Here is a 63146-nt window from a genome sequence, read left to right as displayed (position 1 = left end):
TTTTTTTTTTGCTAAGTAGAATGATAATTTTATTTCAAGTATAAAGGACTTTATTATACTGTATAGTCGTATTTTAATCAATTAATAATTTTTTATGTAATAATGTACAATAATTGTATAAATTATTTATTAATAGCTTGCGTTGGACTATTTTCGGGAAACAACAACAATTTTTTTTTCTCTGAAATTCGAAATTTAAAAAAGTTTGAAATTTTGTTGTTAACGCTTCAGTGGAGCGGTTGCTTATTTGTCTGACCCACCGTATGATTTTTTTTAATCAATAATAATTCATATATTAATATTAAATACATAAACAAACAAATGTGGAAAGAGTAAAAATTAATCATAAATTAATACTCAACTACATTATCAGATATTAATATTTATATAAATTATTAATATTAATAATATTATTAACATAATTTTTTATATAATTTTATATATAATATATGATAATACATCATCATTTATATACAAAATAATATATATAACACTACTCCATTAATATATATAATATTATTTTGAGTAATATTATATACATAAATGATTTTATATATAAACAAAACGTATTATTATGTGATTTAATAATTTAAAATTAGAAATCAAACAACATTCAATCACATAATGATATATTATTATCTGTAAATAAAATTATATATATATAAAAAATATTATGTATACATAAAATTATCAATTTGATGATATAATTTTTTTTGTAAGTTTACTATTTGCAAGTGACTGTTACATAGAATACGTAGGAAAATTTTAGGTGACACTATTTGTCTATGATAAATCATTTATTGTATTTTGAATATATTGATATAAAATATTATATTTTAAAATATTATGTGTTTAATTTGGATCTGGCGAGATTGGATCAGTTAGAAGTCTCAAGTGATTCAAATTTTGAATTCCGCTTTAGTTAGGGTTTTGTTTGAAATTCAATTACATTTAGGCCAAATGACTATTTCCCACCCAAGGTTTGATGCAAAACCACTTCTCACCCATTAGTTATCAAAAATTCAAATACTCACATGTTTATTAAATTTTACTATTACTGTCAGGAGTAAAATTGTTATTTAATAAAAATATTTTAAAAATTATAAATTAATCATGTTTCCCTATCCCTCAAGTTTAAAAACTAACAATTTCTCTTCAAATCTAAAGTTTAAAAAATTACTATTTTCCCCTTAGGGTTTGTATTTTCTCTCTTATTACTTCTCCAGCAACAGGAGCTAGGCAGCCTCCTCCTTCCTATCTTCAGGACCAGGACAAATGGTCAACTAGTGTCTTAGACCTATGCGATGCATAGATCTGTGTGTCGCACAGATTGGTTGGATGAAGACTGTAACTCTTCATCTGATCGATCCATAAGATACACAAATCTATGCCTCACTCAGATTTGCGACGTTTAGCTGACGAATCGTCAATCAATCTTTGGTTGGCCGATAATTTGTCCGCTTCTGAGAGATGGAAAAGAGGAGGCTGGCCGACTTTGGTCGCTAGAGGAGTAGCTAAGGAGAAAATACAAACCTTAGGGGGCAAATAATCATTTTTCAAACTTTTGGGTTTTTTCGGAGGAATTGTTGTTTTTAAATTTGGGGGTACACATGATGAATTTATAATTTTTTTTAAACATTTTTAGTAAATGATAATTTTACCTCTGATAGTAACAATAAAATTTAACAGATGAGTGGGTATTTAAATTTTTTATAGTTAACGGGTGCGAAATTGGGATCAAACCTTGGGTGGGAAATAGTTATTTGGCCTTACATTTACTTTGTTTTAGCGGTGTCTTGGCTTTCTATGTTATGCTTTTACACTTTGCTTCAGTTGCTCTTAATTTTATTTCATTCCTCTGTATGAGTTTCGTTATTCCATTTCCTCTAATGTGTTTATTGTTCTCTATCAAATATCGTTAACTTCTTCTTATATAACTAATATAGCTTAATTTTGATTCTTTCTACATTTGATTTATAGGAACAACGAGATATTGAAGAGTTCCCTTCTTCTGGAGTTGTCTGTGCGCTACAGTATTCCTTAAAAGTCAGTTGATGAACTTATGTTTCTTCCCTAGGCTTGGACGTAAATTTAATTACATTATCTGATGTCACTATATCAATTTATTTTGCAAGAATTTAAATTCTTACCTGTAGTTACAAATGAAGGAGGGCAATCAATATGATATGCGGGAATCATTTTTAAACCTAGTACACATACTCATATTTTAAAGACCAAAAGACCTATTCCCACCCAAAGTTAGGTGAAAATTGAAAGTCTAACTCATTAACTTTCAAAAACTCAAATATTCATCTTTCAGTTAAAATTTTATTGTTACGACTATGGGTAAAATTATTATTTAGCTAAAAATATTTTTAAAAACTAAAAATTTATCATATTTTGCCTCTTTAATTTAAAAATTCAATAATTTTCTCTCACCCAAAGTTTGAAAAGTGACCATTTCCCCCTAGGCTTTGCATTTTCTTCCTTGTTGCTTCTCCGATGGCCAGAGCTAGCCAACCTCCTCCCTCTTATCTCCCAAACGAGGATGAATCGTCTGTCAATCAAAGGTCAATAGACGATTCATCAATGCGAATTTTTGTGACACACAGATCTATGTGTCACACAAATTCATGTTGACAAATCATCGATCGACCTCTGGTTGGCTAACAATTCATCTTTGTTTGGGAGATGGGAGGAGCGTCGATACAAAGTTTGGTCGACTTTGGTCACCAAAGAAGCATAAGGTAAAAAATGCAAACTCCAGGGTTAAATTATCATTTTTCAAACTTCTGGGGGGGTGGGAATGTTAAATTTTTAAACCTAAGAAAAAAATGTGATAAATTTTTAGTTTTTTTAAATATTTTTAACTAAATAGCATTTTTACTCTTAACTTTAATTATGAATTTTAATCGAAAAATGAGTGTTTGGGTTTTTGAAAGTTAATGGATGAGAGTTTAGGATTTCACCAAATCTTAGGTAGAAATAAGTCTTTTGGCCTATTTTAAATGCTTGGGTTTTTTAAATCTATTATTCTGATACGACTATAATACTTTATCCGAAAGCTCTATCCTATAGGGTAAAGTGCTACTAAAACTGTATCATGCATATTAAATATTCAGAACTAAACATGCACAATTCTAAATAAACTAAATGACATCAAAAATTAATATTAATCAAAATAATAAGGTATCTAGTTATAAATCCAATCCCCAAGCATCTTAATCAAAATCCAAATGATAACATCATCTATATGTGTATTAAAAAAAAGCCACATTCAAATCATAACAAAGTTATAATATTATCCATAAAAGTCCTATGAGTTCATCCATCATATGTTACCTATCATTGACTTGCCGCCTCGTTGTCATCACCTTTATGCCTCTCACCTACAAAATCAAAAGAAAGAAAGTGAGTGAAATACACTTAATAAATAGGAATGATTTATACTACATAAATAAATCAAATCTATCTATTTCCTTTTCTAACCCATTTACTCTCTTATTCAATTTCAAGGCTGAACAAATCTCAATTGAAGAAAAGGTATCTTTGTACCCATTATAGTGACCAATCTCTAAGGTTCTCTAATCCTAGTTGTCTTATCTCTTTGCCAATATGCAAACTCACGATCCTAGTGTAACAATTTATATGGACTTCAATCATCAATCTCTCTATGTCTTGGTAAGTCTTAAGCTAATTAACAAACATGCAGTCTTGACAATTCTCTTTTTATCTAAGGACACTACTCGATGGACTATACTTTATCGACATGTGTGCCTAGGTCATGAATACTCACTCATTTTAGCCGAAAATCTTTAAACTTATGTCTTGTAGATATCAACTTATCCTAATTCTCTCAGGATATTTAAATCTCTATTTATACCTAATCACTTAAAACTTTCTTAAACATGAATCTAGTCCACTTCATCTTTACCTAGGTTTATCAATCATCTATATATGCCCAATTCACATTTCTAACCCTAAGATGTTTCTCGATACCTTAACAAACCCTAATTCTCAATCAAAATCATTTAAAAATCCACTAGTGTACAATTATGCATAACCAAGTCATGGGTATGCACAATTTCATCCATGTACGAAATGCATTAGGCTATGTATAGTTATACTCCTTTAAAACACATGTACATTGATGTTCAAGGCTTCATAAGCATACATGTTATATGCTTCTATATACAAGCATGACCCTTGCAAGTGCATGGGCACACATTACCCTCCTTACTATTCATTATTTTTTGTATAATCCTAAGAGTATTTTCATAATTTTGTATAGCCATGTATAGGCATAACTTTTTGAATGCATAGGCATACATGACAATAATAGTTTAATTTCGGCCATAAACAGTCCTGAGAGTTGTTGGATGGAAGAAAGAGCTTTAGGGAATCAATCTAAGCCATGAGAAGAAATTTGCTTAGTCTTCAGAGGAAAGGTAAATAGGCAAACCCTATTCCAAGCAGTGTGTATTTCCAATTGTTTTGTGAAATTGTTAATTCTATGGTGATGCAACTTTTATATGGACATATTCATGAATTGAGGAAATATATGCAGTGGTTAATTGAATTGCATGATGCTTATTTTATATGTTTAATATGTGTGTGTGTGTGTGTGTGTGTGTGATGCAAAGAATTATACTATTGAATAAGCTTTTTTGGTAGTGTGTATATTGATTTAGTGATGAATATCAATGATATGGACAAGTTTTAGCCTCTGTAAATGTTTATGTGTGTGAGACTTCCATAGTGACGCATTGAAGATGGCTATAATCATATGATATATGAATTTTGGTAATGATTTTTAAAGTATAGTTGATAGGAACTTGTGTAGTATGATTATGAAATGGTTTGGCAAGAATTAAGTCATGTGGTAGATGGGTTTGGTTGATCAAGAATTTGAAGATTCAAGTAAACAATGATTTGTAGAAAAAGACGTTACACGTTTCTGTATAGGAGATATACAACCATGTATATTTAGAGACGAATAGTCTCTGTGTTAGGTTGAAGCTATATGACTATTAATTTAGGAATTGATACACACCCGTATGGTATGAGACACACAATTGTGTATGCCACCTTGAATTGCATGTTTGTGTTAGCTCAAAACATAGTCATTTATGTAAAATAAGTACTCCCTTGTGTACATTTAGGAAAATTTGATAATGAAAGTGTATAAAAGTAGTGATGATAAAGTAAAGTTTTTATACTCATAAATGATCATGAAAATAACTATTTTACCCCTATAAGGTCAATCATGAGGAATAACTAGTAAGACCCTAACAAGGTAACATGATATGGTACTCAAGTAACCATGCCTAACTGTGTGTTTGATGACACGAAGGGATCTTGGGGGTGCCCCCTATATGTATGACGACATGGACCTTGATCAAGGCGATTTTGAGTCAAAAACTATAAATGATACAGTATGTTATTTCTGAAAACATTTAGGCCAATTTATGTGACCTTAATACGCGTTTGAAGATTATGCACCATTGTTAGTCGTCTTAGCATCTATGATACTTGTGCATGCAATGATGTTGGATGACTTAGCATTTGAGATGTTTATGTAATATTGGGAGAGGCTCGAGGTTTACTCCTCCTTTGATATGGTATCCATAGCCCAAAGTTTGGCTGACATGTGTATTGGGTGCACCTTATGAATGACATCTGGGATATCTTAGGCTTTCACTAGGTGTGTAGGACACCGATACACATTATATGGCTTTAATCATCCAAGATGACACTATTATTGGGGATTGGGCATGAGGAATAGTCAAATGGGCCTCCAAGATGTGAAAAGAAATCTGAAATGTCACATTGGGTTATAACATAGAACACAAATTGTTAATTATGTTTGTGATTTATGTTGTGTGTTTAGTGTCGAGAGACCACCTATTTACTAAGTATGTTTGACCCACTATGTTTCTTTTGAGATTATAGACATACTTAAAGGAGTACCCATAACCAAGTATACATGTAGATAAGGTATAATTTGTTGATTGGTGTTTTTAGATATAGAAAATTGTCAAGTACATATGTTTGTTAACTGGTTAGGACTTACGAAGACATAAAAAGTATGATAATTAGGGCATAGATTGATAAGTTGACCTAAGAGTTTATCGATTGGCAAAGAGATAAAACCACTAAGACTTGAGAGCCTTAGAGATTAATTGCTATAGTGGGTATAGTGATTCCTTCTACTTGGTTGAGATTTGAGCAACCTTAAATTGGATTATGGATAACCTAAGTTAGAAAAGGAAAATAATATATTTAATTAATGGATTGTATGATAGATCATGTAACACTCACAAATACATCTCAAGGGCATAGTAGTCATTTTGCATGATTACATTGATGTGTGATTAAATTAATATGCATAAATGTTGAAATGAGAATTTTAAGTGACACACGGCGTTGCATGCAGTGGCCACGCTTGTGTGTTGGTTGTCACGTTAATTGGATAAGAAAAGCGTTGTGTAATTTTTAAATTAAATGACACACAACTGTGTGTGGTGCAACACATGCCCATGTATGACGTTATATAGAAATAGTATACATTTGACATGTTAATTGTGTTTTAGGGATCTTTATCCCAAAAATAAATGCATGAAAACTTGTAAAAAAATGAGTGTTGAGACTAATCTTCAGGCATTGTTATGGCAACTGTGGTGATCGATTTCCAACAACATAGTGAAAAAGAAAGTAGAGAGAATAAGGCAAGTGGTTCAACCTTAGTTCTGCAACTTTGGAATAAAGATAAGTAAGATTTTTCTCCCTCTGTTAGCAATGTATGAATGATGGTGGATTGAGGTTTTGCCTTTGCCTAAACTAAATATTGATTATTGTGATGGTTTTTGTTAATTATCGTTGATTTTTATGGTGATTATTGACTGTAGACTCTTGCATTGATGAATCTTGAATATTGTAATTTCATGGTATGATAGATCTATGTTTTAGTTTAATGAGAAAGCAATAATGAATTAAGTAAAATTCATTATGTTTGACATTGATTCTTTTTATGTGAATATGAACTTGCTTGCTGTTGAAACTTGTGTAAAGAAAGAAAGTATGCATAGAAACTTGTGTTTGAGTCTAAATATCAGTTGTTAGATTATAATTATGTGCCATTAATAGTTCTTATAGGATTGGTTGGATATTGGAAAGTATTCAAGACTCAATATGATGCAATAGAAATTGCATAAGAAGATTTTAGGTTATGGTTTTAGGGTTATAGTTCTTTTCTAGGTTCGTTACATTATCGTGTGGCATGGGATACATGTCTGTGTGCATGAAACCCATAATTTAGATTAAGTTTCATGACCTTGTATAGGGTGAAATGATTAGAGTACCCTTGAAAAGTAAAATGGTTGAAGTAAAGTTAAGTTTGAGAAAAATGTTAAGTCTAGAAAAGGCACACAATTGAGTCTACAAACCTACTTGCCGATGTACCATGGAATTTGTTATCACAAGGAAATGCCACAGTGAATGAAGATCATGCATGTTATAAAAGGAAAACATGTCTTTGTCCCAAAAGTGATATGTTTATGTGTAAAACATAGTAGAGACATCCCTTTAAAGGGATAGTCGTGTCTTATGTACAAGGAAAAATACATGCCTATGTATTCCAAAAGACACACTTATGTATGAAAGGCAAAATAAAGAAAGAAAAAAAGGGAACTAGGCTAGAAGTTTATAGATCATCCTAATAAAGATTATAAATAGTACCCAATGTACCAAAAGATGAGATTATATTAAGACACAAGTTATGATTAGAGTGAAAGCTAAGATGAGCCCAAAGTAATCTAAGGCTTGAGATGCATGCATACTAGATGCCCTAGGGTTGTTATAAGGGGGCACTATAAGTACAAACTTCTTATCCTACCAGTAGTAGGGCATGTAGGGGTAGATTCGAAGCTAGCTTGTTCGGGCTCAAAATAAGCTTTGTTGGAACGAGCCCGAGCCCGAGCCCGAGCTTGCCTTGAAAGAGCTTGAGCCCAAACATGAGCCTGAATTTTAAGCAAAAAATGAATACGAACCCGAATACGAACACCAGTTAAGCGAGCCAAGCTTGGCTCGTGAGCCAAGCTTGGCTCGTGAGCCAAGCACTCAAATAAAAAACATTTAACTTAGAACAAACGACACCATTTGTTCTTTGACATACGAGCCCAAAATGAATCTGAGCTAAGTGCGAGCCAAGCCCAAACACTAAAATTATAAAACGAGTCGAACACGAATATGCGTTTAGCGAGCTTGACGAGCCCGAGCCCGAGCCCAAGCCTGAGCTTAAGCTTAGGCTCACTAAAAATGAGTCGAAAACAAGCTGGGCCTTGTTCAAGCTCGGCTTGGCTCGTATCTAGCCCTAAGGGCATGTCCACAATAAGATATTGTACCTACAGTAAGGTACTAGCTCGAAGTAAAGCCTAATTATAGTAATGTTGGACAGTCTATAGGTGAGTGGATTACATAACGAGTGCTCACATGGCTAATGTGTCAAATCCTTGTATTCGATCTATTCCAATCAACTTAGTATCAACTATGGGACATATCTTCCAAATGATAGTTCTTTTATGTAAAAATATAATGGTCACCTTAGTAGGGATCTTGAAAATGGTTTCTTAATAGCTAAGCAGGACATAGTTTGATATGAGAGTTATGATATATAGCTTAGATGTTCTTGAGATCAATATGAATACAAATATGAGATATGAGATACATGTCCATCATTATCCTAATGAGAGTTTAGTGACAAACTTCGGATGATGATGTTAGTACAAGTTAAAAGTCTCTTACTTATTAAGTCTTTCATCACTCACTCTTCTATTTTCATGTGTACAAGTAGAAGTGATCATGATGGTTACGAAGGGAGCGATGGTTAGTAGGCATAAAGTAGTCAAGGGCATTTTGGTAGTTCTATGATTTAATAACCTTGTGTTTTCATAATTTATCATGATATATTTAGCCACACATTAAATTTATATTAGGTATGCTTTTGTACTTATGGACATCCTTTGTCACGTTTATGATTTTTTGGTGTAAGGCCATTTTTGTAATTTCATATTTTATAAATGATGTTTTATCCAAGTTTATATGTGAATTAATTCATATGTTTTTAAATGTTTTCATAAATGTATGCATGCTCAAATAGTCGATTTAGTGACATCTTTCTTTAAAGGGCAGTACTTCTAAAAAGGGTATTTTTCACTCCCTTCATTTTGATTTTGTAGGTGATGATGGTGAGGCTACTAGTAAAAGGGCAGTACTTCGTTTTGATTTTGTAGGTGATGATGGTAAGGCTACTAGTAAATGATAGAGCAGCATGTGGTCGATGGACTCATAGATTTGATAAACTTCTATTTTTATAACTATGATTAATTATGATGATATTAGTAACATTGATGATTTGATTATTCTAGATTTTTATTAGAAATACTTAGGGATATTGAATAGACTGGATACTTATTATGTTGATTAATAATAAGACTTAAGGCATTCTAGATTTTATTTGATATGTGCATGTTACTTAGAACCATCAACTTATGTTGATATTGTTGAACATGTATGATATTGAATTAGTAGTACTTTACGCTAAAGGATAGGACTTTTTGGGATGGGGTGTTATAATCGTCGTTCACTTCAATCATGTAGGGTGTCTTTATTGGCATTTCCAAACTTCTCCATGTGTTCAAGAATCTTCTCAATCTCTAGGGTTTTTAGTGAAGATTGGAGACTATGGTGGATCAATACAAAATTCATCACTCTCAAATACGAGCGCAGATATCTCACCGTGTAGTTTAATTATGGCAACATACAATAAATCATGGTCACAATAGGAACATGGTGGTGCCCAATCCAATATTAGCTTGGTTGTTGCTTGAATAACCAAATGCTAATATCAAGGATAACCTAAAGTAAACTATTTTTGTACCTTAGCTTTGATGAGATATCAATTAATGAAATGATTTGATTGCACGATAACTGTACTATTGAAATGTAAGATTGGTTTTATATTAATTCTCTGTCATTTGGGTTACTATGATGTCATGTAAGAGGTCGCTCTTGGTCTAAAAATAAATAGATGCTTATTGTAATTTAATTACAAATTTATTCTTCGCTAACATGATAAAAACCTATAGGTTATAATTGTCATGAATAAGAAGTCTTGGATTTATTACATATAAAGTGATTCATATCCATATGTGGTGATTTATATCTTTATTAATGAGTAAGTTGAATCAAATCATATTATGATGGATGCCATAATCATTATTGGACCTAGGTTTAAGAAATTAAAACTTTATGGGGTAAATGGTAATAAACCAAAAGTTTGAAGAGCTAGAAGAAATTATAAAGTTTGGCCTAGGTGGGCTAGGATTAAGTGTTTAATATAAATTAAACAATTTTCCGTAAATTAATCTAGTAATCCCACCCAAGTTTCATGCATGTTGATGTATCGCATAATGTGTTTGTATGAATAATATGTTTTTAGACTGATAAAATTGTAATGAATAAATTAGACAACTAATTGTAGGAACCTTATGCACACATTATATGACCATTCTCGAAATGTTTATAATCCCAATATTACTATGACGAAGGGCATAAGTAATAGTGATGAAATTATCATAGTATTGAACGACCCCATTGAAAGGTGATGACAATTTTTATGTGTTAAAGCTATTAGTTGATAGTTTGGTGCAATACATAGGTGCATGTTATAGACCTATTTATCAAACAAATTTGACAAAAGGATTTCTAAATAATTGGTTGCTCCTGTGTTTATGGAATAAATATTCTAACTCATAGGTACATTTGGTCTTTAAACTTAAGGTCACCAGACTGTCTCATATAAGAATTGATATGGTTTGATGTTATCCAATATATCACTATAACAAGGGTAACCATAAAGACAATGATTGGTCATATCGAGATTTGTATAAAGGTTATGGTAGATTAATAGAAAATTCGTTACTTACCGAGCACGAGAGGTGATATCTCAAATGACAACAATGAAGTACATCATATGCACTTGAATATATAACCATAGTGGGATTAAGTCGAAGCTCATCTAAGTTATTCAGTTATTGATGTGCATTAATTTATATTGAAGAGTCACTGAGCTAGACACATATCTGTGTCTCAACCTAAAAAGATATTAATTGACAAAGTGATCAAATTGTACAAAACTGTGTAGTTGACAAAGCTAAGAGTTGTTCACTAACACTTTATTAGTCAGATGCCCATGATGTCTTACTAGAAGCTAATTTTGGTTTGTATTAAATTTGACACAAATCTAGATATTATCAATTTGATATAGAGCTTATGGGTTACTTGCACATAGGAGTTGATTTGGAACTCTAAGGCCTTGGGTTATTTGATGATAATTTTGATGTGCTTAAGGTTGATGAAATTGCAAATGGACTCGACTTGTCCAATATGATTGAATTGATCCAATTTAACTTTTTCGTTGACGATGATTGTTGGTTCATTGTGAGCTAGATGCGAATAAAATTTTATCCAAATTTGCATCTAAGAATCTAGATGAATCCTAAATCATACGGATAAGGAGCAAGGATGAATGATCATTCATATCATATGAACAGTCATTCATCAAGTTCTCTATATAAAGAATGAGTTTTACGATTTCAAAAGCTTTTTGCAACCTTAGTCGCACGAACGTTCGTCCTTGCACACAAACAACCTGTTTACAGAGCCCTTAATTACCACAAAAATATTATGAACTTGCAAGGGTGTTAGAGGGATTACTTTATTTCTGAAAACTTTATAAGTGTGTTTAGTTTAGATAATTTTTATTTCTAAAAATGAAATATTAATACTAAGATAAATTATTTAAATGATTACTGAGTATAAATTAATACTGTATTGAATAATATTATCATATATAAATCATTATTATGTTTGATTGATAGTGATAATAAATACTAAAATATTATTTTACTAAAATGTCTCGAAAAACTATTGGTTATAAAATAATATTGTGTTTAATTAAATTAACATGTCTTAAGTTAATGATTTTTGTTTATGTTGTAAAATATTTTCTATATTAATAATATATTGGGTTTTTTCATATTATCAAATACTAAATTAATTAAATTTGGTTAATAATTTGTTTATTATTTTATTAATAAATACAAATAGTTTTAACCATAAAAAAATTGATAAATAACAGTAAATTTATAATAAAAAATAGATTATTCATACCACACCAAAATAAGTTATATAAATAAGTAACAAAATTAAAATAATCTTAATAATTTTATAATAATTAAGGTGAATACAATAATTCATATCACACCAAAATTTATTATTATAACATGGCTTAACAAAATAATATTAATAATAAAAAATAGATCATCAAAAAAATAAAAATATTGCCTTAAACCAAGTGTGGTAAGACTAAAATGTTATTCGATTAAATTTGAGGATATTAATATTTTTAATATAAAAAAGGTAATATTATATATATAATTTTTTATATAATTTTATATATAAATAATGATGTGTCATTATGTGATTAAAAAATTAAAAATTAAAAATAAAATAATATCTAATTTAGGTATAAAAATTATATATATAATATAATTATATAATAACATATTGTTGTTTGTATATAAAATTAGGTATAAAAATTATATATATAATATAATTATAAAAGAAAGGCCAAAAGACTTATTCCCACCCAAAGAGTGTTGATTTCTCAAATTCTCATCAATTAACTTTGAAAATCTCATTTACTCACCTGTAGATTGTTAAGTCTGTTAGTTTTAAAAGTAAAATCGTTATTTTATATGTAATATTAAAAATAAACTAAAATTTTATCTTGTTTTTCCCCTCAAACTTTAAATACTAATAATTTTCCCCTCTAAACAAAGTTTTAAAATATCACATTTTTCCCATCGGGTTTATTTTCAATATCCGGCCACTCTCTCCAGCATCATCTCTAATTATCTCTCCCTTTTGAAGGTTCCTCTTCCTCTGGTGGTTTATCTGAATGGAATTTTAACCCTTCTGGTGTCGTGTGAAGAAGATGAATCGTCTTTCTAAAAGAAAAAAATGAGATCTCGTCTTTGTCGTTTGAGAAAATGATTTGTTTTCCTAGACAAGCATTGCATGACCCTATAAGGGTTAAAGTTTCGTTAAGGTAGACCGTCAAAACAAGAGGAATCATCGAAAGAGAGAGACAATTAACGATAAAGTTATAGAGAGTGATTGAGTATTAAGGATAAACCGTAAGAGGAAAATATAATTTTTAAAACTTAACCTAAGAAATAAATTATTAGTTTTTAAAACTTAAAAGAGAAAATGAAATAAAATTTAAATAAATTAAAATTTTATTAATTTTAATTATGTATAAATAGGTAAATAAGATTTTCAAAATTAAAATTCAAGAATTTGGGAAATCACCCAGTCTTCCAGTGGGAATAATCCTTTGGCCTACAAGAAATAATCGAGAGAAAATTAAATTGCGAAACGGAAGCGTGCAGATACACCCAGATTTGATGGAGAAATCTCGTTAAATGCTTTACTACCCATTACAGCCGTTGCATCAATTGATATCCAAACCCAGAACAATTACAGGGCCAAATAGCGGGCCCCAAACACAGAACTCACACTTGTTACGTCGTTTTTCGGAGCTGAGTTTCGCTTGTCGGACCGGTACTCGCATTCTAAAACCCGACCGGAAAACCCTTAAATCATCGTAAACTGCACTGTAGGTCTCCGTATTTCTCGCCAAGGTGCGGCGACTGGTTTGTTTCGCATTTCCACGTCGACGATCGAACGGCCGTTCGAGGATTGAAAAGCAAAAGGAAGAAGTTCCTTCTTTTGGGGTTTGTTTTCCGGTTTTTTGGCTTGTTTTGTGATAAAAGGGTTGAAAGTGAGGGAAATATATGAAAGTTGTATGCTGTGTGTTTTTTAATTCAGTGATGCCTGTTGTTGGTGCTTAAAGTGGCTCTGTTTGGTTGTTAGAGACGAGTTTAAGAAATGTTAGGTTTTAGGATAAGAGAAAGGGATTAATTTATGTGTTTTTAGTTTTATGAATGAATTTAGTTTGGTCTAGTTTTCATTTATTGTTGTGGAAGTTGTTTTATCGGTTTTGGGAGATGAAATTCGGATAGTATTTTATTTGGAAAGCAAGGCAAGTGTTTTTGGCATGCAAAGAGAACACACTTGACTGCTTTGGACTTCTCTTTTTCTAGTGATAAGTTGTTAGATGTGATAAACCCTATGGGCGACTTGAATTGGTGAACGTGTGTTTTCTTTATTCCCGAGGATTTTAAGTTTAGTTAGGCTTTTAGTTTTTAGGTTAAGTTCACTAGCTTGTAAAGAAAACATTAGGAAGTTTTAGAGACCTGTTGATTTTCACCTGTAAAGTGCAAGCTAATTTTCTTTGGAATTGTTCAAAATAGCTTCAAAAACTGTCAAATGCGGAATGTGGATTTCTATGTACAGAGCTATATGAAGCTTTGTAAAGATAGGTTTGTTATGAACATGTTAGCATGGATTCTGCAACTTTGATTATATAGTTCCCTTTTCAAACGGGTTCATGTAGTTCCCTTTTCAAATGGGTTTATGTTGACAGAGTAACCAATTTATTCAAATTAGCTTCAGAAACTGTCAATTGTAGAATGTGGTTTTTTATGCATGAAGCTACATTAAGCTTGCTAAAAAATAAGTTTGTTATGAACATATTAGCCTGTATTTGTAACTTTGAATATCCCTTTTCTAGTGGGTTTATGTTTATATTCTCGAATGAGTATAGAGTAACCAATTTCGGAGCAATTAAGTTTGGCATATTAAAACAGTTACCATATGGTAGTGAAATTATGACTAAGTTTGGGTCATTTGAAGAATTAAATTTAATATAGGAAAGATGATAGTAAATCTTCTGGTGTAAGATCTTCATGCTTTGCGATAACATTATGGTAATTAAAGAAAAAAGTGCTCTATCTGGATAGGTTGAGGGCAAATTTGATATCAACATTACAAAATAAATGATTTTTCTAACAAAATGGTGGTTATTGGGAAATTATAGAGTTGTTACTTAATTCTAGGGGCAAAGTAAAATTATGGTGAGCAAAATGTGATGGACAGTCTTACAGATGGAATCTAGATAAAGTTTGTACTCTATCTTGGCGAAGTAAAAATCTTGGGCAGAAGTCATCTTAGATGTCTACTCCTTAAGTTTTGAATGCGATTTTGGATGGTTTTTTGAGAACTAATATTAGAAGAATTTTGACGGGTGCTAGGTTAAGTGGGGGGCTCAAGCAGTGCTTGTAAGGTGAGGCAGGTGCCCTCTGTGGGATTGGATTAGGCAATATGCACCTTGCCAAATAGTCTCAAAGCCCTTTAAAAGAAGGGTATGTGTGAGACAACATCAACTTGTTGCTTTCCTAGTTCCTTGGTTGAGACTTTGGGTGTTGCTTGCACGAGTGGCTAATTTAACGGCTACCTATTTGCAGGTTGAAGCCATAGTAAGAATCCAACATCTTGGGTTTTTAATGAGGTTTATTTAATTCTAAAAATGAATCCTGTCTAGTCTATGCAGTGCTCTGGAAGAAGGGGCTGTCTGAGTTTGTTAATCTCACTCGACTTTTACGGCTTGTAAAGTTGGACTTTGTTCTCCATTTTTTTTAAGAAAAATTAAGGACAAGAAACGGATAATAATTTTTATGAAAGTTAATCTTTGAGTTACTGATATGCTACATGCATAAAGTGGTCTAGCAATTAGATAAATTATTTTTAGAATTTCTAGTATATATATATATATATATATTAATTATTTTTCTAAATGAAGTCCTCTTTGAGGTTGAGTGTGTTGTGGGTTGGGAACTATTTTTCTTGATGCCTTCTTGTCCTTCAGTTAATTGAAATGAATTATTGTTTTCTTCCCCTTGGCCCTTGTTAACAAACAAAAATTTCAATAAGAAAATAGAGCTTTATAATAGGAAGTGAACTAGAGAGAAACCTTTACAAATGACCTAGGAACATGCTATACTAAAAGACTGGTTTTCTTGAAACTGAAGTGAAATGGCTGTTCCCTTCCAATTATGTGGATGAAAAACTAGGGATGTCAATAAGATCTTATGAAATTAATGCCCATGGCGATTGATTTTGTTTTTTTATTTCTTATTTCAACAAGAAACTTAAGAAAGCTTATATAACTTTGTAAATTTGTCATGATTTATGATGTAGTGGAATAGAGAAGTCAATTAAGTCTCAACAATTTGGCTAGAATAGGATGATTGTAGTTGGAAAAAAAAAACGTAAAAAGGTCTGAACACATTGTCCAATAATAACAACAAAAATCTGCCTTGATTGAATAAGGCAACCTTATTTATACTGGCTCTGATACCACTTAGTTGAATAGAGAAGTCCATTAAGTCTTGGCAACTTGGCTAGAATAGGATGATTGTGGTTGGAACAATAAAATTTAATTAGGTCTGAACGAAATCCTTTAATAAATTGTCCAATAATAACAACAAAATCTGCCTTTTTTGTATTAGGGAGCCCTATTTATACTAGTTAGGAGAAATCCCAACCTCAACCAAAAAGCAAATAAAACAATCCTAAGTAAATTAAAAGAGCAGAGAATCCTAAAGCATGTAAAAGAGCCCTACAATAAATAAACTATAAAGCCAAAATGAAAAAACAAAATCCTATTCTGATTTGGATGTACTGCATCAATTTATGAATGCAAAACTGCATCTTTTAGTTATTGTCATGAAAGGTATTGTAAGAGGTGCTTACAGAGTATATTTTCAAGATACTTCTATTGTTCTGTGGGAAAGTTCAGTCTTTCTTTTTGGCAGAGTCTTTTCGGACAATAATTCTTCTAAATATGTTAAACATTTATGCTTAGTATGTGTTGGAATCCAAGACCAAAGGTTTTTATGGGACTGAAAAACCTGCATATTGCAAATTTAGACAATCCACTCACCATGAAGGAACCACCAGCACAAAGGATAAAATTCACTAACTTAGGACAAAGTCGCAAGCTGTTATTTGCCACTCTTAATGAGGTAAACTGTAGCTCACAGGAGAACAGAGTTTCCCTTTGTTGTCCCAGGGAAGATAGTCTAGTTGCCACAGAACAGTTGGATGGTATGCTGGAATTCCAGAGGGAGTTTAATAACTTCATGACTCTGTTTCCACCTCCTATTCATTTATCAGTATATGGCTCAGACTCTCACAGATCGGTAAACAAGGCTGCTACCAGAGAAGAAAATCATCTTAAAGTTATACAAAATGTGGCTGAAAGCTGATTCAGGTATGATCAGTCTGTTTCATATCTTAGCAGCTGAATTAATCAGAGTTCAGAAAAAAATTTTAGAATCCTCAAGCTCTGTTCAAACTTTTTTTGAATCCTAAAGCTCAAGTTCAAGGAAGTTTTAACAAAAATGTCTGACAATTGTCCTCGCATATAAAGCAGAGACATGTGGATTCAAACAAATGCCCAACTGACTAATATCATGTTAAGATAATGTTACCAAAAAGTTTGTGGACAGGCAAATGGATATGAAAATATAGAGTTTATGCAAAATTGATGCTTGGATTACACTTAACATTTTTTTTATCAGGGATGTTACAAGAGCTTCATCTGCCTTCCCAGCAAGTGATGCCAGGTTGTGTGCAGTCCCAAAATTACCGTCCCTGAGAAAGCACAAGCTCTTCTCCGACTCAGCTAAGCCCCCAAAACCAAAACACAAAAAGACCTCAATAGAGCATAGCAATATACGACAGTTTCTTCTTGAGCCAGGATTCCATCCTATGCCACCAACAGCACCCATCACCAGAAAAGATCCCAATTGAAGGTTTGATTTGACCCCGGCAATCATTCAAGAGAGCTGGTCTGATGATGGAGCGGATAGTAATATCTTTTCCTGCATGGACAAGGAGTTTTTCCAGGAAAAGTTTTTGGAAGTGGTGTATCATGGCTATTTCCCTGACCTTTCGGGTATTGATGACTGTTCAACACTGCCAGAGTACACTGACATTGGCTAGCTAATGCAAAAACCTGAACTCTGCTTGATGTTCTGGGTTAATACTAACGGTTGTTGACCGGGGATGGAAGATTCTCGCAGCAACTGAGTTGGGTTGATGAATCGCCTGACTCGGAGCTTACAATAGCGCACTCGGGGTAGATACGGATGCCAATTAAGACTTTTTGGGAAAGCACATTATTTTTGGCAGGTTTGCCTTTTAGCACCAAGCTGAGAGTTCAATGTTTATTGTCAGGAAGCTGTGAAGGTGGATTAGCTTAGGATTAGAATCTCAGGTTAGCGAATACAAATTGGTCACACAAAATTTTGTATTGAATTCATTATTGGGAACTTTGTGCAAATTTTTTTCATTCATTGGGCTGTCACTGAATAGTGATTTTGGCACATTTCCCTCAATAGAAAGGAGGTAGTTTTGGTAAAATCAGTGATCATTTAATCTTCCCATTTCAATTTCTCGCTGATATTTAGTTTTATTTTCATCTATTATACATCAATATTTCAGCTTGGATAATTAAATACTCAATATTAGATGTATTTAAAATATTGTTGAGGTCTTTAAGCATTATAATTTTATTAAATTAGGATAGACATTCTATTAGGTTATTAAATGGATCCGGTCACTAACTCAAGTCAAGTTCTTATAATCTTGCCTTAGCATTGTGTCTTCAAATTAGAAATTAATATGAAGCCTTATAAAAATGTTAAATAACCTCAATTTATAATAAGATATTTACATTCCTTGTTTATTGGGTATTTTAGGGTGTAATTGTCAAATTTGAAATTATTGTAAAATATATTGAAATTTTAAAATTTTTAGACTTTTTTCAAATTTAAAAACCTTTTTAAAATTTTATTAACACTTTTAATATTTTTAAAAATTATAATTTATCTTTAAATATATGATTATATGATATTGATACTATTATCTATATTTGTATCAATAATCTTTTTATTATTTTTAATTAAAATTAATATAAATTAATATATAAAATTATTTTAAAAATTTTGTAAGTAGACTATTGTTTGGTTAGAAGATTTTTTTTGCCTTTTTAATAATTTTATAAATTTAATAAATAATGAGAAATTGATTTTTTTTCATATTTAATATGTGAAAATTTGTCATTTCATTAAATCTTGGATAAAAAGTATTTTTAATAGTAATTTTACACTATTAATTACCTAAATAATGATAGATTTATTATATCATAACAAGTAATTAATTGTTTAATAAATTAGATTATTGTAATTAATTAATTGGAAATAAAATGTTAATTTTTATGCATATTACTATTCAAAAATCTTCAGTGGTTACGCAGTTTACACTGTTCAAATTGCACCGCCTTACCAATTCAAATAAATCCCCTTGTAGGGTTTTCCAATTTCAATTCCAATTCTGATAGGATTCTGAATTTTTTACTCAATTCAACCTAACCCTTCAAGGGTTTTCTAATTCCACCCCTAAACCCACCACTTCACTTCCCAATTTTCCACCTTTCGTCTTACTTCCCTAGAAAATATTCAGTCATGGTTACAACTTTAAAGCGCGAAGTGGGTAATAGTAAAGGTAGACTTTCTACCGAAGTAGAAGAAGCGGAGTGTAGTGATGCTTATCATCATCATCATCAGGACGTGGCTGATCGTAGAGCTCTTCGTTCTAGTTACCGCTCTGTAAAGTCTCGCATTAGTGGTACTCAGTTATGTTCTTTTTTTGCTTTGTTTAATCTTGAGTTTAATTGAGTCCAATAGTACTTTTGTTTAGTTTGATAAATTTGGGGATTTGTGAATCGGGATTGCAGATGAAAGGGAGCAGATATCTAATGCTGATTCCAATAAGTTTAACACGATTATTAATCAATTGGATAGCTTGCATCAGCAGGGTATGTTAATTTTATATTCACTATTTGATTATTGATTTACAATTTTATACTTGTTATTTAAACGTGAAACTTGACGTGCTTGTGAAGTTCTAAATCTGTTATTTACAGTTTACTTTGTTATATTGAAGTCAAAATTGTGCTTGCAATTAATTTTCAATCCTGTTTCGAATATTTAGATTTTGAATTTTTATATGATTTGACCTCTGTTTGACCCTATTTTTATATGATTTTCAGTACAGAAACCAAGAGAGCAGGTTGCTGATGCAGAGACCCTATTGGACATCACAAGCACCGTGGTACACTGTGTCCAGGCAGAGAATAATAATGGCATAACCATTTCGGATTTTGTTTCCTCCATTATTAGAGACTTTGGGGAAGTAAGCGGACCAAGTACTACAGGGGAGACCGGCCGTGCATCTATAGCTTGGGCAGATGTTGGAGTTGCAGTAGCAAGTGCTTTCGGGAATAGTTGTGGATGCTCTACCATGTAATGGCAATTAATTATTTATTGTTTCTACATATTTTTTATTTTTCAAATTCATTAATAATTTCATCCTTCAGGGTTGGGCCCATGAATATTGAGCCAAGGGAACGGAAGGCTGCTGTTCGCAGAAAACGAGTTAATCTGACAGAAAATTCTCAACCAGAAGAGGTAAGAAAGGATTTGCTTTTGTTGGAAAATTATTGATGCTAGTGAGTTGTTATCTCTTTCTAATCTGTTTGGAGATTGCTTTTCCTTGGAAAAATTATATGTAATATAATAAGCAGATTGTTCATACAAATTATGATCAGTTTAAATTAAGTAAGTGCGTGCATTATGCCTTTCAATCCTCACATTGTTTGTTTATCTATCACCTGAAAATGCTCCTGGATTCATTGTGACATTTTATATGTATCTTGAATAATTATTACCTGAACTATTTTACAGTTACCTATTTGTAATATGTGCATAGCTAGTAAATTCTTTCCCCTTTTTCCCTGCTATAATTTTGAGCAATCATCTAAACTGTAACTTTTTGCAGCTTGGTGATGCTTTTACAGAAGAGCAAGTGGGTACTGACAACAATATGTTAACCATGTTTAATATCTTGAAGAAGAACAGAAGAGTCAGACTTGAGAATCTAATTTTAAATAGAAGCTCTTTTTCACAGACAGTGGAGAATTTATTTGCCCTATCATTTTTAGTGAAAGATGGTCGGGCTGAAATAAAATTGGACGAAAACAATCATCATCTAGTTTGTAAGCTCCTCATAGCCTTGCTTCTATTAAGGTATTTAATGTTTTTATTATTTTAAAAATTTAGATAATCTTTTCCTGTTATTCAGCGCCAAGGAATGCTCCCAGTGCCAATGCAGTTGCCTCTTCAGAGGTCACTTACAGCCACTTTATCTTTAGATTTGATTTCAAGGATTGGAAGGTATTGTGAGAAAAGCAATACTATCCTTGATGTATTCTGCAAATATTATGTATTTTCTGGCCTGGTAGATTTCAAGGACTGGAAGGTATTGCGAGTTTTTCTTCGGTTTCTGATTGTTTCTGGAATTTACAGTTGATGACAAACTCCGTTGGCAATGGGGAGGAGTTGATGCCACACAGAAATGAAGCACACATGTCGAGCAGTTGTCAACTAGAGCACGCAAATGTAGAATGTCAAGAAACAGCCCAAACAGTACCAATTAGGAAATTGTCCAGGAACCGTGGCTTAGTTTTACATGAACAGACGGTAGTAGAAGTTTTGCCTGAGAATGACCCCATGGAAGCAAGACGTGCGGACATTCGTAAAGGGAAGTGTAAGGTTGTATAGTTCACGACAAGCTCTTTTGGTATTGAGGAGCTGATGCCGCATAGAAACAAAGGACACTTTCAAGCAGTTGTCAACCAAAATGCATAAATGAAGAATCTCAAGAAACAACCCAAACAATAAACATTAAGTTGTCCAGGTATTGTGGCTTCTCTCTACATGAACATTTGGTATTCAAAGATTTGCCTGAGAATGACACTATGGAAGCAAGACGTGCTGCCACTTCTAAAGGGAAGTTTAAGGTGGGACAAATCAGTGCAGGCGTTTAAGCATATTATAGAGTATATAATGGGGATTTATTTATAGAATAATGTTATATGTATTAATAAATTATATAAATTTATTCATATAATTTGATGTGATAGCATTTGATTGAAGAATTTTGAGGTGAGAAAAAAAATAAACAATCAAATTGTCAAATTACAAGCTGCCAATTTGATTTATATAAATATGTTTGTTAATTTATTTATACTTATAATTTTATTTTTGTCTATGACTAGAGTAGTTAGGACCGCATATACCTAGAATTATACAGATTTTTGGTTCAAGTATACAGGCCCTTCTGTTCTCATTAATTGTACCGTTTATATTCTAGAACAATATTCTTCTCAAGGAAAGAATGATAAGATATTGATATGGGTTATTAGCGTTATTGATCTTATAGACATATTTGCCACGTGGACTTGAATCCACGTGTTTGGTGATGATCAAGAAATAAAAAAGTTTATTGCTTTGTTGGAATAAATCAAGATTGTATGCTGGCTTCTGCTGGAAGAAATCAAGTGGGAAGCAATATTTATTATGCTAAATCAAAATTCAGTGAACTATATTCAAGCTCTTAGCTTCTCTTATCTTTTGGAATGTCAAGGTTTTCAAATATTGGACTGTCAACTCCCACTCCCATTGCATTGAGACCATTGTCCACATACACAACTGCACCGGTGACTGCCGATGCCAATGGTGAGGCCAGGAAGGCTGCAACATTCCCTACCTCCTCTGATCCACTGCAAGCAAAAGGTTTATATTTTGTAACACAATTACTGGCAGGATTCAAGGTCTAGTAAGTGATTACTCACCTGCAGTTAATTCTTTCTGTAAGGGTGCATTTTCCAATGAGTAGTCAATCATCATATCGATAAAACCGATCGCTTTAGCAGCCCGACTTCTTAAAGGACCTGGTGTTTTTCAGGCAGCACAAGAATGTGAGAAAATTGTATAATCATGCGTTTGATACTGCAAAATTGAAACATTTCTATTTATGTGTAGAAAATTTATATAATAGGGCAAGAAATGCAACAGAGATCTAGGTTTAAAAGCATGACTCTAGTAATGAGCTTGCAAATAGCACCAAAAGACACAATTTTACATTGGCCATCAGATGTCCATGCTCATAATTTGGCAAAACTACAATGCCATATACATGAAGTAGCGATTATACCTGCAGATATTGTGTTAACTCTGATTTTATGTTTTCTTCCAGCTTCAAAAGCCAGCACCTAATTGAGCAATGAAGTTTGAAGACATCACAAATTTTGGATAAAGCTCAAAGAGTTGCTTAATATGACCAGCCAGTAATACTTACACGCGTATCGCTCTCCAAAGCAGCCTTCGCAGAACTCATGCCTCCACCGTATCTGAAAATGTAACAGTTCAGAGGAGAAATCATTTGTAACAAACCTGACCATGGAAAATTCTGTTCAAAGAAACATACCCTGGAATGATCCTTTCGGAAGCAATGTATGTGAGAGAGATTGAGGCACCGCCTGATATATGAACAACCATTTTTCAATCTAGCATCTTTTTCTGTGATTATTTCAAGTATCATTACTGATAATGGAAAATGAAAATTAGTTGAGGAACATGCCTGGATTCATTATAGGTACGAAATGCTTGAGTAAAGAAACAAAAGAATAACTTGACGCAGATATGGCGGCAAGATATCCATTTCTCGAGGTCTCCAGAAGAGGCTTGCTAACCTGTAAATAACTTGTTAAGAGAAATTATTTGCAATTACAATCCTGGAGAAACTGCATCAAGATAAAAAGGTAAAGAATGCTACACCTCTGGCCCATTTGCGAGAGAATGCACTAGGATGTCAATGCTACCAAAATCCTGTTTTACAGATTCAGCAACCTCCTGCAAAAACATTATTACAAACTGGTTAACCATTACGTCCAGAACTAAGATTCCTACAGTTAATGCAAATTGTGATGGAAAAGACAATGTACTTGTTAGATCATATTAGCGGCATTATTGTCAAGTAATGCCGATTGCCTGGGTTGCTTTACAATTTAAAGAATTTCATTTCAAATGGAGTTCATGAATATCACTCATTAATCAACTTTAATTAAAGAGTATCTACTCTAAAATAGAGTAATAATTGATATACCTGAACAGTCCATTTTGAGGACCCAGAGTAGCGTTTGTTTGTTTTTACCTACACAAGCCAGCAAATAAGAATATGAACAGAATATAATAGAATATAAAGTATACTTTCAACCGTATAAGGAGTATTTACATCTTCAGGAACACTATCAGGATTGTCAAAAACTGCATCCAATGGATAAACTTTGGTAATTTCCATCAATGATCCATCTGGCAACCTGAAGTATCAAAGTTCAATTAGCAAAGGCCATTGAATTGGGACTAGTTCATTAAGCATCATCAGAACAGTAAGTAATTCAGGAAAAGTGAAATGTGCTCTAACATGCGTGATTCATCAAACTTCCCACGCCGTAGACTACTTTCAAAGATGTTCAATGCCTACATAGGATGAAACCTACTATCAGAAGCTATACAAAATCAGTAAGAATTTGGACATGTCCACAGCAAAAAGAAGATTTTAAGTTCTCCAGTTCACACACAGGCACCCAGGTCCCAACAAGAATTTCAGCGCCCGCAGCAGCGAGAGCTTTTGCAATTGCCCAACCATATCCATTGTCATCAGCCACACCGGCAATAAAAGCTCTTTTGCCTGCTCACAAATGTCTTCTTGTTAGATGTGACATGATTAGCACAAAAAAAAAAAAAAAAGGCAAACAAGGAGATGATCAACCTCTCAAATCAACAGGCAATCCTGGTAGAGGCTTGTTCTCATTTTCAACAGACATTGCTCTTGTTACAAACTTAACAGATTTAACAGGCCTCACAGCGAGGCTCTGGAGCGATGGATCCATAGACACTATCCTAGAAGAGCTTGCAAGACTCTTCCAAGATGAGTTCTGATTCTCAGTACTAATACTTGCTCTAGTGGGCATAAAACTTTTGTGAGACGATGAAAAACAAGACTTAATGACTGCCATTTGTGTCCCAGAAGTCAGCGTCGCAGCCATTTGAAGACTCTTAAAGTAACAACAACCTGAAAATTCAATTGAAAAGCACTCCTAACAATCACTTTGATATAAACAAGGGTCAGTTTACTTTCACAAAAACAGTTCCTGGCAACAAAATAGCACATAAAACATGCTTTCCAGAAATCAAATTCACCCAATTCAAAGCTCAAAAAATGAAATAAATAACAAATCAAATTCAAAAATCTCGAAAGGGGTTGATTAAAATATTAATTCAATCACATTGAACAACAAATAGAGAATCTAAGACGCAATCAAACCTCAAACAACATCAAAATATTGACAGAAAAGTGAGTTTAAATTCATAGAAAGAGTGAAATAAAGATCCTGAACTCACCTTGGCAATGCCGAGAATTGAGAGAGAAGGTGCAATGAATATAAAGTTGCACATGTGTGAGTTGGTAGTTAGAGTTTAAGTATGGCTCAGTTTCGATGAAATCAAAGTTTGGTTTGAAGTGAAGTGCTGGCAACTTTGGAATTATAAAAGAAAGCTTTGTTGAGCTGCTCGATTTGGCAACCATGTTAAATGACTATTATGCCCTTTCCTGGTATCTATCAATATTATGGTATTTCGGGTATTTCCTTTCTGTCATCTATTAAAAATTTGGGAAATTTTAAAAATTAGTCAAAATTAAGGGGGTCTAAGCGAAATTGCCCAAAATATTTAGGTTTAAGCAAAAATGCCCAGGTTTTGTGAAATGACGAAACTGCTCCCATATATAAACTCAGCAAATTTCGTTCCTTCCCACGTTAATGTTACTGTTTAAATTCAAAGAAAATTCAAAATTTCCAACTCTCCCACGTTCATTCGGATTTCCACCGATTTTCTTGGTTTCCGACAACCGGAAATGGTAAATAAGATTAGTATATCTCCCGTAATCTTGTTTGAATCAAGTAATTGCTCATATTATTGAGATTTGATTGAGAATTTGCGATTTGAAATTTTAGGGTTTCGATTTGAACAATGCTTAAAATGTTATGATTTTTGGTTGTTTTGGTTGAATTAATTGAGGGGTTTTATGTTATACAACGTGTAGATTTGATTTATGCGAAAATCGGGGGCCGAAACAACAAAATTTTGGCCGAAAATGGCTGCCGAAGTGATTGGCAGTCCGACGTGGGAACAGTGTTTCCCACGTCAAGCACTTCATCCCACGTTCAGCAGATTTTAGGGGGGGTTAAATTAGCTTTTTTAAAGTATTGGGGTGTCGTGGGAAAGTCGTTAGCCCACGTCGGGTTTTTTTGAAATTAGTCACATAAACGTGAGTTTGGCGAAATTACGAAACAGCTCCTGTATATAAACACAACCAATATTTTCTTATTTCTCACGTTAAACACAGCCACCACGTTCATCCCACGTTCGACCAGATTCCGGCGATTTTCTTGCTTTCCGACATCCTCAAATGGCAAAGAAGGTTAGTATATCTCCCGTAATCTTATTTGAATCAAATTATTGCGCATATTATTGAGATTTGATTGAGATTTTGCGGTTTGAATTTTAGGGTTTCGATCTTGAATAATGCTTAAAATGTTTTGATTTTTGGTTGTTTTGGTTGAATTGATTGAGGGGTTTTATGTTATACAACGTGTAGATTTGATTTATGTAGAAATCGGAGGCCGAAACAACCAAATTTCGGCGGAAAATGGCTTCCGAAGTGATCGGCAGTCCGATGTGGGAACAGTGTTTCCCACGTCAAGGGCGTTCGCTCACGTTCAGCAAATTTTGGGGGTGTAACTTAGCTTTTTTAAAATATTGGGAAGCCAGGGAGATTCCTTAGAACAGAGCAAGTTTTTCTGAAATTTTTCATATAACAGTGGACCTTTTTAGAATAGGAATTTTCATGAGGGGGTAAATTGAGAATTTTCTTATCTAGGGTTTCTGATAGGGTAGTTTTCAAATTTTATATCCGTTTTTTCTGTTCTATGGTTTTTCAAATTTTAGAATTCGAATTTCAGTTCCGTTTTTTCGAATTTCACCGTTTTACGAGATATCGACTCGTATTTTTCAGATTTCCGAATAATTTTTCGATTGTTGCTATTCTAGCGTATTTCAACTTTTAGAATTCGAATTTCAGTTCCGTTTTTTCGGATTTCACCGTTTTACGAGATATCGACTCTTATTTTTCAGATTTATGAAGGATTTTTCGTTTGTTGCCATTCTAGGGTTTTTCAACTTTTACAATTCGAATTTTAGTTCCGTTTTTTCGGATTTCATCGTTTTACGAGATATCAACTCGTATTTTTCAGATTTCTGAAAGATTTTTCGATTGTTGCCATTCTAGGGTTTTTCAACTTTTAGAATTCGAATTTTAGTTCAGTTTTTTCGAATTTCACCATTTGACGAGATATCGACTCGTATTTTTCAGATTTCTGAACGATTTTCCGTTTGTTGCCATTTTAGGGTTTTTCAACTTTTAGAATTCGAATTTCAGTTCCGTTTTTTTAGATTTCACCGTTTTACGAGATATCGACTCGTATTTTTCAGATTTCTGAAGGATTTTTTGATTGTTGCCATTCTAGGGTTTTTTAACTTTTAGAATTCGAATTTTAGTTCAGTTTTTTCGAATTTCACCGTTTGACGAGATATCGACTCGTATTTTTCAGATTTTCGAAGGATTTTCTGTTTGTTGCCATTCTAAGGTTTTTCAACTTTTAGAATTTGAATTTCAGTTCCGTTTTTTTAGATTTCACCGTTTTACGAGATATCGACTCGTATTTTTCAGATTTCTGAAGGATTTTTTGATTGTTACCATTCTAGGGTTTTTTAACTTTTAGAATTCGAATTTTAGTTCAGTTTTTTCGAATTTCACCGTTTGACGAGATATCGACTCGTATTTTTCAGATTTTCGAAGGATTTTCTGTTTGTTGCCATTCTAAGGTTTTTCAACTTTTAGAATTTAAATTTCAGTTCCGTTTTTTTAGATTTCACCGTTTTACGAGATATCGACTCGTATTTTTCAGATTTCTGAAGGATTTTTCGTTTGTTGCCATTCTAGGGTTTTTCAACTTTTAAAATTCGAATTTCAGTTTCGTTTTATCAAATTTCACCGTTTTATGATATATCGACTCGTATTTTTCAGATTTCTGAAGGATTTTTCAATTGTTACCATTCTAGGGTTTTTCAACTTTTACAATTCGAATTTCAATTCCGTTTTTTTGAATTTCACCGTTTTACGAGATATAAACTTGTATTTTTCAAATTTCCGAAGGATTTTTTATTGTTGTCATTCTAGGGTTTTTCAACTTTTAGAATTCAAATTTCAATTTCGTTTTTTTGAATTTCACCATTTCAGGATTTATCAACTCATATTTTCTTATTTTCGGTCGATTTTTCGATTGTTAACCTTTTATAGTATTTCAACTTATAGAAATCGAATTTAATTGCAGTTTTTCCGAATTTCACCTTTTTCAGCTATGTCAACTCGTATTTTCTAGATTTTCGATCGATTTTTTGTTTCTTAACATTCTAGGGTAGTTGAACATGTATAATTCGAATTTCTGTTTCATTTTTTCGAATTTCACTGTTATCAGGCAGTTAAATCTTGTTTTTTAAAGTTTCTCATTTTCTTTTTGATTATTTGGTATTGTTCATCTTTTTATGTTTTTTCCACGTATACATTTGTTTACATATTTGTTTTTACGCATGTCTAACGAATTTTTTATATTGTTTCAGGATATTTCTCGCAAAAGAAGACGGGTTGACAGCGAGCTGCGAATGTATATTTATCGTTGTATTTTTATTGTATCGATTAGCTCACGGATGTATATTTATTGTTATTCCTATGTTTAGATGTATATATTTATTGTATGTGCATATGTGTATGATATACTTTATTTGTGGTTATATATGGATGTGTATCGTATTTGATTTCATTTTTTAAATAATCTTATTATGAAAAAACAATAAAAACGTATGATTACTCAAACATTTATACACTTGAAACAATTAAAGAAAATAAAGTAATACTGAAATACAGTAACACTAAATTTATTACATCAAATGACAATACAATTACACATTTGAAACAATAATAAAAATACATCGGTTACATAAACCTAGAGTACAATAATGAAGAATCATATAAAAAACAAAATTGAATATAAGCATGTCAAGATCTCGTTCCTTTGCCTTTTGTATGTGAACGCTGGGGGGCAGAGCTCGAGACCGGTGCTGGGGATTTACATTGGGTTCGTGTATGCCCCGGTTCATGGCAACGACTACAAATCCTCGGTGTAACAATTTCTCCTTGTGATGGACGTCAATTTCTATTGGCTGGACGACCTGGACGACGACTATCGAGGACGGGGGGTAATATAACTCTGTTTTTCGGTGAGTGTAACCAATCACATTGATTTCCAAGAGGATTGATTGGTTCCTGATATATTGCACGATAAATATCGGTGCGGAAGAATGGATGAACCCATGCGTGCACATTCGTCAGTCTCATATGTCGTGCAACGGCAATAGCATGCTTGCACAGAATACGTGAAAGCTGAAACATTCTACACGTGCATGACATATCACCAAAGTCCACAATACCCATGAATCCACCAAATCCAACAACCTGATACCGAGTAGGTGTAATCGGTCGAACATCCAGACTTGCAGACTTTGAAAGACGATTACTGATCTTATCTTCCGTCCAAGGGGTGAGGAAGTTATGACATTCACCTGTAATTCAGAAAAAATATTAAGAACACATTTGGTAATATGATTAACAAAGTGGAAAAAAGTATATGAGATAACTTTTAATTAATATCGATTTGATACTTACTTGCATGGGTTCTCCTCTCGTAAAACCATCGTTGCATTGTACCACGAATAAACTCCAAGAGCATGGTTATAGGTAGGCCCCGTGCATGTCTGACAAGGGCATTAAATGACTCAGCAATATTTGTGGTCATGATATTGTATCGATGCCCTGGAAAGTACGCTCTACTCCAACGGTGAAAGCCGACATCCCGTAGATAAGCTCCAGCTTGGGGGTTCATTGAGTCAATGGATTGCATCATCGAACCAAATTCAGACTCTGTGTATGATTTAGCGACTTTCCAATATGCACCCGCGACCTGTAAGAGGGAAAAAAAATATGAAAACTCATTGTAAGCAAAATGTTTGAAAATGATAAACTGTTATAAATTTAATTACTTGTTTACAATATACCTTTGAGGCCCGTTTATACTTTGCCTGCATGTTACACAGAAGGTGATGACAACAGCATCCATGGTGGACATCTGGAAAGACTTCAGCCATTGTCAAGTAGATAGCATGATGTCGATCGGAGATTATTGCAAGCTCAGAGAGGTCAGGGATGCATTCTTTAATTCTCATAAGAAACCAACACCACGTGTCGTGATCTTCTTTTTTGCCGACACCGAAACCAATAGGGTATATTTGATTATTACCATCAAGAGCCACCGCAATAAATAAATGCCTCAGATATCGACCTTTAAGGAAAGCAGCGTCAATGCAAATAACGGGGCGAAAATATTGACTAAACGCACGAACGGAACATCCTAACGCCATGAAAAAATTTGTAAATCGATGCTCATCATCTGTTTCAATAGCAGTAACGGTGCCCGGATTAGTACGTTGTAAATTGTAGCAATAATCTGGTAACAGCATAAAAGATTCCTCCGGTGAACCTCTCAATGAATTGATAGCCCAATTTCTTGCCCGCCAAGCCTGTGAGTAGGAAATATCAATTTTATATCGGTCGACAATGTCTACAATTATTTCTTTAGGCCGATAAATTCGATCAATCATCACAAACTTTGATCTCATTAATTGACCTAAAGCTCGGGCCCCAGCTTGTCTGTGATGTGGCATGATTTGATCAACTAAACATGTGTGGGTAGGATTCATAGAGTTGATCCCCCACACATCACCGACAGTGGACTTGGTTGCATGTATATACCACATACAATTTTCAGCCTTGCATTTAATTTCCCACTGTTTCTTGTCAGACTTTTTGACACCAAATTGAAATCCTTTAAGTAAGGCGAATTGTCTCATGGCGTCAATCAATTGGACTTTACTGTGAAAAATATCACCAATCTTGACCCCATTCTCCTCTCGGATTGATCTGGAACCACTTGATGATGCTGATGGTTGTGGAGGAAAATCAGGAAGCCACCTAAATGGATCAGTGGGGACATTGTCAAAAAACGGCCCAGAATAATTTCCACCACCTGAAGTAGGATCTTCAAGCCGTAAACTATCTATACCCTCGGTTACTGATGTCATATACTCAGGCTCTACATCGTTTGTAGGAATGTCGGGCATATCATTTCCATCGAAGTCACCCCAATAGGGAACTATATCTTTTTCTTCATGAGCCCATGAGTTTGCAATATATAATGGGTCATTACTGAAATCAATCAACTTTTCCAAATCGTATTCTTTTTTTACCCAACTGCTTTCTTTTTCATCTTCATCTTCATCTTCATCTTCATCTTCTTCCTTCTGCCCTTCAATTGGGGTACATGTAACAAAAACAGGAATACATTCCTGAAAGTACTGGGACATATCAAGAAGACCTTGCACATCTTCATCATTTTGGATCTGGATGGGACAGTCGAGCTCAATTTTTCTTGGCTTCATTGATACTTGAATGTAGTTTTTCATTGGATCAATACTGCAATACTCTGTCAAAAGCTCAATAAATCCCTCGAATGTTGTTCCATAAGGGATTTTAATCAATTGTTTGGCTCCTCCAACATATTTCATTGTGTTATTGCGACCTTGAATCCATTCTCCCTGGTAACGAACCGATGCATAACCCTCCATTTTAAATATCAATCCTGCAATGACAAGTTTTTGAAGATAATTATTCAGGTATAAAAAAAAAAATCAATAATAACTATGTAAATCAGCCGTACAATTATTAATAATTAAAAAAAACTCCTCATATTTTTCTAATATGTTATTTATCCCCCTATAATTATTTAACAATTTATATAACACTTTCGTATGTTATCTTATATCAAAATGCATCTATCTGTTTGTAACGTTCTATTTAAAACGTTTTTATAATATCTATACTTTGAAATAGATATTCAAATTCTATACTTTGAATTACTTTAAAATGTCAATAATAAATAATTTCTGCAGAAATCTGAAAAATACTAGTGGATATATCCTAAAACGATAAAATTAAAAAAAAAAACTGAGCTTAAATTCGAATTCTAAAAATTGAAATACCCTAGAATGGTAATAATCGAACAATTCTAAAAAAATCTGAAAAATACGAGTTGATATATGCTAAAACGGTGAAATTCAAAAAAACAAAACTGAAATTTGAATCATAAAAGTTGAAATACCATAGAATGACAACAATCGAAAAATTCTTCAGAAATAAGAAAAATGTGCATTGATATATCCTAAAGCGGTGAAACTCGAAAAAACCTATAATTTTAATTATAATGCGCCTACAATGTTTAATATGAAAATACGCCCTAATTTTAATAACATTTCATTTGACACCCTTGTATGCCGTCTTGTATCAAAGCAATCCCTATATATTTTTAACATGTTATATAAATCCTGTATATATTGTAAAATATCTAAAACCCCCATAACAATGTAAAATATCCAAAAACCCCCTATATTTATCCTAAATTACATTTAACCCCTCATACTTGTCAAATATTATATTTAACCCCTATATTGCGACATAAAAACTATACTTAACAAATAAAATGAAGTTTTAGGGTAAGATTGGCATAAATACCTTTTTTTGATGAATAGTATTTTTTCGAGTCGAACTCAGAAATACGAGCTTCCTTCGTCTGAACGAATCCCTACTAATTGATGTTAACAAAAAAAATGAAAGTGAGAGTGAGTGTTTGAGTGATATGAGAAGTGTGTGGAAATAAATAAGTGAGGAGGGTTTATATAGATGAAGGGAAGGGTATTTTTGATATTTTAGAAAAAGTAATGAAATATATAAATAAATATGAAAATGCCTTTACAATGTAAAATATCCAAAAACCCCCCATATTTATCCTAAATTACATTTAACCCCCATATTACGACATAAAAACTATACTTAACAAATAAAATAAAGTTTTAGGATAAGATTGACATAAATACCTTTTTTTGATGAATAGTATTTTTTTGAATCGAATTCAGAAATACGAACTTCCTTCGTCCGAACGAATCCCTACTAATTGATGTTGAAAAAAAAATGAAAGTGAGAGTGATATGAGAAGTGTGTGGAAATAAAATGAGTGAGGAGAGTTTATATAGATGAAGGGAAGGGTATTTTTGATATTTTAGAAAAAGTAATGAAATATATAAATAAATATGAAAATGTCTTTACAATGTAAAATATCTAAAAACCCCCCATATTTATCCTAAATTACTTTAACCCCCCATACTTGTCAAATATTACATTTAACCCCCATATTACGACATAAAAACTCTACTTAACAAATAAAATGAAGTTTTAGGATAAGATTGACATAAATACCTTTTTTTGATGAATAATATTTTTTCGAATCGAATTCAAAAATACGAACTTCCTTCGTCCGAATGAATCCCTACTAATTGATGTTGAAAAAAAAATGAAAGTGAGAGTGAATGTTTGAGTGATATGAGAAGTGTGTGGAAATAAAATGAGTGAGGAGGGTTTATATAGATGAGGGGAAGGGTATTTTTGATATTTTAGAAAAAGTAATGAAATATATAAATAAATATGAAAATGCCTTTACAATGTAAAATATCTAAAAACCCCCCATATTTATCCTAAATTACATTTAACCCTATAGTGAGTGAGGAGAGTTATATAAATGAAGGGATGGGTAATTTTATCATTTTAGAAAAAGTTTTAAATAAATAAATAAAGGCCAAACGACTATTTCCCACCCAAGGTTTGACGTTTTCTCAAATATCCACCCGTTAACTATGAAAACACCAAAAGCCCACCCATCAGTGGTTAACTTTGACAGTTTCCGTCAGAAAAAAGGGTAAATGACTGTTTTACCCTTTTCAATTGAAATGACAAAAATGTCCTGCATGCCAAATGACGTAATTACCCTTTTCACTAAAATGACCTAAAAACCCTTAAATAAAAAGACCAAAATGCCCTCTCAATTAATTAACCAATTTTTCATATTCCATAATTTAACCAGCAACTTCCATGGCTTGAAAACAATGCATCATTTCAGTTTGAATTACAGATTTTCGGTTGGAACTGCCTTTGATTATGAAAGTGATGAAATGCAAAGAGTTGTGTAATACATTGCTTAATACTGGCCTGCTTGGAAACCTGAAAATGCAAACCATTTTGATTCATAAATATACTTCAAAGAGTTGTGTAATACATTGCTTAATACTGGCCTGCTTGGAAACCTGGAAATGCAAATAGCTGTGTACTGGAATGCATGCAATAACAGACCATTTTGATTCATAAATCAACACTGTCAACCCAGAATACTCCTCATATCAACACTGTCAACACACTCCTCATATCAACACTGTAAACACACTCCTCATATCAACACTGTCAACACACAGAACACTCCTCATAAGCACTAATTCATAAATTAACACTCTCAACACTGTCAACACACACACAGAATACTCCTCATATGCACTAATTTATAAATTAACACAGAATACACAGAATACTTACAGTGAACATTTCACTGAGCTATCCAAAGAATTTACATGCAGAGAACATTTCACTGAGCTATAGAAAAAATTTACATGCTGTGAGGAAGAAGATGAACCAAAAAATTATCCAAAAAATTTATAACTGAGCAATTGAGCAATTATCCAAAAAATTTACATAAGGGAAATCCCCAGTTTCATTGTATCTGTGACTCTGGATGCTGTGAGGAAGAAGATGAACCAAACTGACTTTTAGCTGACTGGCTTTCCATGGTTGGGATTGTTCTTCTCTGATAGAAGGGGAAAAAAAAATGAGTAGGTTTAATAAAACAGAAAAAACAGTAGCAAACAGAATGCTAACATATAAACAGAAGCAATACATTTTTTTTGGGTCTTCCTGCATTGTTTGGATTGTATTGGCAGGACCTTTTGTTGTGCCCCAATTCATGGCAGTGACTACACCTAAGTGTAGACATAGGTTTTCTCTTTCTCTCTTCAGTGGGGTCTTTCCTCCTAGCCTTTCTGGGCCTGCCAGCTTTGCCATGCCTAACAGGTGGCTGCAGCTTATCTTCACATTCCTCTGGCCAGGTTCTCTTGTCTGGAATAGGATGAATAATTTCAGCATATGTTCTCATATATGCTGAAATTTGCAACCTGTCATCTACAAACTTATCAATGGTAGGGAAGTTCATGTGCAATATTGAGCAGATTGCATGTTGGCAGGGAATCCCAGACAGCTGCCACATCCCACAATCACAGATTCTTTTGTCCAAATTCAAGGTGTATGTTTTGCTTGGAATACCATTCATATCAATCACCTCGAACTCTTGCAGTCCAGCATATGAAATAGAGACATTTCGAGCTGTCTCAATACTTTTGTTCAATTTTTTAACAACAAGTGGGGGCAATGGAGTGACCCATTCAGTCCCTGCCTTCAGCCTACTATAAAGTCTCTTCATTATTCTTCTTCGATACAACTCCAACAAACTGAGAATAGGCAGCTCCCGACCTTCTCCAAGCCAACTATTAAATGTTTCAGACATATTATTTGTGATATGGTCAGATTTGGCTTCAGTGTCAAAGCCAAATCTAGACCATTGATCTGGCTCATTGTCAATTACCCACTTGTAAGCAGTTTCATCCACTGCCTTCATTTTATTTAATGCCTCATGAAAATCCACTTTATTTGATGCTCTAGAAATAGCCCAAAACAGATTTCGAAGATGTACCCCAGGGAAAGTTTTCCTGAAATTCGCATATACATGTCTTGCACAAAATCTACTCTTTGCATTAGGCCACTGAGTTTGCAAGGCATGTATTATTCCCTTTTGCCTATCACTCATGAAAGTGATAGGCAAGACATCACCCATGAATTCTTTCAACATCCCCAGAAAGTAACCCCAACTATCATTGTTTTCTACTTCACAAACACAGATTGCCAATGGGAATATCCCACTGTTCGCATCAATCGCTACAGCAGACAGCAGGACTCCCCCAAAATGCCCCTTCAGATGGCATCCATCAACCCCTATAAAACGACGACAACCCTCTAAAAAGCCTTTCTTCTGTGCAGCAAAACTTAGAAAAAAGCGATGAAAACAGAAGACTATGACTCATGCAGAATCACTCAAAACAGCATGCAAATGGGTGTGCACTTGACAGAAAGTATCCTACCTTATTGTTTAATCATTGTTGCAACTTGCAACACTGTTACACAGCCTTGTTAGACCAGAGAGAATTAAGGTTTTTTGCAACCTTCTCTTTCGCGCCAGTAGCACTGCACTCTCGGGTTTCCCAGCGTATGTAACAATGATGCAACTTACCCAATAACACAACAACAACACTCCTCATACACAGAAACAAGGCAGTATGCAACATTGTTGTTGATCAGCATGTATGCAAAGAAACAGAAGACTATGACTCATGCAGAATCACTCAAAACAGCATGCAAATGGGTGTGCACTTGACAGAAAGTATCCTACCTTATTGTTTAATCATTGTTGCAACTTGCAACACTGTTACACAGCCTTGTTAGACCAGAGAGAATTAAGGTTTTTTGCAACCTTCTCTTTCGCGCCAGTAGCACTGCACTCTCGGGTTTCCCAGCGTATGTAACAATGATGCAACTTACCCAATGACACAACAACAACACTCCTCATGCACAGAAACAAGGCAGTATGCAACATTGTTGTTGATCAGCATGTATGCAAAGAAACAAAAGACTATCACTCATGCAGAATCACTCAAAACAGCATGCAAATGGGTGTGCACTTGACAGAAAGTATCCTACCTTATTGTTTAATCATTATGAAACAGAAACTGATACATAATACTTAAAACAGAAACTGATCATGCCCTAACTCCCTCATAGAAACTGATCATCCCCTAACTCACACACAGAAACTGAACATATAACCCATACACAGAACTCAACGCCACTGAAAGTGCTCATACACAAGCCCAACAAAAGCAGTTAATACTCATACACATAACTGAATGCTCACCAAAATATAACCCAACCCTAAATAATATGTTAACAGTACACATGCAAAACCCCTACGTTAATTTTTTTTTCCACTCAAATATACGTATAATGCATAACCCTAACATTACAAAGACCATTACAGCACCCCAATACCCTGAAAAACCAAAACCTGTTTCAAACTTCAACTTCCTAATACTCACATAGAACTGAAAACTCACGAAAATAGAAGTCATACACAGAAACTTACGTCAACAGTGGACATGCAAAACCCCCACGTTAATTTTTTTTTTTGCCTTGCCCTAAAATATACATATAATGCTAACCCTAATATAACACAGACTATAATAGTACCCAAAATATACATATAAGGCTAACCCTAATATTACACAGACTATTACAGTACTCGACAATAAGGATAAACAAGGTATCCGAAAGAATAAACCTGGACGGCAGGAAATATTTTCTGAAGGCCTCAGTTGGAGCAGACTTCGTCGTCGTTGCAGTTTAACTCACCACGAAAAGCCACTACACTTGTCGTCGGAACTGTTGGTGATCACAGTAGCCGAAAACAGCAAACAGGTTGTACTTTCTCGTCTTCTTTGGTACTAAACTACTTCGTCCACCCTTGGTAACGTCGAACGATGTCTTGTCGTGGTCGTCTTTGTCGTCGCCGTTAAAGGTTCACCGTTGATCACACTGGAGCACAATGAAACAAGGTAAACGAAAGACTTAACGCGAATGGAATGTTGAACGAAAGAATGAAGGCCAAAGGTTTTGTTCAAATTTGAAATCTGACGTCGGCTGGACAAGTGTCGCTCGTTCGTTGGTGAAAGAGAAAAATCATTTTTCAAATTGGTGTGAAATGACACAAAGACCCCTCACGTGTCGCATGTTCATTCGCTCACTTTCCCTAGACTAATCCCTAGTCGTCGATTTGTGCCCCAAAAATTGCCACCGTTGATTTCAATATAATCATTCTGCATTTAATACAGACTGCGGCACGTCCTTCGAGCGCACAGTATTCGGCGGCTGATTCAAATTTTGTGCGCCCGATTATTTGCTTTTTCGCCAGGTGTCTTCTTTTCGTACTGCCACGTCAACCACCAAAGATTTGCAAACCCTGAATCGCCAAAAATCGTCGAAAAATCGTTCTGCTTTTCAGATGACAACGCCACGCGTCAGCTATCCGTGCGTTGCGTGTGCACGCGTCCCGTGCAGCATTAAATGTTGCAGGAATTTTTTTTTTTAAAAACGCTTATATTGATTTTAAAATGGAGAGCCAGATTTACCATATTACCCTTTTTTCTGACGGAAACTGTCAAAGTTAACCACTGATGGGTGGGCTTTTGGTGTTTTCATAGTTAACGGGTGGGTATTTGAGAAAACGTCAAACCTTGGGTGGGAAATAGTCGTTTGGCCATAAATAAATATCAAAATGCTTTTATAGTGTAAAATATCCAAAAACCTCACATATTTATCTAACATTCCATTAAAACCCCCATAGTGAGTGGGAAAGTTATATAAATATGAGGGGAAGGATAATTTTGGTATTTAAAAAAAGGCATAGGCATTTTTTTTTGGAACAGTGATTTTGGGCATTTTGGCTTGGAAATAGTGATTTTGGGTATTTTGGCTTAATGGGAGGGCATTTTGGCTATTTTTTAAAATTTCCCTAAAAATTTAGAATGACGAACATTAAGATGATTTTTAAAATAATTTTATAAACAAAAATAATTTTTAATAATAATTTATTGAAGATCCAAAATCTTAAAAGAACTTCAAAAAGGGCCCAACAAGAATGGGCTACTAGCAAAGGCAAAGGCCAATAATAGGCCCAGGCCATGTCTGGCCCATTAAATGCAAAACCTAGCTTAGTTTAACTTAACAAACTTAAACTAACGTTATTAACTATAAGTAAGGTTGAATTCAAACTAAAATTGTACGAGCTTGATTGCTAGATTGGCTTAATTAAGCCTGAAATAAGTAGTCAACGTTCGAGCTAGAGCCATGGTTTTAAGCTTTTAGTGAGCTCAAACTTAGTACAAGCTTAATAAAATGTTTTTCAACTAATAAAAGTTGAATTAAAATGAGAAAGAGAAAGAGTAAATATATTTATAATGAGTAAGCGAGCTTGTTAGAATTCTTCTCAACTAATTTGAGAGTTTTGAAATTTTGCTCAAAGCTTATTCATAATAGATTAGTTGAATTGAATTGCTGAGGTGATGTGAATTTATTTATAGTGCAAAAACCTCACTTTGGAAAGATGTATTTTAACAACTTACATTGTCCATTATAAATAAGCTCACAATCAAGCTAAAATTCTCACATCATATTAGGTGAAAGAAATTTTTACAACTGACGTAAGAGTGTGTACACAGTCTAATTTGGTATGATTTAAAAACTTTTTCAAATTAGACTAAAAATAATGGTTGAAAAAATTTCAAACCAAATTGAAAAATACAGTTTGATTATATTTAAATTACGGTTTAAACATCTTAAAAATTATTTACTTCCAAATATTTTCTATTTAATAAGTAGTATTGAATTATAATTATTTAGGACATGAAATAAACTTGTAAAATAGATATGAAACACATATACAATAAACATGTAAAAACATTGAAAAAAATGAATATAAAATGACAAGTGATGTAAGCCCTTAGTTTGTTGCATTTTATTCAATTCTTTGAGGGTGTATTTGTTGCTTTTTCAACTATTGAAAGACATTTTAAAATTTGAAATTTTCAAAAAGATCCTCAAGCTTTTTTAAATTTCCGAATATTCCTTGAAAAAACCATTAAGACCCCTCATTTTTTCCAAATTTTAAATACCCCAAACATACAATTATACATTATTAACACCCTAATATTTTCTTGTACTTGTTAATAATTTTCTATTCAAATTAACATAAATTAAAGATACAAAAAATTTTTCAATAAAATTTTGGGAACAAAGTGTTATTTAGATTGAGGGCTTTTTCATCTTTTCAATAATTTTATTTAAAAAAAAACAAATTTTCAATAAATTTAACAGATGGGTGAGAAAATGGTTTTTTATTTTTTTAACTTATAAGGTGAGAATTATCATTTCATCAAATCTTGGGTGGGATATAGTTATTTGGCAAATATATAATTAAAAGAAAATATTGTTTATGGTTTAATTTTGTTTGAAAATCACCTACACTATAAGCCGTTTCTCTAAAATTTATCAATTCAAATTAAACTATAATTTGTTAACGGTTTGATCCACTTTTTCGATTTAAATCAAATTATGCACACTCCTAAACCACCTCATCCATTATTAATATTTTTACACTTCCCCTTTCTCATCATAATTAACTTTCTTTTATATTTTCTTTTGTTATAAAACATAATTTTTTAAAAATTAATAATTAATAAGTTTTAAATTAGTAATTGAATTTGAAAAAAGCTATAAGACCAAGTTGAGCATGAGTTGAGTTTGGCTATGTCCAATCTTGTCAAGCTTAAGCTTACATTTGACCTTGACTCTTTTGAACTGAACTTAAGCAAACCCAAACTTGAGTTTAACTTAATTATCCATCCCTAATTGTGACTACATATGACTAGACAAAATCCAAATGAAACAATTAACTCAAAATAAAATCTTCAATAGAAATGATTTTAGGGTAAGGATTGTTATAAAATAGTGGCTTTCCATTGAAAAAAGAAATTGAAGAAGGGTGGTGCAAAATGCAAATTATAATTGTATCTCATTTGCAACCCAAAATTTGCAAAATCATGGATACGAAGTCTCAAATATTATCAGAACTAAAGTTTTAAATGTTGTAATTTAAAACTCAATGTTCTAAATGCTAACACAAAACTATAAGTTTTGCAAATATGAAACCAATTTGAACTTGAAATTCTAAGACAATAATGTTTGTTTTTCATATTATAATTATAACTATATCTCATTTATAACTTAAAGTTTGCAAAATTTATGAAAAATATGAACATAAAGTCTGCAACATCGTTGCAATTAAGGTTTTAAATATTACAATTTAAAACTCAATGTTTTAAATTTAAATTACAAAACCAAAAGTTTTTTAAATAAGAGATAATATTTGAATATGAAGTTTAAAAAATTAATCTCAATACATTGCTTGAAGATTGAATGAATAAAATTATACCAAATTGGCTCTTGACTCGATTTACCATCTAGAATTTATGAGTCTTGGAAAAGTAATTAAATAAAATGTCCTAAAAAAATAAATCTACGACCACTATTTTTCTTCGACATTACATCCACGAAGGATTGTGAGCCAAATATATGAATATAATAGTGGATCCGCTAGAATTGTGGAGAAATTTAAAAGAAAGATTTGAATATCAAAAATAAATAATATTTTCAATGGCTCTGTAAGTTTGTACAACTATGTTATGTTCAAAATTTTTCCTCGACTAAGGTTATATCAAGAGAAAATATTTAAGAGTATGTTAGAGAAACCATTTTCCATCTTTCATCCCTAAAATACGCTTATATAGCGGCAATATCAAGAAAAAGAAATTTTGAATTAATATCATGTTTGTTTGTTGATGAAAAATTATCAAACCTGCCCCACTGGCAATACACCGTTTCATGAAGTAAACGTCATTATTAGTAGTAGTTATCATGAATATGGGTGAAATCATGGATGAAATAATCCAAAAGTGGTTATATTAGAAAGTCTCAGTCATACCACCCAATGTGAACTAAGACTAAAGCAAAATGAAGAAGAATGCAAATTATACCAAAAAACAATATAAAAACATGTTATAAGTGCAATTGTAAAGGTCATTGGTCACATATCTATCATATGCATAAACATTTGGTAGATCTATATTAAATATCCATATAAAATAATGAGATCAAACTTGTTAATGATTCAAATTTTACTAATCTGAAAAATCTTAATGTTTCAAACTTCTTTCAAGAGTAATATTATAGGTCACTTGATTAGTGACATGAACACCCAAGTTTTTCATAATTAAAGTCAATCTTATTTTCTTACTTTAAAGTTATGGAGTCATAAATATTATTTTGTGTTTTTGTTATCATGCACTTCTTTCTTTCACTATTTTGTGTACATTACAACTAACATAATTTTTAAAATGAAAGGATATGAACTCCAAAATTGAAGCATTAACTTCATAAACTAATGATGGAGATGTGTTTGGTGGATAATGTAATAATACATGCAATTCTTAAGGAAAAGAATTTTTTTTCTTAACTTTAGCACCTATTAAAGCTAAAGTAAACACAATTTTAAGGTTAATGAACTTAATTAAAGGCTCTGAAAGAGCCATAATTTTGTTGAAAAATGAGATAAAGTTAAGCATCAATGATGCATCATTATAATCAAATAGATCTAGATGAAATATACTTTGTTTAAAGATATAAGAAATAATGGTATCATATTGAAACCATGAATGAAAATGATACAAAAATTCTTTGGATAACTTGTAATGCATTTGGCCAAGGCGTGTACTGGAAAAATTACCCAATTTATCATTTGAATTGCATTATACAATCATAAAGGCAATATCAACCTATGCAATATCAAACTAGAAGTTTTCAGATCCAAAGATTTTTATGTTTTAGCATGATCGTCTAGGTTTCCCATGATCTATAATGATACATAAGATTGTTGAAAATTCACATGAGCTTGTATTAAATAATTACAAGATTCTATTGTCTGGTAAGAAATTATATATCTCATGTTGAAAAGGCAAATTAGTGGTTAGGTCATCTCCCTCTAAAGCTAGAGTCAAATCCTCATCATTCTTACTAAAATTCAAGGGGATGTATGTGGATCTATTTATCAACTAAGTAAGTCATTTCGTTATTTTATGGTCTTAATTAATGCATCTATACAATTGTCCTATATTTATTTATTATCAACTCAAAATGTTGTTTTTGCTAACCTGTTAACACAAATTATCAAATTAAATAGACATTTTTTAGATTATCAGATCAAGTTAATACGATTTGACAATATTAGTGAATTTACATCCAAGATTTAATAATTATTACATGTCTATAGGGATTGATGTTGGCTATCCAACCCCATATGTCCACACTCAAAATGGATTAGATAGGTCCCTTATCAAACAACTATAGGTAATTGTACGTACTTTATTATAAAGAACTCTATTATCAACTTCTATTTAGGGACATGTTATATTACATGTTATATTGTTATTTTGCTTGTGACCTTCTTATCATAAATATTCCCCTTTATAGTTAATTTTTGGTACTAACTTAATATATCTCATTTGAGGATACATGGTTGCATTTTATATGTCTCTATTGCGCTTCTCAATGCATTAAAATGGTACCTCAACATTGTTTGTGAATTTATGTTAGATATAATTCACCATCTATTATCAAATATCTTAAACTAATGACAAGTGATTTACTGCACGTTTTACAGATTGTCACTTTAATGAGATAATATTCTCACCTTTGGGGAAAAGAAAATCCATCCTAAAGTTAGACATGAACTTACTCGATAATCACTTACCATGTCTCATCTAGATCCTTGCACATCCCAAAGTAAAATAGTAGTGTGAAGGATAATGCCTTTACAAATTATTATTAACCAAATATTTGATGTTTTTATGGATTCAACAAAAGTGACAAGATTACACATAACAACTGCAAATACATCAACAAAAATAAATGTGACTATTGAACAATTCTTTCAAGTCATGACTGATCCATCTACTATATGCTTGAAGCATGAAAGGCTAATTGGATCGAAATACACTATTTATTGAAAACAAAAGATAAAGAATAAAACATATATCAATTATGATTATCCTAAAATGATTGAAAAATTCACACTTATTGATATTTCTCTAAAAGAGATTATGATCCTTAAAAAAAACAGAGCCTCTAAAATGGAACAAACTCTTGAAATATAGGAAAATAAGAATATAAAAGTATCTATAAATTATACTTATATAAGATAAATATGGAACTGTGAAGTGGTTGATATTGATGATGTATTCTCATTCGTAATAGCTATTAAAATTATGAATGGTGATAATTTTGAACCATCTACCGTGGACAAATGCAAACAAAGGCATGATTGCCCATTTTGGGAAGAAGTACTTTAGGAAAAATTAGCTTCTCTTACAAAATATCAAGTGTTTTGGTCTATAGTTCAAACACCTAAAGATGTCCAACCTAATAGAAATAAATAGGTATTTATGAGAAAAAAAAATGAGATTATTATATATAAAGCAAAGCTTGTGGCCTAAAGCTATTCCCAAAGGCCAAGTATAGACTTTGATGAAACATACACATCTATGATGGATATAATCACATTCAGAAGTCTGATCAACTTTACAATCTTTGAATGACTGGATTTACTCCTAATAGATTTAGTTACTGTTTATTTATATAAAAATTTAGATATTAAAATCTATATGAAACTCCTTAAAGGATTTAAATTGTTTGAAGCAAAAATGGTCAATTCAAGAGGCATGTACTCAATCAAGTTACAAATATCATTGTACAAATTAAAATAATCTGAAAGAATATGATAGAATCACCTTAGTGAATATTTGACAAAAGAAAGCTATGTGAATGACCATATATATCTATATGTCTTTATAAAAATATTAGAATTAGGATTTGTCATTGTAACAATTTATATTGATGACATTAATTTAATTGGGACTTTTAAAGAGCTCTTAAAAACTATTGAATACCTGTAAAAAAATTTGAAATGTGTTAAAGTATCTTGTAAATATGGAATGAATCACGTAAATAAGGAATATATCGTGAAAAATAAGAATATTTAGATATATTTCCTAAGTTAGATAGATATAGTTAATAGTTTTCTTAAATTAGTCAAATACACTTCCTTTATACTATTGTATTTTTCTTTGAATTAGTACACTGAAAAATTCTCTAATAATCTCTTTTCATATGGTACCAGAGCCTACATTAGGCTTCTAAAATTTTTTCAATGATCCTAACCCATTTCCTGATTATTCTAAGTCATTTTTTGACTGTTTTTTCTAGCTATCGTGTTTTTGTCCTTTTTCAGTGGTCATGCTTACACCATTGCCATCGAAACTGTCTCATTAACAAACCTTTAAAAGAAGCAACATCATTCGTCACCTTATGTATCGTTTGTTCTCTCAATAGCTTCTATTATCAATCTTTATCTTTGACAAACATGCAATGATACCGTCTCCCCTAGTGAACCTAAAAGACGATAGTGAGTCATTTTGTGACAACCCTACCATCATTGGTCATTAAAATCTACTGCACGGGTTTATCGTTTCCTCTTTGGGTTGCCATCTTTGACTACTATTTCGGCGCACGTGAGACTACACACCAACACTATCATCATTAGACAACATCAGTGAACCTCTTCTGGTCAATCATGTCTTTATTTGTCACTAGTATTCTTCATCATCACCAAAAAATAGCTTCATCAGTTTTTTTTCTCTTCGAGCTATGTTTGATCTGTCAACCTCGTCTCTAGGTGTTTTTCAACAGCTTCTAATCAATATTTGGTTGATTTCTCTATTTTGTTATGTTTAATATAGTTATTGAGAGCTTTAAATCAGGTACAACTTTTCCTTTTAATTCTTTCCCTATAATCATAACTAAAAAGTTAGTTGGCAGTAATAATTATGTTCAATGAGTTGTTTCTATTGAACTATGGTGTATGAAACAAGGTATCAAAAACCATTTAACAATTAAATCTTATAAAACTACCTGGATTAGAACTAATGTTGTCCTATGTAGTATGTTAAAGAATATTATTAACACTCAACTTCAACCCATTTTTAAGTTCTATCGAACATGTTTTAAAATATGGGCTCAAGTCAAACACCTCTATACCAATGACATCCAATACTTATATTTAGTAGCGTCTAATCTGGTTCATCTAAAACAACAAGGATTGAGCATATCAGAATTTCTTTGATGGATGACATCTCTTAAAACTGAATTCAACTCACTTCTTTCAATCAATAAATCGATTGTAAAAGACTTAGCCTAGCGAGATAAATTCTTTATGGTGTTGACTTTAACTATTCTCAGTCCTAAACTTGATTTTGTTTGGGATTAGATTTTGGCCAATACTGTTATACCATCCCTTGATAAGGTTTTCGCTCGATTGCTCTGTGTGTCTTCTCCAAATATTGTGATAGGTTCCTTTAGTCCTTTTAGCCTAAACTTATCTATTTTTGCCTCTCAGACTCAACAAAAAGATCATAATGGCCAGGGAAATCAACCATGGTGTAGTTATTGCCATAAATGGGGTCAGACCAGAGAAAAATACTATAAACTACATGGTCGTCCTCCTCGGGTAGCTAATGTTATTTAGATAGACCTCTTTGATTCTTCTGGCAATTAATCTTAACCATCTTTGACGCTCATAGTGTTGATTATAAAGAATATCTCAAGTATCAAGCCTCTAAGCAGTCTTCCCCCAATATTGTTTTTGTCATACACACGAATCACCTAGTAGTGTGCTTTACTCAATCTTCCCTTCCTAGACCATGGGTTTTCAATTCTGGTGATTCTAATCACATTTTTGGTAACCTTCATATACTTTTCCATTGTACTAAATCTCAGTCTTTACATATTGTTACATTAGCCAATAAATCCATAACTCAAGTAATGACCATAGGTCGTGCACATTATCTTTTTTTTTGTCTTTACACTTTATTTTTTATCTACCTAAATGTCATTTTTAATCTCATCTCTTTTAGTAAACTCACTCATTCTTTAAATGATGTCATTAACTTCACTAATGACTCTTTTGTTATACAGGACCACAATACAAGATAGATGACTAGTGCAAGACATAAGTCACAGGGTCTCTACTGCTTATATCTGTCACCTGATTTGTAGCTTGCATGATTATTAAGGTTTTGACATTTTTTCACAATCATCTTAGATACCGCAGTATCTCTAAACTACGTAAGATGGTGTCTGGTCTTTCTCCTTTATCGTCTCTTCAATGTGAGTCATGTCAACTTGGAAAATATTCTCAAAAATTATTTCTAAAGCAAGTCAATAATCAGGTTGTGTCTCCCTTTAAGTTAGTTTATTTAGATATCTGAGATCTTAGTAGAGTCGCATCTATTTTGGGGTTTCAATATTTTGTTACTTTTATTATCAATAATCACATTGCACCTAGTTATTCTAAATGAAAAATCGATTTGAGTTATTTTCTATTTTTGAATCATTTTGTGCTGAGAAAAAAATACAATTTTCTATTACTGTACATACCTTTAATGCTTATGAACATTTTTCTGCTCCCTTCACCAAGATCATGTCTTCTCAAGGTATTTTACATTAGTCATTTTATGTTAATACCCCTCAACAAAATGAGGTTGTCGAGCACAAGAACAGATATTTCACTAAGACTACTCGCACCCTTCTTATATATAATAATATTCCATTTCAATTTTAGTCAGATACGGTTTTTACTACTTGTTTTCTGATAAATTGAATGTCTTTTTCAGTTTTACAACATAAGATATCTTTATTTTATATCTGGAACAACACATGTATTCTTTTTCCCCTCATTTCTTTAGGTGCACTTATTTTGTTATGACTTATCTCTGGTCATGACAAATTAACTGCTCGTGCTCTCAAATATGTATTTCTTGGTTACATAAGTCTTTAGAAAGTTTATAGGTGTTATTCTCCTAACACATACTGATATAATCTTTCTGCTAATGTTACCTTTTTTTAGTCATCTTCTTACTTGTTTTCTTCGTTAGATGGTCGACTTATTATAGAAATCCTTATGTTACCATCTATTGTTCCTTTCCCAGATTCACTTTCTGAGTTTACTCTTAAGTCTTTTTTTCTCTTCCTACTGAGGAACCCTCTTTTCTGCCTAGTACTAATCTTTTTCATCATCTTACAAGTGACAATGTTAGTAAGTTTATGTCTAAACTCTTGTGCACCCACTTTCTGCTTTAGCCTCCTCTATTACTAAAGTCCTACCTCCTATTGATCAATTTCCTATTGCCATTCACAAAAGTATGTGTTCCAATCGAAATCTTTATCTTATTTATATTTTCCTCAATTATTATCAATTATCGTTACCTTTCTATGTCTCTGTGTCTACTTTATCCTTTGCATCTATTCCTAACACTATTTGTGAGGCACTCTCTAATCCCGACTAACAATAAATAATAGGTAATAAGATGTCTGCGTTACATGCCAATGGTACTTGGGAATTGGCTCCTCTACCTCCTAAACACTTCATTTTTAATTATTGATGGATTTATACTATTAAGGTTAGTTTGAATGGTAAGGTTGATAGGTTGAATGCTCAATTAGTTGTTAAAGATTACACTTAGACATATGGCCTAGACCATTATGAAACATTCCTTCATGTGGCTAAAATGTTGTTTGTTTGCCTCTTTCTGTCTATGGTTTTTATTCTGTAATGCTCACCACATCAGTTGGATATTAAGAATATTTTTCTTGATGGTGAACTACAAGAAGAGATTTATATAGAGTAACCATTTGGCTTTGTTGCTCAAAAGGAGTCTAGATTGGTATGTAAAATTTATTGTTCTTTGTATGGCATGAAACAGTCTCCTTATGCTTGGTTTAGTCATTTCAGCATGGCGATTCAAAAGTTCGGCATGCGAAGGAGCAAGTTTGATCATTCTATGTACCTTATAAGGACAATATATCTATCTGGTTGTTTATATGGATGATATTGTTATAATAGGAAGTGATCAAGATAACATTGAGCAATTAAAGCAATATTTATTCAGACACTTTTAAACTAAGGATTTGAGGCCATTTAAGTATTTTCTAGACATAGAAGTTGCACAGTCTAAGTATAGAATTGTTATCTCTCAAAAGATGTATGCTCTAGATATTGTAGAAAGAAGCAGGGATGTTAGACTATAAACCCACAGACTCTCTGATGAACCCTAATATTAAGTTCTTACTTGGATAAGAGGAGCCCCTTGTAGACTTTGGGAGATATCGAAGGTTCGTTGATAAACTAAATTATCTCACTATTACACAACCTAGCCTTTCATTTTCAGTTAATGTTGTTAATCAATAATCCCAAGAAAAGGTATACTTTATGAGAATAAATGTCATACGTAAGTTATTAGACTTTCAAATGCTGATTGGGCAAGTTTGCCATCAGATGAATGATCCTACTTCTAGGTATTGTATACTTATTAGAGGAAATCTCATATCATGGAAAAGTAAGAAACAAGACATTGTGGCTGGATCAAGTACAGAAGTAAAGTATCATGCTATGACCTTAGTTACCTGTGAATTTGTCTGGTCGAAGCAATTAATTCAAAAGTTGAAGTTTATAGATGTATCATAAATGTCATTACTTTGTGATAACCAAGCTACATTTCATATTTCCTCCAATCCATTTTTTATGAAAGGATAAAACACAGAGAAATTAATTGTTATTTTGTTTGTGAGAAGACTATGTCCGACAACATTACCATAAGTCATGTTAGTTCGAACAATCAACTTGCTGACATCCTTACTAAATCACTCCGAGGTCTTTGAATTAATTATATTTGTAACAAACTTTGCGCATATAACTTATATGTTTTAGCTTGAGAAGGAGTGTTGAAATATCTGTTGAAAGATCATATAAATATGGAATGAATCATGTAAATAAGGAATATATCATGTACAATAAAAATACTTAGATATATTTCCTAAGTTAGATAGACATGGTTAATAGCTTTCCTAAATTAGTTAAATACATCTCTTATTTAATGTTTTACCGTTCTTTGAATCAATACATTGAAAATTTCTCCAATCATCTATTTTCATAAGATGAAGGATTTAGAGAAAATAAAACATTGTCTCAAGTTGCAAATCGAATACAATTCAAATAGAATATTTATCTATCAATCAACGTACATTTGAAAATTTTTGAAAGATTTTAATAAGAATAATGCTTATCCTTTAAACACTCCAATGGTTATATAGTTTCTTGATCCAAAAAATAAACCATTTTGTCTTAAAAAATAAGATAAAAAGATATTCGATTTTGAAGTATCTTATCTTAATACCATTAGTGCATTATTATATTAGTTCAATGCACTTGACTAGATATATCCTTTGCAATGAATTTATTGACCTAATTTAGCTCTACACTAACCTACCAAAACTGAAATGAAATCAAACATATATTTCGTTATTTATGTAAAACTAGATATATGAGATTATTTTATTATGTTAAATCTCTTAAAAAATTTAGTTTTGTTGGATATGCAAATGCTAGTTATTTTTTTGACCCCCATAAGGTCTGTTTGCAAATGGGATATGTCTTCACTTATAATGACAAAATAATATCATGGCACTCTACTAAACAAACTTTGGCTGCAACATCTTCAAATCATTCAGAAATTATATCTCTCCATGAAGCAAGTCAAGAATGCATATGATTATGATTTGTCATCCATTATATTCGAAATACATATAGTATTCTTTCCACAATAGACATTATTTTCATATATATGAAAACAATACAACCTGTATTACCCAAATTAGAAGAAGATACATTAAAGGAGATAAAACCAAATATATCTCACTAAAGTTCTTTTACACTCATGAATTCAACCGAGCCAAAATATTTATGTCAAGCAAATAAGATTTTAATGAGGCAGTTTAAGTATGTCCAACCCCACTTTACAGGACATTAAACGACTACATTCCTTTGCTTTGGTTTTTCATCTATTAGGTGTTTCTTTAGCAAAATTAAAGTAATTTTTTGTAGGTGGTGAAAATTCAAGAGTAGAGTGTTATAAAATGGTAGGTTTTCACCAAATGATGAAATTGAATAAGGGTGGTGCACTTATGAAAATAGGAGGTGCATTTATTAGCTTGACAGTGGTAGGGGAGGGACAACCCCTTCTTCCTTCCACGCCACCCTCTCTTTTGCATTTTAAGATACACACATCTATTTTTTATTTGATACAAATTTACACATTTTTGTAATTCCCTTTTTAGTATTATGTTTCTTAAGTTTATAAAAGCTTTCATGAATTTGTACTTCATCTCTCTTTTTAATCCATAGTTATTCAATTATATTTATGATAAGGATGAATTTTATGGGGATATTAATTAAAATAACCACTTTTTTTTGTCTTATATACATATATAGCCATTTTTTTCACTCTACATATATAACTTAAAATATAAAATATCCAAAATACCCTTAATATTTGTACTTACCTAACCAACCCATAAACCTCACCCACCCAACTAACCCATAAAGCAAAATCATTCATTCAGCCAAGGCAAAAAATCACTCACTCATCCACCCAAGGAGAAAACTTCCACCAACACTAAGCAGCCAAGTTGCCATTACAAACATTGTCTGATCATCGACAGCAATGCTTTCATTGCTTTGGACGTATTCTACTGGCAGGTTTTCATCATCTTAACAGATCTCAAGCTTAAACACCTAAAAAATGTCAAATGATATGAGTATTGATTTAAAAATTTGAAGATTTGTTTATTTTGTTAAGTTGATTTAGGTTCTCTTATATTTGATTTTATTATATTGAAATAAAGTTTTGCTCGGTAAAAATGGTGCATGTGAGTTGGAAAATGTTTGAAATGCAAGATCTGATGGATTTGTTAAGATAATATTTTCTAATAAAATTTTCACCAGGTCGTTGGTCTGATGTTGTCCAAGCAGTTGGTCGGTCAGCTAACTGTCCAACAAACCCATTTTACATTTTAAAATTTTTGAAATTGGTTGGTCAAGTGGTTGGCCACCAATTTTTTATTTAAAAAATTGATTGGCTGCTAATTTTTTAATAAAAACCAATTTTAAATTATTAATTATTTTTTATTTTAAATTTATTTTTTAAAATTGTTTTTAACTTTGTTTTTTCACTATTGTTATAATTTTAATTAGTTAATGTTTTATTACTTTGTTTCAGAAATTCCCTATAAACAAACAGGATGGTAAGTATAGGTTTCACCTTACACACAAATTCTGAGGCCAAGTGACTATCCAAAAGAATTTAAATACAATTATAAGGATCCGATCTAATCTTAATATAAGTCAATGAGAAATTTTCAAAGAAACATGTTTTAGGCAATTTTTAAGCATGCGAGAATGTCAAAATAGCTCAATACTCATGCACTCAATATTATTTTGTCTAATTAACCATGAAGATCGTAAAAAAGAGTTATGGTTTCGAGTAAATGGTGTTGATGTTTGGTTTAGCCCAATGGAGTTTGCATTGGTGACAAGTCTAATTTTTGACGATCATACAGATCTGTCATCATACATACACATTTCAAGGGTCTCTCATTGAGGCAACAATACTTTCCGAAGGTTACATCAATTAATTATACTAATATGAAATCAATGACTGAGGCACGTTGCTAGGGTGATGACGATGAGGATGCAGTAAAGCTAGTCATATTGTATTTTGTACATAATACTCTAATGGGGGCATACACTAGGAAGGTAATCTAAGATCGGTTCATACATTTAGTGGAAGACCTTAATACATTTAGTAGGTACCCATGGGGACCATTGTGTGGAATGTAACAACGGACTCAATGTAGTGAGTGATACACATGAGATACGAGCACATGATGAACAACTATCCACTATTCCTCCCTATACCACCGTCTATAAATTATCTGATAATAGGGTATGCAATAGGCTTCCGGGTAATCATGTTATTTACTTGTTAAGAATTTTTTTATAACGTGATCATATTTGTTAAGTTAAATGTTTGGTGAAAATATAGTTTTGGATTTACGAGGCATTGGGCAACCTCATAAATTTTATTAAAAACGTCAAAGTTGATTAAGCCCATCAAATGCTAAAATGGAAGACCTTGAGCATCCCAACATAAGAACACAAATAAATGATTATGGACATTTTTCCTGTAAGGACTCATTTCAAAAATCTCATAGTTGTTTGAATCATTAATTACTTTTTTAAACTGAATTTTTTTGGTTTCATTTAACAAAACATTCTCTTTTTTGTGTCGCTTCTAACACTATTAAAGAGAAAGACAAAATAGTTTATTAGGGTGGTGTTATAGATGGGTAAAGAGGAGGATTACAAAATTATAGAGGAGGTTGATGTTGCACCTAGCCATCAGTCCCCAACCTGTGGAGTTAGCCCGTAGTTTCCCTAGGTGTCACCACCCATGGGAACCTCGACTTATCCACACATTTGGGATATCCTTTTTGCACCCACTTTGCCAATAAGACCATAATTAGTACAATAATTTATAAGCCCCCACGCTTCCCCCCCCCCCCCCCCCCCCTCTCCCCTTCTCCCATGTTCACAACACAACAATTTACGAGTCTGCACATTTTGCCATACTTTTACGTCTGACCAACATAACAATTATGAACCCCTACATTTCCTCTCATGTTCAACATAACAAGTTTCCAGCCTACAATACCTCAGTTATTCCCTAACATGACATGCATTTGTTAGGTCATCCACGAGCTATATATCCATGGATCATTTACAATAGATGCTAGCTAAGCAAGCCACAATAATGCAAAGTCACATAGACCAAAGATTGTTGGCCATCGCAGAGTAAGTCAATCTTATACGAACAAAGTTGAATAAAAATATGTATCGAATGGACAAGCTTTTAAAGGCTATCAAGTTATTTTATCACTCCACTCCTATAAAAAAAATAGGTTCGTTTGATATGTTATATTAGCATTTTAATTAATATTTGATATTCGTTTGAAATTACTAATATTATAACTATGGAGGAAGATGACCTTTCCAAGGATGAAACTGAAAATAAGCCACCAACCAATGAAGAACCCCTCTCCAAAAAAGGTAACAAGTAATAAAGGCTAGTACCAATGAGGTATGTCCATTATAAAAAACCGTTCAGTCAAGTTGTTAAAAAAGGGAAGCACAAAGCAAGCCCATTCACAGACCCGACAAAACCACAAAGGAACAAAGCCCCTCAAGTTGATTCAACTATGTTAATACATTAGGCTAATGCCCCATGGTACAAGGATTTTCATGATTGGTACAACATTGCTAGTAATTATATAAAACGTATATCTGTTAGGTCAAATGAAAAAAGCTAGGTTCTGATGTAAATTGATGGCATCGAATGACATGTTGACAAACAAAGTACAATTTTTCTTCAACCAATTTTTCTTCAACTTTTATACCATATAATATAAAGTGACTATTTTTTATAAATTGAACAAGTAACAGGTTTTACTTTCCAACATAGCATACTGATAGTTACTTATATATCTTGAGACGTGCGTACAATGATCAAAATTGGACAATTATCTCTATATCACTTGTTACACATATCATTCCACAAGTACTAGAGTTTTTTGAGATGGGGTTCAACTATGAGTGGTCACCTCTTTTTATTAGTTGGATAAATAACATTTCTAAACTGGACATTAACCTATGTTTTCACCTATGAAGCACAACTGATAAGGTAATGAAACAATACATAATTATTAGTTATATTACATTGGCTTTTATAACATCATTAAACAATTTATTGAATTGTTGTATGTACTAGATGTACTTTCCCATATGCATTGAGAATAAGCATTATCTTTGTGGTGAGTTTAATTTGCATGAATAGTCACTGACAGTGTATAATTTTGTCGATTACATAAAAAATGCTACGAAATTTAAGGAATGGATGTGACCATTTAGGATATTGTCATATATGATGAATGCGAGTGATTATTGGAGAAAATTATGTCATACTCCATGGACATATAAGTTGGTCATCACAATTTGTAAGATTGGCATTTCCAAGTAAAACCCTGGTTTGACAAATTGTAGCATCTTTATGCTTTATATTATCGAATGTTTTGCGCTAAGACATCCTCTTGACTTTAGTGCAAAACATTCAACAACTTTAAAGAGTTAGGTGGCCACAAGTATATTCAATAAGCGTGCAATGCGTAAGGATTTTTTGGTTATGAATTAATCTTTATGTTGAAGTTAATATTTTTTGTGTGTTCCTCTGTGTTGATTAAAATTTCATGATTGCGGAGGGTTTTCATGATTTGGGCTCAACGCATCACCATGGAGTGTAATGTCACTTATATAATATACAATTATGTTGATGTATCAAAATTGGTATTAATGTTTTCTTAGTAGAATGTCGCTTATAAAATGTACAACTATATTGATATATCGTGATTAATATCAATGTTTTGTAAGGATAAGATTTAGGTAAATATCAAATTAAATTACAATAATATACAAATATGTTTTCATATAATCGTGCACATTTAATGGTAATTCGAAATAAATGATATTCATTAATATTTTAACGATAAACACATACTCAACATAAATAAATACATGAGATTTATAGTTAGATATACAAAAGACATACATGAAACAACAAAAATAAATAAATTATATTTACATATCAACTGAAGATCACCCCCTACGTCGATTAGAAATTTGAGAGGAAGATGTCACGTTTACAGGTGCTGGACTTAGACATGAATTTCTAGCATGACTAGGTTTATGGCATCTGTTGCAGAAATATTGTTGAACTTCCTCACCTTATGAGGGTCTTATTTGATGGTTGGATGGTTGACCAGATCGTCGCTATTGCATTGGGAGTAGGCAAATTTCACATATATTTTTGAGATGAACCCATGTGGATTGATCACCAAGAGGATTCACATCTTCATTGTATACTACCCATAAATATTTAGTGAAGTAGTGCATACTTGACCATTGATAATAGTTTGAAAAATTATTGTAGTGTGCAACTACAGCGACATGCGTACAAGAAATACTTGACAGTTGGAATTTTTTGCAACAGTACGAGCATTCCACTAGATCAACATTGCAAGACTTTTACTGTGTCATGAACTTCATATCGATAGACATTGATTGATTTGACAACCATGTTTGTCAATTTATAAACATGTCCAACAATCTTATCCTCAACCCATAGTGTTAATAGGTAACTATATGCACCTGAAAAAAAAACCCAATAGCAATAAATATTAATTACTAAATAAGAAGTTAGATAAACATAATGTTTTTCAAACAATGGTTAATTCACCTGCCAAATTTCTTCTACTGTAAAACTATTGTTGTATTATGCTACAAATAAACTCAACCAAGATGATGTTTGGCAAATCACGAGTAGTCTTTGCAAAAGCGTTGAATGATTTAACAATATTGGAAGTCATGCATGCCAAAATAGGCTTGCGCCTATTTATCATATCCAATGCTTGCCAAATATGTCGTTACATCAAGATTTACACGATACATATATCTTATAGTATTATCAAAATCAAAGAGACGATGTGTCTTTGCAGTCATATAGAATATTCCTCAATTGGTTGCACTTTCTTACACTAAGCATACATGTTACCTTTGATGCGGTGGTTGCAACAACCATGATAAACATCAGGTAACACATTTGATACTGATACAATTATTGTTAGGTGCCAATCTGAAATAATCACCAAGTTCAAAATGTCATCGATGTACATATGTAAGTATGTAAAGAAAAATGTCCATAACTCTATGTCCTTCTTGCCTTCAATACTGAATGCCAATGGATAAATCTAGTTATTGTCGTCTTTTGCAACAACAATAAATAATCTCTCAAGGTACCTCCCTTTCAAGTATAATGCACCAATGCAAATAATTGGGCAACAAAATTATTAAAACGCTCATATTGAACACCCTAATGCTATGAAAATAAACTTAAACTGGTCACCTTCATTTTTATCAATATGTGTGACTATGTCAAGGTTACGTAACACAAGATTATGACAGTATTATGGTAAAAGCATGAAAGAATCTTCTAGTAATCCTCTTAATGTATTTAATGTCCATATCTTCGCACATCATGCTTGTGTGTACGTTATGTCAATCTTATATCTATTTGTCATATCTGTGACAATTTCTTTTTGTCAATAGATATGGTCAACCACAAACATTGATGTAAGGATATTTTTCAATGCCCGAGCACCAGTTTGTCAATGATAAGGTAATATTTGATCTTTGGGACATGTATATATTTCATCCAAATGACGTAATTGCCACAATTCAGTTCCATCTTTCTTTCTCACCCATCCCTACCATTTAAAATGCTCTTTTTGCCTACATCTAATCTCTTATTGTTTCATTGTTGACCGATAAGCTTTTTATTGAAAACCTTATTTTCAAGCAAACCTTACAAATAGATCTAGCGTTTCTTTCTTACTATTATAATAGCCCATCAATTTGATCCTCGCATTAGGTCATCTTTCAACATTACCAATTACCTCGTTTTTAACATTCATGGCTACCATTAAGACCCATTAAAATGGATTAGTGATATCTATATTTACTGGGGATGTTCCATGATCAACCCAACTATAAGGGATCATGTTAGAGTCATCCTTGACATTACAAAAATTACTTGGACTTCTTTCAATGTTTTCTTCACCAGGCAACTCAAATTCTTCCTCAAGAATTTTATTCATCTCGTTAACATTCATAAACCTATCAAACTCTTCCTCAACATCTTCATTCTCATCATAATTATCATCATCATCATCATCATTGCGATTACCCAATTCTTCATCTTCCGAGACACTTTATGTTTGTACCCAATCATATATCTGATTACTCTTCATCAAGATTGCCTATTTCTTCAATTTGACTCTCTATAACATAAAGGCAAGTCGAAACTTTTTTTCCAACTGCCTTCATTAGAAATTCAATATCCTCATCATTTTGAAGCTCATACAGGTTTCCAAGCATTGCCAAATCATTATTCGTATATATACGAATATTTGATCGCCTTTGGTTGATTCTTAAACGATAGCATATTTTCTCGACCAATCCTTCAAAATCAACTTTTGTATCAACTATTATCATTCTTCTATCGCCACCAACATATCTCATAATACCATTATTCCGATAACCTAATGTCCTACAAACTTGCTCATAAATACAGCTTTGGTCATTTTAAAATAAAAATAAGGCCAAACGACTATTTCCCACCCAAGGTATGTCGAATTGTCAAAGTTCCCCCCATTAACTATAGAAATACCAAACACCCACCCATGGCCGATTAAATTTAATGGAACTCTAACCCCTGAAAATTTAATCTCATTTTCCCCCCTAAAAATTTAAAAACTAACATTTTTTCCCTAAGTTAAGTTTGAAAAGATTGCATTCCCCCCGTAGGGTTTAGTTTCCAAACCCCTTCACTTTCTCCGGTGCCATCATTAACTGTCTCTCCCTTCCGACGGTTTCTCTTTCACCAACGACGCTCCTCAACTCTACCCCAACCCATCCGACATCGAGAGAGGATGTCTGGGAAAAGAAATCGTCTTCCCAGATAAGACAACTTGTCTTCCTAGAGGACGACGAGTTATCTCGTCTTCGTCTGGGAAGACGATCGTCTTCCCAGATGAAGATGACTGGGAAGACGAATCTTCGTCTTCCCAGATGAAGACGACTAGGAAGACGAATCTTCGTCTTCCTCGACAAAGTTCTTCGTCTTCTACAGCTTCTCCGACACCGATCAGACGTCCAAATGAGAGGAAAGAGATCCCCGAAAAGAGAGGATGCTTGGGGAGGGAGAGGCAATCGACAATGTCACTGGAGATTTCAGAACGAAACCCTAGGGTGAAACTACCATTTTTTAAAACTTAGGCTGGGGGAAAATTTTAGTTTTTAAAGTTTAGGGGGGCAAAAATAGATTCTATTTTAGTTTATTTTTAATATTATAGAAAAAATGATGATTTTACCCTTACCACCGTTAATTTTAACTGCTCATGGGTGGGTGTTTGGTATTTCTATAATTAATGAGGGGAACTTTGACAATTCAGCATACCTTGGGTGGGAAATAGTCGTTTGGCCTAAAAATAAATAAAACTTGTAAGATAATTTAATAAAAAAATTAGAATAAAATATTTATTAAAATTGGTTTTAAATAGGAGATTGGCTTAACTTGATTGTAGGCGATTGACCTGGTTGATCAACCAACTGACCCAACTATCCCAATAAACCCATCTCTCACACACCAATTAACTTAAACACAAGAAAACATTTGCAATCCTTGATCTACTTAACTTTTTTGATTATTTATGCAATATTTTATCTAATTTCATTTTGAAACCACCACTTTTATCAAACAATCATGAATTATCTACAAACATGCTCTTTAACAAAATTAATAACATAAAAAAGTTGTAAATAAGATTTAAAAGGTGTTGATCTAAAACTTATTTAGATCTTTTTCGTATTTATTGTAATATTTTAACAACTTTTTTTTTTATTGGAATGTTGTTAGAAGTGGATCACAACTTAGGACCACTATTGCTTTTTATCGAGAGACTCTTCTCCTATTTAAAGGGAAACTCAAACTAAAAAGCGGTTATATTTATGTATTGAAAAAAAGTGGTTATATATGTATAAAAAACAAAAAAAATTGGTTATTTTAATTAAATCCCAATTTTATGACTTCCCTTTAAGATTTTGACTTTCATTTAAATGATTTAAAAATAACAGATAGCCTCTATTATTAGTGACTGACATAAGGATGTCACAAAAATTAAATTAATTTTTTATGAATAAATAATTAATATTAATTTATATATAAATAATTATATGTATCATATAATTAAGTAATATTTTATTTTTAATTTAAAATTATTTAATTATATAATATATATTATCATTAATACACAAATGAATTTTAAAATAGTATTAACTAGAGTTGTCAATCAGTCGGTTAAAAGTTATGTCATGTTGTGTTATATTATATTCATGTTAACATTAATTTAATAAAGTACCTTAATTAAGGGATCAATAGGTGCAAAATTTATAAGATTAAACGTTTTTATTTTTTTGGGTAAGTAAGATTAATCTTGCTTTAATGGATTTATCCTTTAACCATCCGACCTTTTCTCATGGGGGAGATTGTTACTAATTTTCAATAGGCCAAAAGACTTATTCCCACCTAAGGTATAGTAATATTCCAAACTCATATCCATCTACTCTAAAAAACTTAAAATATTATTTATGAGTCAATTTATATTAAAATTTTCAATTATGGTTAAAGGTAAAATCGCTATTTTAATAATATTATTAAAAAAAATTAAAATTTTATTTCTTTTTACCATCAGAGTTTTGGAAATTGACAATTTCCCCTCTGACTTCATCTATTCCAATTTTAAAAAATGACATTTTCCCTCCAAATTCTAGAGTTTCATATTTGTTCAAGTTTTTTTCTCTAGTTGCCCCTCAAAACTTTTTGAAACTTCATTTCACCCTCATATAGTTTCCATCCATTGCCCTTTTTTAGCAACTTCCTCTCGTTGTCTCTAACCATTCTCTGCTCGAAATCAAGTCATCGTTTTCCTAGCATCCTTCTTTGACGAGATGGCGACACTATTCTTCTTCGTTGAACGCAATTTCTCTACACCCTCTCTTCCTCATCTCTCTCTTAGTGTTGCTAATGGACAAAGGAAGAAAGCGAGTTGACAATGAGAGAGAGACATCGAGATAACAAGATCTCTGAGAGCTAAAGAATTTGGTGGTGGTTGTCTGGATCTAGATCTTTGAGAGGTGAAGATCTTTGTTGGTCAAGATCTTCAATTTTCATCTAGATTCTATCATTATTTCTTGTCATCGGAGGATAGCTCGAGCAACGCAAGGTTGATGTTAGATCAGCTCGACTTTGGCCAAGAAAGAGGTTGAAAAGTAAAATTCAAGAAGTGGTGAAATGAAGTTTTTAAAAGTTTTGAGGGGTGGTTGCAAATGAGAAAAAGATGAAAACCCTAGATAGGGGGAAATGTGACTTTTTAAAACTGAAAAACTTTCAATAGGGGTGAAGTTATTATTTTTTAAAACTTAGGAGGAATTCAATTAATTATATATTTTTTTAATATTATTGATAAAATAACAATTTTACCTTTAATCCTAACTGAAAATTTTAATAAAAATTGACTTATGGGCAAGACTTAAAGTTTTTTAAAGTTAACAAATATGAATTTGAAATTACACTATACCGTGAATAGGAATAAGTCTATTGGCCTTTTCAATATACATGACAAATTTAATACACTAAAGGGTTGTTCGGTTCCAAGCTTTAAAGGTTACTTTGGTAATTTATCTCTTAATACTTATATTATTTTGTTTGGTTTGTTAGTAATAAAATATTACAGTTATCTCTTATTGCTAATAGTGACCTTAGGTATTAAAAAATTATTAAATTAATCCTGATTTTATTATAATAATATTATTATTTATTAATTTTTTAGGATAAAAATAAATTTATTTTTTAATTAATATAACAAGTAATATAAAAAATATTTAAAAATAATTATACCCAATGACGTTTAAGTAAAATAATTTACTATAATTATTTATATATATCCATTTTTATCAAATTTTATCAAATATAGTAATAATGTATATCCAATAATCTCTAAGTATTCTATCTTTAAGATAATTTTCCTATTTTAAAAATAATAAAACATTATCCAAACCAAACTTTTCCTAAAATTTTAGGGATTTAACAAACCCTAATAATATTGGAATAAATACAAAAAAATCTTGGAATATTGATTAAAATATTCATTTATTTTGTCTTTTATACATATATAACCATTTTTTTTCTGATTATACAAATATAGTTACTTTTTAAGTTGATTTTGTTTTTAAAAGAAGAAAATTATGAGTTTTGGGTTAACCGAGTGGGTTGGTCAGTCGACTAATCACCCGACCAACCTAATTTTTAAAAATAAATTGGTTGGTTGGATGCTTAACCCACTAGCAACCATCGAACCAATCACCCGATCAACCACCTGGCTAACCTTTCCACTGTCAAAGTTATCAAAATTTTTTATATTTTTATCATATTTCACTCTTGGTTGAATGAATAAATGAATTTTATATATTGATTAAATGAGTTTATGTTTGACCAGGGGTATCTTGGCTGAGTGAGTACAATACTTAAAAATATTTTCAATATTTTATTTTTAAACTATATATAAAAGAGGAGAAAGTTATTTTAATCAATATCTGAAACATCTTTTTATTAATATCTTTTCAACCCTCGGTTCAGTGTCTTTCGAGTGTCAACCCCATAAACCCTTATGCTAGGGTTAGGGTTTTAGTTTCCTCCGTTTCTCCAGTGTTTGATTTCCTGGCTCCAGCAACTGAAAAAAGTATTTTGTTGTCTTTGTTGATATAATCCGGATCTAATGGATACCCGAAAGAGAGCAACGCCTGAAGCTTCCTTCAATGCTAATGGCGCCCTCAAGAAATCCAAGCATGGTACGTCTATTTGTTTTTTTTTTTTTTAGTTGTTGTGAAAAAGTAGGTTGCCTTTAAGGGAAAAATTATAACTTGACTTGGTTGAGGTGTTAAATTTAGCAAATTTTGCTATGTTTTGCTGGTGTTGGAATATGGCATTATAATTTTTCACTGGTTATGTGAATTATTTGTTATAGTTACAACCAATAATTATAGTTTAATCAGTTGAAAATTTCCTTCGTGTTTTGATTTGGATAAGTTGAATTATTTGGTACTTGGATGAAGTGAACCAATTTGTATCGATTATAGATTTTGAGGATTTATAGATTAGCTTGATCTTTGAACTCTTAACAACTTTGCTGATTTTTAGATTAGAAATTATGATCCACCATTTTCAGAAGAATAAGAAGAATTTCAGCTTAGATTGGAGAATGGGTTCCGTAGAGATGATGATGTTTCATTATTAATTTTTATTTTAGTTTTTTGGTTTTTTAATTGGTGTTAAAACTCTTTAATTTACCTGGATGGTTTAGATAATTTTATGGATAATCTGGAGAAACTGTAACCAAGAATAAGTAATTAATGTTTTGCAACAGAAATGGACAACTTATCTGGTGTAGGAAGCAAATCGAAGCCATGCACCAAGTTTTACAGGTTCAGATCTTTGCTTGTCTAAATAAGTATTTTGAATTGCATATTATGTTTATAAGTT

General features: G+C 32.2%; 4 protein-coding genes and 1 long non-coding RNA gene across 9 annotated transcripts in view; 3 read left to right on the top strand and 2 right to left on the bottom strand.

Annotated features, from left to right (window-relative positions):
- The first annotated feature begins 13429 nt into the window (after positions 1-13429).
- Positions 13430-18453, top strand: LOC123228050. Its single transcript, XR_006504590.1, has 2 exons — positions 13430-17299; positions 17610-18453. It is a non-coding gene; the product is annotated as an uncharacterized LOC123228050 (long non-coding RNA).
- Positions 18454-19345: 892 nt separating this feature from the next.
- LOC123227927 (non-structural maintenance of chromosomes element 4 homolog A-like) lies at positions 19346-22159 on the top strand. Of its 5 annotated transcripts, none has more exons than XM_044653070.1 (7): positions 19346-19719; positions 19829-19909; positions 20144-20396; positions 20471-20561; positions 20932-21148; positions 21235-21278; positions 21459-22159. In XM_044653070.1, the coding sequence occupies exons 1-7, from the start codon at positions 19557-19559 to the stop codon at positions 21711-21713; spliced, it is 1104 nt and encodes a 367-aa protein (XP_044509005.1). In that variant the 5' UTR covers positions 19346-19556; the 3' UTR covers positions 21714-22159. The 5 variants fall into 5 exon arrangements, with proteins under 5 accessions (XP_044509005.1, XP_044509004.1, XP_044509008.1 ...); XM_044653069.1 differs by having other exon boundaries at positions 19347-19719; positions 21235-21326; XM_044653073.1 differs by having other exon boundaries at positions 19585-19726; positions 20149-20396; positions 21235-21326.
- A 320-nt stretch (positions 22160-22479) lies between these two features.
- LOC123227926 (enoyl-[acyl-carrier-protein] reductase [NADH], chloroplastic-like) lies at positions 22480-25551 on the bottom strand. Its single transcript, XM_044653068.1, has 13 exons — positions 25398-25551; positions 24766-25068; positions 24575-24684; positions 24418-24473; positions 24229-24313; positions 24100-24147; positions 23772-23846; positions 23575-23686; positions 23422-23473; positions 23293-23344; positions 23149-23206; positions 22787-22885; positions 22480-22706 (listed from the first exon to the last, which is right to left on the bottom strand). The coding sequence occupies exons 2-13, from the start codon at positions 25040-25042 to the stop codon at positions 22549-22551; spliced, it is 1182 nt and encodes a 393-aa protein (XP_044509003.1). The 5' UTR covers positions 25043-25068; positions 25398-25551; the 3' UTR covers positions 22480-22548.
- Positions 25552-34873: 9322 nt separating this feature from the next.
- Positions 34874-58069, bottom strand: LOC123227891. The gene is made up of 5 exons (XM_044653021.1): positions 57912-58069; positions 57511-57757; positions 37302-37367; positions 35057-36241; positions 34874-34966 (listed from the first exon to the last, which is right to left on the bottom strand). The coding sequence occupies exons 1-5, from the start codon at positions 58067-58069 to the stop codon at positions 34874-34876; spliced, it is 1749 nt and encodes a 582-aa protein (XP_044508956.1).
- A 4135-nt stretch (positions 58070-62204) lies between these two features.
- LOC123227014 (zinc finger CCCH domain-containing protein 14-like) overlaps positions 62205-63146 on the top strand; it is a 2396-nt gene continuing 1454 nt past the window's right edge. Inside the window, exons 1-2 of the mRNA XM_044651622.1 lie at positions 62205-62455; positions 63031-63088. Coding sequence (XP_044507557.1) covers positions 62383-62455; positions 63031-63088 — 131 coding nt within the window. The 5' untranslated portion in view covers positions 62205-62382. The remainder of the gene's footprint in view (positions 62456-63030; positions 63089-63146) is intronic.

The sequence above is a fragment of the Mangifera indica genome, chromosome 10 (genome assembly GCF_011075055.1).
Source record: "Mangifera indica cultivar Alphonso chromosome 10, CATAS_Mindica_2.1, whole genome shotgun sequence".
Taxonomy (NCBI): Eukaryota; Viridiplantae; Streptophyta; class Magnoliopsida; order Sapindales; family Anacardiaceae; genus Mangifera; species Mangifera indica.
This window is presented reverse-complemented; position numbering and strand designations above follow the sequence as displayed.

What these genes read in the sequence shown, in the direction of transcription:
- LOC123227927 (XM_044653069.1), top strand. Translation starts at nt 19,557, where the DNA reads ATGGTTACAACTTTAAAGCGCGAAGTGGGTAATAGTAAAGGTAGACTT. An exon ending in AGTTGTGGATGCTCTACCAT is followed by an intron (nt 20,397 to 20,470) that starts GTAATGGCAATT and finishes TTCATCCTTCAG; the next exon opens with GGTTGGGCCCATGAATATTG. An exon ending in TTGATTTCAAGGATTGGAAG is followed by an intron (nt 21,327 to 21,458) that starts GTATTGTGAGAA and finishes TGGAATTTACAG; the next exon opens with TTGATGACAAACTCCGTTGG.
- LOC123227926 (XM_044653068.1), bottom strand. Translation starts at nt 25,042, where the DNA reads ATGGCTGCGACGCTGACTTCTGGGACACAAATGGCAGTCATTAAGTCT. An exon ending in AGTTAACACAATATCTGCAG is followed by an intron (nt 22,886 to 23,148) that starts GTATAATCGCTA and finishes GAAAAACACCAG; the next exon opens with GTCCTTTAAGAAGTCGGGCT. An exon ending in ACAGAAAGAATTAACTGCAG is followed by an intron (nt 22,707 to 22,786) that starts GTGAGTAATCAC and finishes GCAGTGGATCAG; the next exon opens with AGGAGGTAGGGAATGTTGCA.
- LOC123227891 (XM_044653021.1), bottom strand. Translation starts at nt 58,069, where the DNA reads ATGAGATATGTTGGTGGCGATAGAAGAATGATAATAGTTGATACAAAA. An exon ending in TTGGCAATGCTTGGAAACCT is followed by an intron (nt 57,758 to 57,911) that starts GTATGAGCTTCA and finishes ACAAACATAAAG; the next exon opens with TGTCTCGGAAGATGAAGAAT. An exon ending in TTTCAGGGTATTGGGGTGCT is followed by an intron (nt 36,242 to 37,301) that starts GTAATGGTCTTT and finishes TTTGCTGCACAG; the next exon opens with AAGAAAGGCTTTTTAGAGGG.